Consider the following 72089-nt stretch of genomic DNA (forward strand, 5'->3'; position numbering starts at 1 on the left):
GTGAATAGAGCAATAATGATCCATTGTATAATGAAAGGAGGGGAAATCAATGTTGGAGACATTATAGCCAAGAACATCATTGACATAGCTCAAAAGGTCAAACAGGACAGCTGGCTAGGATATCCTAGTACTATTCTGCGCCTATGTGAAGAAGCTGGAGTGCCTCTGGAAGAATTTGAAGAAACTGATGTGGTCTCTGTTAGGAAACCTCTTACCCGAGAAAGGTTGGAGTTCATCACCACAACCCAATTGGAAAGGCAACCTTTAGCAAGAAGGAAGAAAAGGAAAGAAGCAAGACAAGAGGAGGAGCCTCAAGAAATGGAAGAACCCCATACTTTAAACATGAACCAACTCCAAGCCGCCTTGGAAGGAATTTCTGGGCAATATTCACAAATTCAAAGAAGCCAAGAGGAACAAGCTCAACAACAAAGGGACCTTTGGCAGTTGATGGACCAACAAAGAGGAGTTCAAGTTCAATGGATGAACCAACAAAATGAATACCAAGCACACATGATGAAACTACAACAAGAACAATATACCAAGATGCATGAAGCCATCAACAATTCAACTGTTGAATATGGAAAAGCCATGGAGAAAGTAATACAAGATCAAGCTCAACTAAGGAAAGAGTAAGCTCAGCAAAGGGAGCTTCTCCATAGGTTGGATGCTAGACATGATACATTTCACAAAGATTTCAATGAAAGCAGAATGTTCAGGGAAGCCAGGCATAAGGACAGACTTGACTATGATATATGCACCCAAGAAAAGCTCAGTTACCTCTGTTCCACACCCCCATTACTCAACCCACAAATTAAAACCTTTAATGAAGCTTGCAAGATATTTGAAGAGCAGGAACTTGCAAGGGTGAGATTTAATCAACAGAGGCTAAAGGAGACAATGATAAGCTCAGGAATTTGGCAAAGAGAAGAGGGGGATTCAACAACAACAAAACAACAAGGAGAGCTAAGAAGGAAAAAGAAAGAAGATCCAAAGGGGGATTCAACAACAAAACAACAATGAGAGTTGAGGAAGAAAAAGAAAGAAGATCCAAAGGGCAAAGGAAAGCAAGGAGAATCAAGCAAAGAAAAAGGGACATGAAGACTAAAGGTGGTGAAGTTCCTTTGTTTTTCTTTATGCTTTAATAAATAAAGAAGATGTATGTCTGAAATATGGTATACCTTCTAGGATGCATTTTCTTTTTGAAGCATTATCTTTTATAGTGCCCATTCCATGCATCACCACTCACAGAGTTGGAATGGTTGTTTGTCTTAAGTACTTTTACTTGTCAATGGAATAAAAGATGTAGTTTGAGCAAGAACAGAGAGAATCCTAGTTTAAAAAGAATCATGTTATCCCATGAGAAAAGTGCTAGCATACATGCATTTATTGTGAAAGAGTCAAGGCTCAATGAACTCAAAAGAATGCTTGCTTATACAAGACTAGTTCGGTTAAGGATCACAAAGACTTTATCAGTAATAGCACAAATAACCTTGACAATAAGGAAAACAGAAGACAAAGAATGAAAGGCTAGGCATCAATGACAAAGTTTGGATATGTGTCTGTGGTGATTGATGTTAGGAGACATACTTGGGCTAGTAAATCCGAGGGGTGCTTCATCACCCGATAACTTGAGTTAACTAACTCGGGATTATCGATTGAAAACTCACAATCAAGAGTAGCTCTATAACAGAACATTTAGCAACCCAAAGAGGTGCTGGACACCACTATCCAAACAAAAATTTCAATGTTATATGCCTGTGATTGAATGTGTTAAGGAGAGAGGCTTGAGTTAGTAAATCTTTAAGAGTGTCTCAACACTTAACAACTTGAACCAACTGGTTTGGGATTGTTGATTGAAAGCTTATGCTAAAGAGCCGCCTTAAGACAAGATTTCGAGCTTAATTGAAGAAAAAAAGGAAAGAAAAAAAAAGAAGCAAAAAAAAATGGTTCAAGGATCATGTGCTACGGTATAGAAAAAGGAAGTCTAGTGAAGTTAACCAATTTAGTATTGAAGCAAGCATTTTAATTGAAAAATTGAATAGCCATGTTCATCTACAATAAATCAAGGATCACACAAATGAGGATGACATGTTCAATGAAAAAATTCTTCTCTGGTAAAACATTCAAGTCTTACATCTTAGATTCTTGTGACAAAGTCCTTTATATTTTGCTTGAGGACAAGCAACACTTTAAGTTTGGTGTTGTGATGCAAGTGCATATTTGTTATATTAGCTAGTTAGTTTAGTTGGTTTTAGCTTAATTTCACTCAATTTCTCTAAATAAACAAGTCCTTTTATGAGTTTTGTCTTCATGCATAAGAATACCAAGGAACATGTTGATTCTAGCCAAATTCATGCAAATGATTTAAGGAATACATACATGAATGAGTATGAATGAATCCCATGAAATTTATTGCATGAATTGGTAAGACTTTGAAGCTATTTCCTTTGATGATGATAGGTGATGAAACAAGAAAGCATGGAAGCAAGAAGGAGGCAAGCTGGGCAAGGAGAAGAGAAGTACATGTTGGCGTTGCCAACTTGGTGGAAGGCTGCGTTGTTGGGGGCAACGCCAGGCAGCCTTGGAAGAGAAGTTGGCGTTGCCAACTTGGTGAAAGGCTGCGTTGTTGGAGGCAACGCCAGGCAGCCTTGGAAGAGAAGTTGGCGTTGCCAACTTGGTGAAAGGCTGCGTTGTTGGAGGCAACGCCAGGCAGCCCTGGAGAAGAGAAGTTGGCGTTGCCAACTTGAAGAAAAGGGTGCGTGTTTGGAGGAAACGCCAGGCAGCCCTGGAGAAGCAAATGTTGGCGTTGCTAACTTGAAGAAAATGGTGCGTGTTTGAAGGCAACGCCCAGGCAAGCAAAGAGCTGAGCCAAGGAGAGCTCGAGGGCGTTGCCAACGTGGGAATGAAGAGGCGTTGTTCAAGGCAACGCTAAGCTAGAAGAATTTGCCCAGCCAAGAAGCTCGAGCACGTTGCCAACGTGCTACTTCATTGGCGTGTCTCAAGGCAACGCACATGAGTGAGCTTGGCCCAAGAGGAGCTCGAGGGCGTTGCCAATGCCAAGAACCATAGGCGTTATTCAAGGCAACGCCAAGCAACAAGAATGAAGCCTTGAAGAGGAGCTCGAGGGCGTTGCCAACGCCAAGAACTATAGGCGTTATTCAAGGCAACGCCAAGCAACTTTGGCACCATAGGAAACAACCTCGAGCACGTTGCCAACGCCACTATCATTGGCGTGTTCCTTGGCAACGCCAGAAATGGTTGCTTGGCTAGGCACCAAGTCTTGGGTGCCAACCAAGTTGCCAACGCCAGGAAGCCTTGCCAACCACGTTGCCAACGCCAGGAAGCCTTGCCAATCAAGTTGCCAACGCCAGGAAGCCTTGCCAACCAAGTTGCCAACGCCAAGCTATGTAGGCGTGTTCAATGGCAACGTGGGAAGCAATGTTTAGAGCCTTGAAGAAGCATCGAGCACGTTGCCAACTCAAGAAAACATTGGCGTGTTTGGCAACAACGCCAGGAAGCTTTAGAATGGAGGTAGCACGTTGCCAACTTGGAATATAGGGGCGTTATCCACAACAACTCCAACAAGGCAGCCTGACCTTACCTTCTTCAATGGAAGATATCCTGAGCTACAGAGATCCAAATTGAATGCTTCCAGTTGCGTTGGAAAGCTAACATTCAGAGCTTTCCAACCATATATAATAGTCTATGGTGGAGCACAAAATTGAAGCCAAACCAGAGTCATCTTTAGACCCTAAAAACAAGAACATGAAGTGAAATTCAAGAAGGCTAGAGATGAGCCCTGGAGGGGGGGCACGAGCACGTTGCCAACGTGCTAGCAAGGGTGCGTTTTTGAAAACAACGCCAGCCTCATTTCCCTGCTGTGGGAGGCTAGGCACGGGCACGTTGCCAACTTGCTAGAATGGGTGCGTTTTTGGCAACAACTTGGCAGCTTGACCTTACCTTCTTTGAGGAAGTATAACATGAGCTAGGAAAGTCCAATTGAGGTGATTCCAGTGGCATTAGAAACTAGACATCAAGAGCTTTCCAATGATGTATAATAGTCCATATTGAAGCAGAAGGTTGACACTCAAATTCTGGGCTACATTTAGCATGAAAGTAGAGCCAAGAAGAGGAAAAGCAAGTTGTTAGCAACAACTTGGGCTAGCAACGCCCAAGTCTGAAGTTCACTCCCAGGAAATTGTGATGCACGTTGCCAACATGCATTAAGGCCAGCGTTATTGACAAAAACGCCAAACCATTGGGCCAGAAGCATGATGAATGAACTCTTCCTTTCCAAAGTCTAGCAACACTTCTTCCAATTGAGCCAAGAATTCAACAAAGAGGAAGCCCAAATTTCCAACCCAATTCAAGAATCTTTGAAAGAGTTTTGGGACTAGTATAAATAGAGATTGAGTTTGTACTTTGAGGGGACTTTGACACTTAGAATTTTATACTCTTAGCACTTTATTTTGAGAACTCTTTTAGCACTTCCGGGAGGATACCCGGAGAGTAAATTTTGGTTCTTCTTGGAACTTCTCTTCTTCATCTCTTGAGCTTTAAGCATTTCCTTATTCTTCTTCATCTTTCTTTGCATTTAGTTTAATCTTGGTTTATGGCAATTGTTGTTGAAATTGGAGCTATGACTCACTAAACCCCACTTTCATTAGGGGGAAGAGCTCTGCTTGTTGGAATGCATTGGTGAACTCATCTTTTCCTCCTCAATTCTAGTGGTTGATCTAAAGAGGGAACTCTTGTTCTTCAAAGATTCAACCACCATCGAGAGAGGGGTTAATCTATATGAATTATGTGGTGAATTTGAGGAAGGAGCCACATAATTCAGTTTAGAGTTCATCCTTTCATGATTTCTTTAATCAATACACCTTGGTTAGTATGTGAGATGTAACTCTCCTTGGTTGAGATTATGGGAGTTGTGTGGCTGGATTAGATTTGAGCTTCATCTCTTCTCATGAACAACTAGATCACGAGAGTGGCAATTGGTTATGTTGAGAGAAATTGAATCACCAAGAGATTGGGATTCAATTACCCACTTGCCATGGATCTATACCCTTGATTGAGAAGGATTTGACTAACATCAATTCATGAAAACTTGCATCTCTGATCCCTAATGATCCTCTCTATCATTAATTCTCATTTCTTTTGCTCTTAGTGTTTGAATACCCATTGCCCAATTCCCTTCTACACTCTTGCAATTTATTATTCTTGTCATTTACATTCTGTTTCTTTATTTCTTGCTATTTACTCTTCTACTCTTTAGAATTCAGCACTCTATTTTCCTGCAATTTACTTTTGATGTCATTTAAGTTTCTTGCACTTTAAGTTTCCGTTATTTACCTTCACTTTATTTCTCTTCTCTAGTTCTTTACATTCTTTGCCATTTAAATTCTTGCAATCAGGTTCAAAAATAAAAAATGCTCATGAAATCAAAATTATGTTCGCTTGACTAAATTTACCATTTAACTAAAGTTGCTTAATCTACCAATCTCCGTGGGATCGACCTCACTCTTAGTGAGTTTTATTACTTGATACGACCCGGTATACTTGCCGGTTATACGTGAAATCTAATTTTTACGTATCAAAACTCCACCGTTGAAAATACATAAGTAAAAGGTTCAGGCATGGCCGAGAGGCCAGCCCCCAAAACGTGATCACTAGATTCAAAATACAATCCAGGATGATAATATGATAGTAAAAAGTTCTATTTATAATAAACTAGCTCCTAGGGTTTACATGAGTAAGTAATTGATGCATAAATCCACTTCCGGGGCCCACTTGGTGTATGCTTGGGCTGAGCTTGATCAATCCACGAGCTGAGGCTCCTCTTGGAGTTGAACTCCGAGTTATGACGTGTTTTGGGCGTTCAACTCCGGATCATGACGTTTTTCTGGCGTTTAACTCCAGACAGCAGCATGTACTTGGGCATGGCATGCCACTTAGAATTCTGGGCATGGCATGCCAGTTCTAATGGCCAGAGAGGAGATTTTGATGCATCATTGAGGTGTGGCACGCCAGTTTTGGGCGTGGAACACAAGCTTCACAACATATGGGCCGTGGCACGCCAAAAGTGGGCGTGGCACGCTAGGCTACCTGACAGACTGACCTCTTCACCTTTAAATGAGCATAACTTGAGTTTCAGAGATCCAAATGAGTTGATTCTAAAGGCGTTGGAAAGCTAACATCCAGGGCTTTCCAACCATATATAATATATTATAGTGGACATTTATTTTGAGACCCAACCAACTCCATTATTTTAACGTTGCAAAGTGGGTCATACTCCAAAAGGCAAAATCAAGTGGGAGTGGCACTTGGAACCACACGCCAAATTCTTCCTGCAGCCCCCAACCTTCAACCAAGTCTACTGCAACTCTCATTCAAGCCACAATTGTCAACCAATCAAGGCCACAAGAAGCATCTAGAATAGTTTATTTTCATTTCATTGTAATTTGCTTTTAATTTCATTTAAGTTTGTAATTTAAGAGAGCCTATATAAAGGCCTTAGTTTCATAGAAATTAGAAAAATCTATTAGGCTGGACACATTTGGAGGAGTGAGTCTTCGGACCCTCCTTCCCACCATTGTCTTCTCCTTTTCCATTTTCTTACATGTAAGTATCTTAGTTATGAATTACTAACTCTTTCCATTGGGAAAGAGAGCTCTATTGTTCTTCAATGGATTGATTGTTTTTATTCCTCTTCTTCTATTAATCTCTCTTTGATTTACTAGAAAGGATTTCGTTCTTCATTCTAGCATTCAATTATTTTGGAAAAGAGATTGAATGTATTTGGGTTTTATGGGAACCTTGGGAGAGGAATCATAAAATCATGCTTGAAATCCTTTCTCACACTTTAGTAGGATATGTGTTTTAGTGTTTGGATATGGTGACATATAATCCTCCCTCTACTTGGACCTATGAGGATGTGTGGTTTAATCAGGGAACAAGCTTCATATCTTCTCATGAGCAATTAGACCAAGGAATTGGCTATTGATCAAAATTTGAGAGATTGAGTCACCAAGGAATTGGGGCTCAATCAATCATGATTGCCAAGAGGTCAATAAGTGCATGATTGAAGATGAGATGAAATCAATTAATCCGGAGAAAGTAATATCTCTTGATCCCAATGTTTATTTTATCTTTCTTTCTTTTATTTACTTTGTGGTTATTTATATTTTCTGCACTTTACATTTCCAGCACTTTACTTTCTTGTACTTTACTTTCCTTGCCATTTACTTTCTTGCACTTTATTGCTTTCTTTTACTTTCATGTCATTTACTTTTCTTGTTGCTTATCACACAAAATCGAATCGTCTAACTAGGATAATTAATCAACTATTGCTTGCTTAATCCAATTAATCTCTGTGGATACGATCCCACTCCATTGTGGGTTATTACTTGACGACAATTTGGTGCGCTTGCCAAAGAACGGATTCATTATATGTGGGTAGTGAATTCCGGTCATCAGTGGACCCGTTCTTTAATTTCATTGTTCTTATTTTTCTGTTTTTTGGTTTTTATGCTCTATGTTTTGTCTATATTTATGTCTTTATTGCATGATCATTAGTGTCTAGTGTCTATGTCTTAAAGCTATGAATGTCCCATGAATCCTTCACTTTTCTTAAATGAAAAATGTTTCTAAGTGCAAAAGAACAAGAAGTATATGTATTTCGAATTCTATCTTGAAATTAGTTTAATTATTTTGATGTGGTGGCAATACTTTTTGTTTTCTGAATGAATGATTGAACAGTGCATATTTTTTATAGTGAAGTTTATGAATGTTAAAATTGTTGGCTCTTGAAAGAGTAATCGAAAAAGAGAAATGTTATTGATAATCTAAAAAAATCATAAAATTGATTCTTGAAGCAAGAAAAAGCAGTGAAAAATACAAAGCTTGCGAAAAAAAATGGCAAAAAATAAAGAAAAAGAAAGAAAAAGAAAAAGCAAACAGAAAAAGCCAATAGCTCTTTAAACCAAAAGGCAAGAGCAAAAAGCCAGTAACCCTTTAAACTAAAAGGCAAGGGTAAAGAGGATCCAAAGCTTTGAGAATCATTGGATAGGAGGGCCCAAAGGAATAAAATCCTGGCCTAAGTGGCTAAATCAAGCTATCCCTAACCATGTGCTTGTGTCATGAAGGTCCAAGTGAAAAGCTTGGGACTGAGTGGTTAAAGTCGTGATCCAAAGCAAAAGAGTGTGCTTAAGAACTCTGGACACCTCTAACTGGGGACTCTAGCAAAGCTGAGTCACAATCTGAAAAGGTTCACCCAGTTATGTGTCTGTGGCATTTATGTATCCGGTGGTAATACTGGAAAACAAGATGCTTAAGGTCACGGCCAAGACTCATAAGTAGCTATGTTCAAGAATCAACATACTAAACTAGGAGAATCAATAACACTATCTGAATTCTGAGTTCCTATGGATGCCAATCATTCTAAACTTCAAAGGATAAAGTGAGATGCCAAAACTATTCAGAAGCAAAAAGCTACAAGTCCCGCTCATCTAATTAGAACTAAGCTTCATTAATATTTTGGGATTTATTGTATATGCTCTTCTTTTTATCTTATTTTGTTTTTAGTTGCTTGGGGACAAGCAACAATTTAAGTTCGGTGTTGTGATGAGCGGATAACTTATACGCTTTTTGGCATTGTTTTTAGGTAGTTTCTAGTATATGATAAACCACTATTTTATGGTTTATATTGCGCTAAATTGAGTGATTTTTCATCCATTATTCTCACGCTTATTCATAGAAATTGCCTGGTTTTACATTTGCCTTCCTAATCATGTACTATGATTGAAAACATGTTTCCTGGGCCTTTAAATTGCTAATATTAACCCTCTCTTATTACCATTCGATGTCATGATATGTGTCTTAAGTGATTACAGAGATTACAGGGCAGGAATGGCTTAGAGGAGGGAAAGGAAGCATGCAAAAGTGGAAGGAATAAAAGAAATTAAAGGAACTGCAAAGCTGTCAGCCCTGACCTCTTCACACTCAAACGGCCATAACCTAAGCTACAGAGGTCCAAATGAGGCGGTTCTAGTTGCGGTGGAAAGCTAACGTCTGGGGCTTCGCAATGATATATAATTTGCTATAGCTGCCTTGAAGCCAGGTGACGTGAACGCGTGGATCACGCGGACGCGTGACCTGGCCAAAACCCAATCCACGGGAACGCGTGGACAATGCTTCCGCGTGACTTTGCAGCGACCTGTACGTACCAGAAATTGCTTGGGGCAATTTTTGGGCTATTTTGACCTAGTTCTCGGCCCAAAAAACACATATTAGAGGCTATAAAGTGGGGGAATCCATCCATTCATGGAGAAGCTGATAAATCACAATTTTAGGTTTTAGATGTAGTTTTTAGAGAGAGAGGCTCTCTCCTCTCTCTTAGGTTTTAGGATTTAGAATTTCTTTTAGGATTAGGATTTCTACTTCTCAATTCCAGTTTCAATGTTCCTTTTATTTATTCTCTCAATTTGGTTTATGAACTCTTTATGTTTAGATTGATTTTCTATTTAATACAATTTGAGGTATTTCAGATATATAATTTTAATTTAGCCTATTACACTCTTAGCTTTGGTTGAGTAATTAGAGATTCTTGAGTTATCAAACTCCTTGTTGATTAAAATTGGAATTCTTTGCTGATTAATTTGTACTCCAATAACTCTAGTCTTTCCATAGTAGTTGACTAGGACTGGAGGATCAAATTAATTAGTCCGCTTGACTTTCCTTTATTTAGTAAGGGCTAACTAAAGTGGGAGCAAAGTCCGATTCTCATCACACCTGATAAGGATAACTAGGATAGGACTTCAATTTTTTATACCTTGCCAAGAGATTTTATAATTATTAATTTATTTTCCTTGCCATTTAAATAACCTGTTCCTTATTTTAAAAATCCAAAATTATACTGTTTTCTTTAACCAATAATAAATCATACCTCCCTACATTTCCTTGAGAGATGACCGAGGTTTAAATACTTCGGTTATAAATTTTATTGGGTTTTATTACTTATGACAATCAAGCTTTTCTACGAAAAGAATTCCTTGACGGTTTAGAAGCTATACTTGCAATGAGGATTTATTTTGTGAAAATTCTAGACCGCACAGGAATTCAGTTCGTCAAAATGGAGCCGTTGCCGGGGAATTGCAAACATGTGCCCTATTATTGGTTATTATAAATATTTTCTTTTTCTTATTTATTTATTTTTGTTTTTGTTTTTAATTTTTATTAGTTACTATGAGTTCTCACCTCCACCGCTTCGAGTTTGGTTCTAATATTGTTGAAAGGAATGGAAGCTATAATAGGAATATGCATCAAGGTCAAAACAATCGAAGATGGATGGAGCCACAAAGATCTGATCAACCCTTTCAGCAACAACACCTTCCAAGATACCATGGACAACGACCATTCTACAATGCATGTCAAGACAATAGTTATGGTGGACCCTCTCGTGACAACCAACACCCACCAAATTACTATGGTCAATAGTCATTCCAAGGTGCGTACCAAGATGATAGATATGGTGGACCCCTTGTAGCTACCAACAAGCCCCATCCTATGATTATGAACCACCTCCACAACATGCCTTTAAACTACTAAACTCACAAGCCCCTTTCTGTCATTCACCTCCATATGACCCTAACCCTCAACCACCATACCAACCACCTTATGAGCCATATGAACCATATATAGAACCACCCCAATTCCAACCTAATTACTCCCAAGAACCACCACCTCAATATTCACCATCTCCATATTCATCAATCCAAGAGCACTATGATCCTACTTATGATAGCCGAGCGCAAAAAGAATCAAGTGATCGTCTCAAGGAAACAGTGGAAAAACTTCATGCAACCCTTCGCCAACTGGATCAAGCGATAAATCGATTACCTTCCCGACGTTCGGACATTCAAGGAACCCCCATGGCTTCATGTGGAGAATCTACTGAAGAACGTGGCATGAAGGAGAAGTTAAAAACTCCGGTGGACAGTGAGCAGCACGATTTTATATTAGAACAATTAGAAGAAGCTACGCCTGCCATTGAAGAGGAAAAAGTGGTTGAAGACTTAGGAGATGCAGAACCTCTATAGGAAATTCAAGTCATAGAGCCTTCTTCTAAGACGTTTGAATTTGATGTTGAGAAGGGTGTACAACCTCCAAGGCATACCATGGTTGAAGACTTTGAAGGGGATGATCAAGAGATATATTTAATCATTGATGAATTCTTATCTACATTTGAATCCCCTACCATTGGACTTGACATCGAGATTAAAGAAGAAGAAGCACAACCTCGCATGCCCTTGGTGAACAATGAAGAAGAGATCGAATTGGAAGAAAGCTACCAAAAGGAAGAGGTTGATATTGAAGAAGCTTGCAAAGAGGTGGAAGTCATCAAAGAAGAGCCCAAGGGAATGGAGCTGGAAATCACCTTGCCAAGATTGTTGGAGACCTCTCCCCCAAAGCCATTACCATCCAATACAACATTCAAGTGGGTAAAATACTTATCCTTAACTTTTGCTTTCCCACTTGAATATGGGCTACTTGAAACAGATGGTCAGCTTAGAGCTCTTTGTGGCATTAAGAGTAAAAGGGAGATGGGTAGTGGTTGTCAACACCATCCTAGGTTCGTTATGGTTGGAAGCTCAAAATCTAAATGCAAGGGTTGGTGGAAAGCTCGATTGAAAAGGTCTAGGAAGCTGTCTGGATGTCTTAGTGAGAATTTCCATTGTGTGCCACCCGGTTGGAACAATGATGAACAAGGAAAAGACGGGTGCAAAAACAAGGTTTGGGACCCTGGAGTTCAGTCCAACAATCAACACTTTTGGGGCCTTGCCACTTATTTCAGATTGCTTGACGGTTGTATGCGCCTAGTTTGGGATCCGGAGGCCACTGGAATTACAAATATTTGTGGAGATTCCTGGATGAGTTCAAGCATAAGCCACCATGACAGGGAGCTCACCAAATGTCCAACTTAAGGACTTTAACTAAAAGTCCTAGGTGGGAGACAACCCACCATGATATGATCATTCTTTTCCAGTCTTAGTTTTATTTTACTTTGTTTTCTTCTTAGTTTTATTTTATCCTATTTTTATTAGTGCTCATTCATCATGTCAGCATCTGCATTCTGCATTCTGCATATTAAAAAAATGAAGAGCACGCGACACGCCAGCGTTGCTGACGCGTCCGCGTCATATGTGCATGCGACAAAAAGGAAGAATAAACAGAAAGTCACGCGGGAGCATGGCTGGAGGCGTGCTTTAAGCACAAACATGCCCACGCGTACGCGTCCCCGACGCGTCCGCGTCACTTGAAAAAAATCAGCCACCCACGAGTATGCGTGACCCTGCAAAATCGGCGTAAAAAGGTGTATGGGAGAGAGTTAGGATGGAGTGGGGCTGGAATGGTGCTAGAAGCACAACGCCCCATCGCGCGAACGCGTACCTCATGCGTCTGCGTCAATTTGGAAGTAAGGCCATCCACGCGTGCGCGTCACCCACGCGCACGCGTCACCTTAAATTTTGGCAACTAGGCTTCTGAGTCAGAGTGTTGCGCGAGCGCACGGCTGCTCTCGCGCCACAGGCGCAAATCAAGTCACGCGTCCGCGGGACTAACGCGTCCGCGTCACTTGAAGATTTTGGAAATCAGGCGAACGCGTGACCCACGCGTCCGGGTCACATACGACGCACAGTTTTACTACATCAGCACCAGATATCTTATCTTTTCCCCAATCATATTTCTCTCTTCTCCCTTTTTAATTCTCTCTTATTCCTTGCTTCTTCCTTACTCTTTCTCACTTTCTACTTCTTTATCTCTTTAACTTCTCATCCTTCTTCACTTCCATTCTAGTTTACTTAATCTATTTGCATACTTTGATTCATTGCATTTTAATTTTGTGCATATTTTTATTTTCTTTTCTAAATTTATTATTTTTCAATTGGTGTTAAGATTTTCTTATTCAACTATTGCATTTTTTCTTGAATTATTCCGGTGCTTCATGACTTGTTTTATTTTGATTAGGTATTATTATTCATAAGTCAATGCTAACTTTATAATACTAGTATTTCTTTTGCATTGTGATTCCAGGGTGGTGCACGAAATTGTGATCACTACAACTCAAATAATCCCTAGTAATGGCTCCAAAGACTTGGTGCTCAATACCATGGCATAAACACAACTTCGCACAACTAACCAGCAAGTGCACTGGGTCGTCCAAGTAATAAACCTTACGCGAGTAAGGGTCGATCCCACGGAGATTGTTGGTATGAAGCAAGCTATGGTCACCTTGTAAATCTTAGTCAGGCAGACTCAAATGGGTATAGATGATGAATAAAACATAAAGATAAAGATAGAGATACTTATGTATATCATTGGTGAGAGCTTCAGATAAGCGTATGAAGATGCTTTCCATTCCGTCTCTCTGCTTTCCTACTGTCTTCATCCAATCCTTCTTACTCCTTTCCATGGCAAGCTTATACAAGGGTTTCACCGTTGTCAGTGGCTACCTCCCATCCTCTCAGTGGAAATGTTCAACGCACCCTGTCACGGCACGGCTATCCATCTGTCGGTTCTCGATCAGGCCGGAATAGAATCTAGTGATTCTTTTGCGTCTGTCACTAACGCCCCGCCCTCAGGAGTTTGAAGCACGTCACAGTCATTCAATCATTGAATCCTACTCAGAATACCACAGACAAGGTTAGACCTTCCGGATTCTCTTGAATGCCGCCATCAGTTCTTGCCTATACCACGAAGACTCTGATCTCACGGAATGGCTGGCTCGTTTGTCAGGCAAGCACTCGGTTGTCAGGCGATCAACCATGCATCGTATATCAGGAATCCAAGAGATATTCACCCAATCTAAGGTAGAACGGAGGTGGTTGTCAGTCACACGTTCATAGGTGAGAATGATGATGAGTGTCACGGATCATCACATTCATCAAGTTGAAGAACAAGTGATATCTTGGACAAAGAACTAGCGGAATTGAATAGAAGAACAATAGTAATTGCATTAATACTCGAGGTACAGCAGAGCTCCACACCTTAATCTATGGTGTGTAGAAACTCCACCGTTGAAAATACATAAGAACAAGGTCTGGGCATGGCCGTGAGGCCAGCCTCCCAATGATCTAAGATAGCATAAGAACAAAGATAGCTACCAAGATATCTAAATACAATAGTAAAAGGTCCTACTTATAGAGAACTAGTAGCCTAAGGTTTACAAAGATGAGTAAATGACATAAAAATCCACTTCCGGGCCCACTTGGTGTGTGCTTGGGCTGAGCAATGAAGCATTTTCGTGTAGAGACTCTTCTTGGAGTTAAACGCCAGCTTTTATGCCAGTTTGGGTGTTTAACTCCCATTTAGGTGCCAGTTTCGGCGTTTAACGCTGGGAAATCTGAAGGTGACTTTGAACGCCGGTTTGGGCCATCAAATCTTGGGCAAAGTATGGACTATCATATATTGCTGGAAAGCCCAGGACGTCTACTTTCCAACGCCGTTGAGAGCGCGCCAATTGGGCTTCTGAAGCTCCAGAAAATCCACTTCGAGTGCAGGGAGGTCAGAATCCAACAGCATCTGCAGTCCTTTTCAGTCTCTGAATCAGATTTTTGCTCAGGTCCCTCAATTTCAGCCAGAAAATACCTGAAATCACAGAAAAACACACAAACTCATAGTAAAGTCCAGAAAAGTGAATTTTAACTAAAAACTAATAAAAATATACTAAGAACTCAACTAAAACTACTAAAAACATACTAAAAACAATGCCAAAAAGCGTACAAATTATCCGCTCATCACAACACCAAACTTAAATTGTTGCTTGTCCTCAAGCAACTGAAAATCAAATAAGATAAAAAGAAGAGAATATGCAATGAACTCCAAAAACATCTATGAAGATCAGTATTAATTAGATGAGCGGGGCTTTTAGCTTTTTGCCTCTGAATAGTTTTGGCATCTCACTTTATCCTTTGAAATTCAGAATGATTGGCTTCTTTAGGAACTCAGAATCCAGATAGTGTTATTGATTCTCCTAGTTAAGTATGATGATTCTTGAACACAGCTACTTCATGAGTCTTGGCCGTGGCCCAAAGCACTCTGTCTTCCAGTATTACCACCGGATACATACATGCCACAGACACATAATTGGGTGAACCTTTTCAGATTGTGACTCAGCTTTGCTAGAGTCCCCAACTAGAGGTGTCCAGGGTTCTTAAGCACACTCTTTTTGCCTTGGATCACAACTTTATTTCTTTCTTTTTCTTTCTTTTTCTCTTTCTTTTTCGTTTTTTTTTTCGCCTCTTTTTTTTTGTATTCACTGCTTTTTCTTGCTTCAAGAATCATTTTTATGATTTTTCAGATCCTCAGTAACATGTCTCTTTTTTCATCATTCTTTCAAGAGCCAACATTCATGAACCACAAATTCAAAAGACATATGCACTGTTTAAGCATACATTCAGAAGACAAAAGTGTTGCCACCACATAAAAATAATTAAACTGTTATAAAATTCAAAATTCATGCAATTCTTCTCCTTTTCAATTAAGAACATTGTTTGTTTAAGAAAGGTGATGGATTCATAGGACATTCATAACTTTAAGGCATAGACACTAAGACACTAATGATCATAAGACACAAACATGGACAAACATAAAGCATAAATTTTCGAAAAACAAGAAAATAAAGAACAAGGAGATTAAAGAATGGGTCCACCTTAGTGATGGCGGCTTGTTCTTCCTCTTGAAGGTCTTATGGAGTGCTTGAGCTCCTCAATATCTCTTCCTTGTCTTTGTTGCTCCTCTCTCATGATTCTTTGATCTTCTCTAATTTCATGGAGGAGGATGGAATGTTCTTGGTGCTCCACCCTTAGTTGTCCCATGTTGGAACTCAATTCTCCTAGGGAGGTGTTAATTTGCTCCCAATAGTTTTGTGGAGGAAAGTGCATCCCTTGAGGTATCTCAGGGATCTCATGATGAGAAGGGTCTCTTGTTTGCTCCATCCTTTTCTTAGTGATGGGCTTATCCTCATCAATGGGGATGTCTCCTTCTATGTCCACTCCAACTGAATAACAGAGGTGACAAATAAGATGAGGAAAGGCTAACCTTGCCAAGGTAGAGGACTTGTCCGCCACCTTATAGAGTTCTTGGGCTATAACCTCATGAACTTCTACTTCTTCTCCAATCATGATGCTATGAATCATGATGGCCCGGTCTAGAGTAACTTCGGACCGGTTGCTAGTGGGAATGATTGAGCGTTAGATAAACTCCAACCATCCTCTAGCCACGGGCTTGAGGTCATGCCTTCTCAATTGAACCGGCTTTCCTCTTGAATCTCTCTTCCATTGTGCGCCCTCTTCACATATGACTGTGAGGACTTGGTCCAACCTTTGATCAAAGTTGACCCTTCTAGTGTAAGGATGTTCATCTCCTTGCATCATAGGCAAGTTGAATGCCAACCTTACATTTTTCGGACTAAAATCCAAGTATTTCCCCCGAACCATAGTAAGCCAATTCTTTGGATCCGGGTTCACACTTTGATCATGGTTCTTGGTGATCCATGCATTGGCATAGAACTCTTGAACTATTAAGATTCTGACTTGTTGAATGGGGTTGGTAAGAACTTCCCAACCTCTTCTTCGGATCTCATGTCGGATCTCCGGATATTCACTCTTTTTGAGTGAAAAAGGGACCTCGGGGATCACCTTCTTCAAGGCCACAACTTCATAGAAGTGGTCTTGATGCACCCTTGAGATGAATCTCTCCATCTCCCATGACTCGGAGGTGGAAGCTTTTGCCTTCCCTTTCCTCTTTCTAGAGGTTTCTCCGGCCTTGGATGCCATAAATGGTTATGGAAAAACAAAAAGCAATGCTTTTACCACACCAAACTTAAAAGGTTTGCTCGTCCTCGAGCAAAAGAAGAAAGAAGAGAGTAGAAGAAGAAGAAATGAGGAAGAAGGGAATGGCTTTGTGTTCGGCCAAAGAGGGGGAGAAGTGGTGTTTAGGTTGTGTGAAAATGAAGGGGTGAAGAAGGGTTTATATAGGAGAGGGGGGGCTCATGGTTCGGTCATGTATTGGTGGGTTTGGGAGGGAAAGTGGTTTGAATTTGAAGGGTGAGGTAGGTGGGGTTTTATGAAGGATGGATGTGAGTGGTGAAGAGAAAGATGGGATTTGATAGGTGAAGGGTTTTTGGGGAAGAGGTGTTGAGGTGATTGGTGAATGGGTGAAGAAGAGAGAGAGTGGTGGGGTAGGTGGGGATCCTGTGGGGTCCACAGATCCTGAGGTGTCAAGGAAAAGTCATCCCTGCACCAAATGGCATACAAAATCACGTTTTGAGCCAATTCTGGCATTAAACGCCGGGCTGGTGCCCATTTCTGGCATTTAACGCCAGGTTCTTGCCCTTTTCTGGCGTTTAACGCCAGTCTGGTGCCCCTTTCTGGCGTTAAATGCCCAGAATGGTGCCAGACTGGGCGTTAAACGCCCACCTGCTAGCCTTACTGGCGTTTAAACGCCAGTAAGTTCTTCCTCCAGGGTGTGCTATTTTTCTTTCTGTTTTTCATTCTGTTTTTGCTTTTTCAATTGATTTTGTGACTTCTTATGATCATCAACCTACAAAAAAACATAAAATAACAAAAGGAAATAGATAAAATATAACATTGGGTTGCCTCCCAACAAGCGCTTCTTTAATGTCAGTAGCTTGACAGAGGGCTCTCATGGAGCCTCACAAATGATCAGACCAATGTTGGAACCTCCCAACACCAAACTTAGAGTTTGAATGTGGGGGTTCAACACCAAACTTAGAGTTTGGTTGTGGCCTCCCAACACCAAACTTAGAGTTTGACTGTGGGGGCTCTGTTTGACTCTGATTTGAGAGAAGCTCTTCATGCTTCCTCTCCATGGTGACAGAGGGATATCCTTGAGCCTTAAACACAAAGGATTCTTCATTCACTTGAATGATCAGTTCACCTCCATCAACATCAATCACAGCCTTTGCTGTGGCTAGGAAGGGTCTGCCAAGGATGATGGTTTCATCCATGCACTTCCCAGTCTCTAGGACTATGAAATCAGCAGGGATGTAATGGTTTTCAATCTTCACCAAAACATCCTCTACAAGTCTGTGAGCTTGTTTTCTTGAGTTGTCTGCTGATGAGCGGATAATTTGTACCCTTTTTGGCATTGTTTTTAGTATGTTTTTAGTAGTTTTAGTTAAGTTCTTAGTATATTTTTATTAGTTTTTAGTTAAAATTCACTTTTCTGGATTTTACTATGAGTTTGTGTGTTTTTCTGTGATTTCAGGTATTTTCTGGCTGAAATTGAGGGACCTGAGCAAAAATCTGATCCAGAGACTGAAAAGGACTGCAGATGCTGTTGGATTCTGACCTCCCTGCACTCGAAGTGGATTTTCTGGAGCTACAGAAGCCCAGTTGGCGCGCTCTCAACGGCGTTGGAAAGTAGACATCCTGGGCTTTCCAGCAATATATGATAGTCCATACTTTGCCCAAGATTTGATGGCCCAAACCGGCGTTCAAAGTCACCCTCAGAAATTCCAGCGTTAAACGCCGGAACTGGCACCTAAATGGGAGTTAAACGCCCAAACTGGCATAAAAGCTGGTGTTTAACTCCAAGAAGAGTCTCTACACGAAATTGCTTCATTGCTCAGCCCAAGCACACACCAAGTGGGCCCGGAAGTGGATTTTTATGTCATTTACTCATCTCTGTACACCCTAGGCTACTAGTTTCTTATAAATAGGACCTCTTACTATTGTATTTTCATCTTTGAATTATTTTTAGATCCTTTGATCATCTTTGGACATCTAGTTCTTAGATCATTGGGAGGCTGGCCATTCGGCCATGCCTAGACCTCGTTCTTATGTATTTTCAACGGTGGAGTTTCTACACACCATAGATTAAGGTGTGGAGCTCTGCTGTACCTCGAGTATTAATGCAATTACTATTGTTCTTCTATTCAATTCCGCTTGTTCTTTGTCCAAGATATCACTTGTTCTTTAACTTGATGAATGTGATGATCCGTGACACTCATCATCATTCTCACCTATGAACAAGGTGACTGACAACCACTTTTGTTCTACAAGCAATCAAGGCTCTAGTGAATATCTCTTGGATTCCTGATACACGATGCATGGTTGATCGCCTGACAACCGAGTGCTCGCCTGACAAACGAGCCAGCCATTCCGTGAGATCAGAGTCTTCGTGGTATAGGCAAGAACTGATGGCGGCATTCAAGAGAATCCGGAAGGTCTAACCTTGTCTGTGGTATTCTGAGTAGGATTCAATGATTGAATGACTGTGACGTGCTTCAAACTCCTAGCAGGCGGGCGTTAGTGACAGACGCAAAAGAATCACTGGATTCTATTCCGGCCTGACCGAGAACCGACAGCTGATTAGCCATATGCTGTGACAGAGCATAGGAACATTTTCACTGAGAGGATGGGAGGTAGCCACTGACAACGGTGAAACCCTACATAAGCTTGCCATGGAAAGGAGTAAGAAGGATTGGAAGAAGACAGTAGGAAAGCAGAGAGACGGAAGGGAAGGCATCTTCATACGCTTATCTGAAGTTCCTACCAATGAATTACATAAGTACCTCTATCTTTATCTTTATGCTTTATTCGTATATCACTATACCCATTTGAGTCTGCCTGACTAAGATTTACAAGGTGACCATAGCTTGCTTCATACCGACAATCTCCGTGGGATCGACCCTTACTCGCGTAAGGTTTATTACTTGGACGACCCAGTGCACTTGCTGGTTAGTTGTGCAAAGTTGTGTAGTGGTCACAATATCGCGCACCAAGTTCTTGGCGCCGTTGCCGGGGATTGTTTTGTGTATGGACAACTGACGGTTCATCTTGTTGCTTAGATTAGGTATTATTCTTCAGAGTTCTTAAGAATGAATTCTAGTGTTTCAAGGTGATGTTCTTGTCATCACCAAAGCTGATTGATCTTCATCAATTTAGCTCTTGAATGCAATGTCCTGCTGAAGCTTGGCTAGCCATGTCTAATTCCTTTAGACTAAAGCTTTAGACTAACATTGCATGATTCCTGGAATTCTCATTAAGAATTTTGATACCTTTATTTTCTTTTCCATATAATTTTCGAAAAAAAAAAGCACAAAAAATTTACAAAATCATAAAAACCAAAAATATTTTATGTTTCTTGTTTGAGTCTAGTGTCTCATCTTAAGTTTGGTGTCAATTGCATGCATTCATTCATGTGTCTTAAGGATCTTCAAGTAATTCTTGATTATTTCTTACTCTGATCTTTGAATTCTCTGGACTTGAGTGTTTTGTGTGTCTCATATGCATTCTCATTAGTGTCAGTAGTATACAAACTGCTAAGTTTGGTGTCTTGCATGCATTGTTATTTGATTTTAGTTGCATTTTGATTATAAAAAAAAATCCAAAATATTTTTAATTGTGTCTTTTCAAGTCAATAATACAGAGAATGAAGATTCAGAACATGCAGCAGAGGAATTACACAGAAAAAGCTGGGCGTTCAAAACGCCCAGTGAAGAAGACAGACTGGCGTTTAAACGCCAGCCAGGGTACCTGTTGGGCGTTTAACGCCCAAAAGGGTATAGTTTTGGGCGTTAAACGCCAGAATGTGCACCATTCTGGGTGTTTAACGCCAGGATGGCACAAGGGGGAGGATTTTGTTTTCAAAATCAAATTTTTTCAAGTTTTCAAAGTTTTTCAAAATCAAATCTTTTTCAAATCATATCTTTTCAATCAAATGTTTTCAAAATTAATCTCTTTCCTTTTTCAAAGATACTTGCTATCAATTAATGATTTGATTCAACATTTCAAGTATGTTGCCTTTTCTGTTGAGAAAGGTTTAATGTTTGAATCATATCTTTTCTTGTAGCCAAGTTTTTATTTTTCAAAATCAAATCTTTTTAAAATGTTTTTCAAATCATATCTTCTCAATCACATCTTTTTAAAACTAATCATATCTTCTTAACCACCTCTTTTTCAAAATAGTTTTCAATCAAATCTTTTTTATTTCTAATTTAAAAATCTTTTTCAAAAATCACTTGATTTCTTTTCCACTTTCATTTTCGAAAACTAATTAGTGTTTTTCAAAATATTTCACTTGATTTTCAAATATTACTTCCCTTCTTTTCACATCCTTCTATTTATGGACTAACACTATTCCTTAATGCAAAATTCGAACTCCATCTTCTTTGATAAGTTCGAATTTTCTACCTCTGTCTTCCATTTTTCTTCCTCTGACACCTCAAGGAATCTCTATACTGTGACATAGAGGATTCCATATTTTCTTGTTCTCTTCTCTTTCATATGAGCAGGAACAAAGACAAAGGCATTCTTGTTAAAGCTGACCCTGAACCTGAAAGGACCTTGAAGCGAATGCTAAGAGAAGCTAAGGCACAACTCTTTATTGAGGACCTGACCGAATTCTTCAAAGAAGAAGAAGACATGGCAGCCAAAAACAACAACAATGCCAACAATACAAGGATGGTGCTGGGTGACTTTACTGCACCTACTCCCGACTTCTATGGGAGAAGCATCTCTATCCCAGCCATTGGAGCAAACAACTTTGAGCTTAAGCCTCAATTAGTTTCTCTAATGCAACAGAATTGCAAGTTCCATGGACTTCCATTGGAAGATCCTCATCAGTTTTTAGCTGAATTCTTGCAAATCTGTGACACAGTCAAGACTAATGGGGTTGACCCTGAGGTCTATAGACTGATGCTATTCCCTTTTGCTGTAAGAGACAGAGCTAGGACATGGTTGGACTCTCAACCTAAAGAAAGCCTGGACTCTTGGGAAAAGCTAGTCAATGCCTTCTTGGCAAAGTTCTTTCCACCTCAAAAATTGAGTAAGCTTAGAGTGGAAGTCCAAACCTTCAGACAGAAGGATGGAGAATCCCTCTATGAAGCTTGGGAAAGATACAAACAATTGATCAGAAAATGTCCTTCCGACATGCTTTCTGAATGGAGCATCATAGGTATTTTCTATGATGGTCTCTCTGAACTATCCAAGATGTCTTTGAATAGCTCTGCTGGAGGATCTCTTCATTTGAAGAAGACGCCTACAGAAGCTCAAGAGCTAATAGAAATGGTTGCAAATAACCAATTCATGTACACTTCTGAAAGGAATCCTGTGAACAATGGGACCAATCAGAAGAAAGGAGTTCTTGAGATTGATACTCTGAATGCCATTTTGGCTCAGAACAAGATATTGACTCAACAATTCAATTTGATTTCTCAAAGTCTGTCTGGAATGCAAAGTGCACCAAGCAGTACTAAGGATGCTTCATCTGAAGAAGAAGCCTATGATCCTGAGAACCCTTCAATGGAAGAGGTGAATTACCTAGGAGAACCCTATGGAAACACCTATAATTCTTCATGGAGAAATCACCCAAATTTCTCATGGAAGAATCAAGAGAGACCTCAACAAGGTTTTAACAACAATAATGGTGGAAAAAACAGGTTTAGCAATGGCAAGCCTTTTCCATCATCTTCTCAGCAACAAACAGAGAATTCTAAGCAGAACCCCTCTGACTTAGCAACTATGGTCTCTGATCTAATCAAAACCACTCAAAGTTTCATGACTGAAACAAGGTCCTCCATTAGGAATTTGGAGCACAAGTGGGACAGCTGAGCAAGAAAGTTACTGAACTCCCTCCTAGTACTCTCCCAAGCAACACAGAAGAAATCCAAAAGGAGAGTGCAAGGCCATCAACATGGCCGAATTTGGAGAGGAAGGAGAGGAAGTGAACGCCACTGAGGAAGACCTCAGTGGGCGTGCACTGACCTCCATTGAGTTCCCCAATGAGGAACCATGGGAATCTGAGGCTCAAAATGAGACCATAGAGATTCCATTGGACTTACTTCTGCCTTTCATGAGCTCTGATAAGTATTATTCCTCTGAAGAGGATGAGTATGTCACTGAAGAGCAAGTTGCTAAATACCTTGGAGCAATCATGAAGCTAAATGACAAGTTATTTGGAAATGAGACTTGGGAGAATGAACCTCCTTTGCTCACCAAAGAACTGGATGACTTGTCTAAGCAGAAATTACCTCAAAAGAGACAAGATCCTGGGAAGTTTTCAATACCTTTTACCATAGGCAACATGACCTTCAAGAAGGCTCTGTGTGACTTAGGGTCAAGTGTAAACCTCATGCCTCTCTCTGTAATGGAGAAGCTAGGGATCTTTGAGGTGCAAGCTGCAAGAATCTCATTAGAGATGGCAGACAACTCAAGAAAACAAGCTCATGGACTTGTAGAGGATGTTTTGGTGAAGATTGAAAACCATTACATCCCTGCGGATTTCATAATCCTAGAGACTGGGAAGTGCATGGATGAAACCATCATCCTTGGCAGACCCTTCCTGGCCACAGCAAAGGCTGTGATTGATGTTGATAGAGGAGAGTTGATCATTCAAGTGAATGAAGAATCCTTGGTGTTTAAGGCTCAAGGATATCCCTCTGTCATCATGGAGAGGAAGCATGAAGAGCTTCTCTCAAATCAGAGACAAACAGAGCCCCCACAGTCAAACTCTAAGTTTGGTGTTGGGAGGCCACAACCAAACTCTAAGTTTGGTGTTGAACCCCCACATTCAAACTCTAAGTTTGGTGTTGGGAGGTTCCAACATTGCTCTGAGAAAATGTGAGGCTCCATGAGAGTCATCTGTCAAGCTACTGACATTAAAGAAGCGCTTGTTGGGAGGCAACCCAATGTTATATTTTATCTATTTTCTTTTGTTATTTTATGTTTTTTGTAGGTTGATGATCATGAGAAGTCACAAAATCAATTGAAAAAGCAAAAACAGAATGAAAAACAGGAAGAAAAACAGCACACCCTGGAGGAAGAACTTACTGGCGTTTAAACGCCAGTAAGGCTAGCAGGTGGGCGTTTAACGCCCAGTCTGGCACCATTCTGGGCGTTTAACGCCAGAAAGGGGCACCAGACTAGCGTTAAACGCCAGAAAAGGGCAAGAACCTGGCGTTAAATGCCAGGAATGGGCACCAGCCCGGCGTTTAACGCCAGAAATGGCTCAAAACGTGATTTTGAATGCCATTTGGTGCAGGGATGACTTTTCCTTGACACCACAGGATCTGTGGACCCCACAGGATCCCCACCAGCCCCACCACTCTCTCTCTCTCCTTCACCCATTCATCAATCACCTCAACTCCTCTTCCCCAAAAAAAAAACCCATCACCTATCAAATCCCTTCTTCCTCTTCACCACTCACATCCATCCTTCATAAAACCCCACCTACCTCACCATTCAAATTCAAACCACTTTCCCACCCAAACCCACCCTCACTTGACCGAACCATGACCCCCCCTTCTCCTATATATACCCTTCTTCACCCCTTCATTTTCACATAACCTAAACACCACTTCTCCCCCTCTTTGGCCGAACACAAAGCCATTCCCTTCTTCCTCATTTCTTCTTCTTCTACTCTCTTCTTTCTTTTTTTGCTCGAGGACGAGCAAACCTTTTAAGTTTGGTGTGGTAAAAGCGTTGCTTTTTTGTTTTTCCCTAACCATTTATGGCATCCAAGGCTGGAGAAACCTCTAGAAAGAGGAAAGGGAAGGCAAAAGCTTCTACCTCCGAGTCATGGGAGATGGAAAGATTCATCTCAAGGGTGCATCAAGACCACTTCTATGAAGTTGTGGCCTTGAAGAAGGTGATCCCTGAGGTCCCTTTTTCACTCAAAAAGGGTGAATATCCGGAGATTCGACATGAGACCCGAAGAAGAGGTTGGGAAGTTCTTACCAACCCCATTCAACAAGTCGGAATCTTGATGGTTCAAGAGTTCTATGCCAATGCATGGATCACCAAGAACCATGATCAAAATGGGAACCCGAATCCAAAGAATTATCTTACTATGGTTCGGGGGAAATACTTGGATTTTAGTCCGGAAAGTGTAAGGTTGGCATTCAATTTGCCCATGATGCAAGGAGATGAACATCCTTACACTAGAAGGGTCAACTTTGATCAAAGGTTGGACCAAGTCCTCACAGACATTTGTGAAGAGGGCACTCAATGGAAGAGAGATTCAAGAGGCAAGCCGGTTCAATTGAGAAGGCATGACCTCAAATCCGTGGCTAGAGGATGGTTGGAGTTTATCCAACGCTCAATCATTCCCACTAGCAACCGGTCCAAAGTTACTCTAGACCGGGCCATCATGATTCATAGCATCATGATTGGAGAAGAAGTGGAAGTTCATGAGGTTATAGCCCAAGAACTCTATAAGGTGGCGGACAAGTCCTCTACCTTAGCAAGGTTAGTCTTTCCTCATCTCATTTGTCATCTCTGTTATTCAGTTGGAGTTGACATAGAGGGAGACATCCCCATTGATGAGGATAAGCCCATCACTAAGAAAAGAATGGAGCACACAAGAGACCCCACTCATCATGAGATCCATGAGATGCCTCAAGGGATGCACTTTCCTCCACAAAACTATTGGGAGCAATTGAACACCTCCCTAGGAGAACTGAGTTCCAACATGGGACAACTAAGGGTGGAGCATCAAGAACACTCCATCATCCTCCATGAAATTAGAGAAGATCAAAGAATCATGAGAGAGGAGCAACAAAAGACAAGGAAGAAACATTGAGGAGCTCAAGCACTCCATAGGATCTTCAAGAGGAAGAAAGAGCCGCCATCACTAAGGTGGACCCGTTCTTTAATCTCCTTGTTCTTTAATTCCTGTTTTTCGAAAATTAGTGCTTATGTTTATCCATGTTTGTGTCTTACGATCATTAGTGTCTTAGTGTCTATGCCTTAAAGTTATGAATGTCCTATGAATCCATCACCTTTCTTAAATGAAAACTGTTTTTATTACAAAAGAACAAGAAGTACAGGATTTCGAATTCATCTTTAAAACTAGCTTAATTAGTTTGATGTGGTGACAATACTTTTTGTCTTCTGAATGTATGATTGAACAGTGCATATGTCTTTTGAATTTGTTGTTCATGAATGTTAAAATTGTTGGCTCTTGAAATAATGATGAAAAAGGAGACATGTTACTGAGGATCTGAAAAATCATAAAAATGATTCTTGAAGCAAGAAAAAGCATGAATACAAAAAAAAAGAAAAAAAAGAGGAGAAAGAGAAAAGAAAGAAAAGAAAGAAATAAAGTTGTGATCCAAGGCAAAAAGAGTGTGCTTAAGAACCCTGGACACCTCTAATTGGGGACTTTAGCAAAGCTGAGTCACAATCTGAAAAGGTTCACCCAATTATGTGTCTGTGGCATGTATGTATCCGGTGGTAATACTGGAAGACAGAGTGCTTTGGGCCACGGCCAAGACTCAATAAGTAGCTGTGTTCAAGAATCATCATACTTAACTAGGTGAATCAATAACATTATCTGGATTCTGAGTTCCTAAAGAAGCCAATCATTCTGAATTTCAAAGGATAAAGTGAGATGCCAAACTGTTCGGAGGCAAAAAGCTACTAGTCCCGCTCATCTAATTTGGAGCTAAGTTTCATTGATAATTTGGAGTCTATAGTATATTCTCTTCTTTTTATCTTATTTGATTTTCAGTTGCTTGGGGACAAGCAACAATTTAAGTTTGGTGTTGTGATGAGCGGATAATTTGTACCCTTTTTGGCATTGTTTTTAGTATGTTTTTAGTAGTTTTAGTTAAGTTCTTAGTATATTTTTATTAGTTTTTAGTTAAAATTCACTTTTCTGGATTTTACTATGAGTTTGTGTATTTTTCTGTGATTTCAGGTATTTTCTGGCTGAAATTGAGGGACCTGAGCAAAAATCTGATCCAGAGACTGAAAAGGACTGCAGATGCTGTTGGATTCTGACCTCCCTGCACTCGAAGTAGATTTTCTGGAGCTACAGAAGCCCAATTAGCGCGCTCTTAACGGCGTTGGAAAGTAGATATTCTGGGCTTTCCAGCAATATATGATAGTCCATACTTTGCCCAAGATTTGAAGGCCCAAACCGGCGTTCAAAGTCACCCTCAGAAATTCCAGCGTTAAACGCCGGAACTGGCACCTAAATGGGAGTTAAACGCCCAAACTGGCATAAAAGCTGGCGTTTAACTCCAAGAAGAGTCTCTACACGAAATTGCTTCATTGCTCAGCCCAAGCACACACCAAGTGGGCCCGGAAGTGGATTTTTATGTCATTTACTCATCTCTGTACACCCTAGCTACTAGTTTTCTTATAAATAGGACCTCTTACTATTGTATTTTCATCTTTGGATTATTTTTAGATCCTTTGATCATCTTTGGACATCTAGTTCTTAGATCATTGGGAGGCTGGCCATTCGGCCATGCCTAGACCTCGTTCTTATGTATTTTCAACGGTGGAGTTTCTACACACATAGATTAAGGTGTGGAGCTCTGCTGTACCTCGAGTATTAATGCAATTACTATTGTTCTTCTATTCAATTCCGCTTGTTCTTTGTCCAAAATATCACTTGTTCTTCAACTTGATGAATGTGATGATCCGTGACACTCCTCATCATTCTCACCTATGAACAAGGTGACTGACAACCACTTTTGTTCTACAAGCAATCAAGGCTCTAGTGAATATCCTTGGATTCCTGATACACGATGCATGGTTGATCGCCTGACAACCGAGTGCTCGCCGACAAACGAGCCAGTCATTTCGTGAGATCAGAGTCTTCGTGTATAGGCAAGAACTGATGGCGGCATTCAAGAGAATCCGGAAGGTCTAACCTTGTCTGTGGTATTCTGAGTAGGATTCAATGATTGAATGACTGTGACGTGCTTCAACTCCTAGCAGGCGGGCATTAGTGACAGACGCAAAGAATCACTGGATTCTATTCCGGCCTGACCGAGAACCGACAGCTGATTAGCCATATGCTGTGACAGCATAGGAACATTTTCACTGAGAGGATGGGAGGTACCACTGACAACGGTGAACCCTACATAAGCTTGCATGGAAAGGAGTAAGAAGGATTGGAAGAAGACAGTAGGAAAGCAGAGAGACGAAGGGAAGGCATCTTCATACGCTTATCTGAAGTTCCTACCAATGAATTACATAAGTACCTCTATCTTTATCTTTATGCTTTATTCGTATATCACTATACCCATTTGAGTCTGCCTGACTAAGATTTACAAGGTGACCATAGCTTGCTTCATACCGACAATCTCCGTGGGATCGACCCTTACTCGCGTAAGGTTTATTACTTGGACGACCCAGTGCACTTGCTGGTTAGTTGTGCAAAGTTGTGTAGTGGTCACAATTTCGCGCACAATCTGCCATCTCTAATGAGATTCTTGCAGCTTGCACCTCAAAGATCCCTAGCTTCTCCATTACAGAGAGAGGCATGAGGTTTACACTTGACCCTAAGTCACACAGAGCCTTGTTGAAGGTCATGGTACCTATGGTACAAGGTATTGAAAACTTCCCATGATCTTGTCTCTTTTGAGGTAATTTCTGCCTAGACAAGTCATCCAGTTCTTTGGTGAGCAAAGGGGGTTCATCCTCCCAAGTCTCATTTCCAAATAACTTGTCATTTAGCTTCATGATTGCTCCAAGGTATTTGGCAACTTGCTCTTCAGTGACATACTCATCCTCTTCAGAGGAAGAATACTCATCAGAGCTCATGAATGGCAGAAGTAAGTCCAATGGAATCTCTATGGTCTCATTTTGAGCCTCAGATTCCCATGGTTCCTCATTGGGGAACTCAGTGGAGGTTAGTGCACGCCCATTGAGGTCTTCCTCAGTGGTGTTCACTTTCCTCCCTTCCTCTCCAAATTCGGCCATTGATGCCTTGCACTCTCCTTTTGGATTTTCTTCTGTGTTGCTTGGAAGAGTACTTGGAGGGAGTTTAGTAACTTTCTTGCTCAGCTGTCCCACTTGTGCCTCCAAATTCCTAATGGAGTACCTTGTTTCAGTTATGAAACTTTGAGTGGTCTTGATTAGATCAGAGACCATGGTTGCTAAGTCAGAGGGGTTCTGCTTAGAATTCTCTGTCTGTTGCTGAGAAGATGATGGAAAAGGCTTGCTATTGCTAAACCTGTTTCTTCCACCATTATGTTGTTGAAACCTTGTTGTTGAGGTCTCTCTTGATTCTTCCATGAGAAATTTGGATGATTTCTCCATGAAGAATTATAGGTGTTTCCATAGGGTTCTTCTAGGTAATTCACCTCTTCCATTGAAGGGTTCTCAGGATCATAAGCTTCTTCTTCAGATGAAGCATCCTTAGTACTGCCAGGTGCATTTTGCATTCCAGACAGACTTTGAGAGATCAAATTGACTTGTTGAGTCAATATTTTATTCTGAGCCAATATGGCATTCAGAGTATCAATCTCAAGAACTCCTTTCTTCTGATTTGTCCCATTGTTCACAGGATTCCTTTCAGAAGTGTACATGAATTGGTTATTTGCAACCATTTCAATTAGCTCTTGAGCCTCTGTAGGCGTCTTCTTCAGATGAAGAGATCCTCCAGCAGAGCTATCCAAAGACATCTTGGATAGTTCAGAGAGACCATCATAGAAATACCTATGATGCTCATTCAGAAGCATATCAGAGGGACACTTTCTGATCAATTGTTTGTATCTTTCCCAAGCTTCATAGAGGGATTCTCCATCCTTCTGTCTGAAGGTTTGGACTTCCACTCTAAGCTTACTCAATTTTTGAGGTGGAAAGAACTTGGCCAAGAAGGCATTGACTAGCTTTTCCCATGAGTCCAGGCTTTCTTTAGGTTGTGAGTCCAACCATGTCCTAGCTCTGTCTCTTACAGCAAAAGGGAATAGCATAAGTCTGTAGACCTCAGGGTCAACCCCATTGATGACATGTCATCATATACCCATTTTCTATGCTTTTTCATACAAGAAATTGATGATTTGTGCTTAAATATTGAATGCTTTTTGTACTTAAATGATATATTTTCTTGATATTTTAATTTTATAAATCTTGTAGAAAAAAAAGAAAAGAAGCAAAGAAGCACAAAAAGGAGAAAAAAAGAGCTTTGGGGTACACTTTGAAGTTGGGGTACACTTTGGAGCCTTAGGCCACCGCTTTTAAAAGCGTGGCCCATGACCAAATCAAGGAAAGAAGCAGCCAGCACGCATTCTGCCCTGCCCTTGGCAAGGGCAGAATCGTGATGCACATTGAGGATTGGAAGCAAAATTTTCGCTATGTTAAAATCTGGGCGCTCACAGCATGACCATGCCTCCTTCAAAGGGCTATAACTTGAGCTACAGACGTTGATGTGCTTCCAGTTGCGTTGGAAAGCTGACATTCAGAGCTTTCCACGATATATAGCAATCCATATTTGGCGTACAATTGAGGCAGGAACGAAAGGCATCTTTAAGGGACAAAACAAGCGAAAATAAACCAAAATGCTTCCACCAAGGCTCGAAGAGGAGACACAAGGAACCCAAGGAAGTCTGCCCTCAAGGAGAGCAATGCCCCTTGGAGGGCAATGTCGTGTTTTCTTCATGAAAATTCAAGGAAAAATTGCAACAACTTCCTCCACCAAGTTTCGAACACAAGACCTCTAGGAAGCCAAGAAGCACCAACGCGCACCAATTTTCTCCCATGGCAGCACCAAGCGCGCACCAACTCACGTCCCTGGTGCACCAAACCTTTCCTGCCCTGCCCTTGGCGTGGGCAGGGCAGCATCATATGCACCAAGGAAAATTCTGCCGCGCCAAGCTCGCACCAAGCTTCATTTTTCCTGCCCTGCCCTCCACAAGGGCAGGGCAGCCTCCTGGGAGCAACATATGGGCCAAAATTCAATTTAATTCAATTCTTCACCAAATTAATCAAGGCCATCCAAGACCTATTCTCCCTCAAATACAAAGCAAGCAAAGCCCATCAACATGACTCAAAGGCACAAGAACGCTAGAATTGGATTTTCATTTTGTTTTAATTTCATTTTCATTTTTCATTTTGTAAAGCCTATATAAAGGCATCAATTCCATCTTTGAGGGGAGCTCTTCCTTATTTTTTCTTCTGTCTTAAATTTGGGATTGAGAGTGAAGGAATTCTGTTTCATTCTTTATCTAAGATTGCTCTTTGTTATTTTTCTGCATAATTCAGTGAATTGAGTTTTGGATCAAGTTTTCTCTACGGCTTTCATCTTCCTTTCTTCTTCATTTGTCTTCTACTTGATCAAGGAAGGGTTTGAGATCTAGACTTGTTTTCTAGTCTCATTGATTCCCTGAGATCAAATTTATTTTGAAATTAAGTTGAGTTCTTGGCTGCTCTTCTATTTTTTACTGTTCCATTGGCTTTCAATTTACTTTCAAGCAATTAATTCTTCTGCACTTGTTCTTCATTTTAGATTTCTGTTCATGATCCCAATCTCCTTTCCTGCATTCTGCACTTTCACATCTTTGTTCACATTGAGCTTGATTTAACTTTCTGCACATTTACATTTTCTGCAATTTAAATTTCTAGTTGCTTATCTACTGCTCTCTTTAATGTCCAGCACCCAACCCCTTTCATTTAATGCAATTTACATTCTTGTCATTTAAGATTCTTGCAATTTAATTTCTTGTTCTTTAAGTTACTTACCAATTTACTTTCTGCATCTTTAAGATTTCGGCCATTTACTTTCTGTTGGCTACATTCATCCAAATTCACTTCAATGTTAGCTTGACTAAACTAATCACCCACTAAAATTGCTTGATCCATCAATCCCTGTGGGATCGACCTCACTCTGTGAGTTATTACTACTTGATGCGACCCGGTACACTTGCCGGTTAGATCTATGTGTTTGGAAATTCGTTTTCCACAAAAACACCATCAAGTTTTGGCGCCATTGCCGGGGATTGATTAGATCAACAATGATTAAGTGGTGAGAAGTCTAGATCAAGCATTTTCTTTTTTTGGTTCTCTATTTTAAAGTTGAAACCAAGGTGTTTGTGTTTTTTGCCTCACTAAGCAAACTCATACCTGATATGAGTAATTCAATTTTCATTGGTGTTGTGTTCTACAAAATTCAAATGGAGTTCACCTCACTTTTAATCAAACAAACTTCATGGGATATTGCCCACCATCACAATATGATTCAGGTCATTATTCTAATGATGGTTGGGATATCACCAAGAGAATACACTTTCTGAGCACTCCAACTCATGGAGAATTGCTTCAGAGACACAAGATGAGCAAGAATCATATGGGACACTTCCAGAGACACAATATGATCCAAATTTGATGAGTCTAACAACTACTCATATTGTGACTGGAAAGTCAAAATCAAAGAAATCTTAGCAATCCATACTGTGATGAGTTCAATAATTCTCAAATTGTGATTCAGAGGATCTCCTTCAAAGTCCAGAGGATTTTTGAAAGACAAGAACAATCCTGGAATGACAAGAAGCTCTCTTCAAAAAATTAAATGGAGATTTAGAGAAACATAGGGAACGCTCAGAACCACTAAGTAAAGAATGAAGACACGGTGGATGTGAAGGAGAAAGTGGAAGAGCAAGACGAGGATGCTATTGTTTCAAGTGAAACTCCAATGAAGGAAGAGGTGGTGGAAACATTTGAACCTAAAATGCACTTGAGATGACAAGAGAACCTGAACACTCACAAAACTCCCCTGACAAAAGATGCTCAACACTGATCGAAAAATATGAAGAGGAGATGAAGAAAGCTTGGGAAAATCAACAAACCTCCTCCATGAAAGAGCTATTAAAGCAAATGTTGAGTGTAAAAGAGGAAGTGGAAGAACAAGCTAGTGAGGAGGATACTCAAGAGAAGTCACACTCAAGTGAAGCAGAGAAGTACATAGAAGAAAAGCTCATGGAACCACCAATGCAAAAGCCCTGGATGAATACAAAACTCCAATAATCACACAACAACCAAGTCTTGAATTCAAAGAAGTGAAGGCAACTAACAAGAACGCCATTCTGTCCCTAATCCAGCAAGCAAGACCAATCAAGTCATTTGCAAAAGGAAGCTTGCTGAGGAAAGGCCAAGACAAGGGACACTAGCTGAATCTTTCCCTCCTTTGAGGTCATTCCTCTTAACAAACTGGAAGAAGAGGAAGAAAGTGAAGAACAACATGTCAAGCTAATGACACTAAAGAGCACTTGTTGGGAGGTAACCCAACCGTAGGTATAATTTCTCTTCTCTGCTTTGTTTCTTTCTTTACTTTGTTTAAATTCAATAAATTGGCATATGGTTACATTCTAAGTTTGGTGTTGCTATGCAACACATTTTCAATCTTTTGGATGATTGCATCAAATCAAAAAATGAAAGTGACACACCAAGATTTTAAGTTTGGTGTGCCACCTATTTTTCTATGCAAATCATTCAACAACACCACTTGTCTGCATAACCATAATGTCTTTGCAGTGTTTTAATTTTCTTTTGGTTTGATATTTGTTATTCTGTTTACTTTATTAATTCTTTGTTTTTAATGCTTTCATTTTAGTTTGCTTATTTACTGTGTTTGTTATACATTGGTGTGCCACCTATTTTTCTATGCAAATCATTCAACAACACCACTTGTCTGCATAACCATAATGTCTTTGCAGTGTTTTAATTTTCTTTTGGTTTGATATTTTGTTATTCTGTTTACTTTAGTTAATTCTTTGTTTTTAATGCTTTCATTTTAGTTTGCTTATTTACTGTGTTTGTTAATACATTACCAAAAGAGCTTTATTCATGACAGATTATTGGCTTGGTGATTGTCTTTAACACAACAGTTTCATTTAGTTTCGTTTTAAATAAAATTGACATATGATTGCATTCTAAGTTTGGTGTTGCTATGCAACAAAATTTGGTTCCAATATCTATTAGATACTTGCATCAATTCCAAGTGAAAGTGTCACACTAAGTTTGGTGTGCCACTTATTCTTTATGCAAAGTATTGTGCACACCTTCTTATGCTTGCAATCAAACGTCTGTCTCTTGTGCCTTGATTGTTATTTTTCATTTTTGCTTGCTCAAAACACATGTACTGCTAACATTTCATTGTGTAAGACATTCATGATCCATCTTAGCCCCATAGCCATTGTTCTAATTGTTGCTTGAGGATGAGCAAGCATTCTGAGTTGGTATGGGAAGGAGAAGAATGGGAGGAAAATGACAACAATAGAGAAGATGGACTACAAGGTTGTAAAGTTCCTTTTCCTCTCATTTATTTCCAACACTTTAAATTGCATGATTGTCTTTATATTTTCTGTACATGTGTGGTATGACTAAGCATAGCTTGAATTTGATTTGAAATATGTTGTTGTGACATTATGACTACCAACTTGAGTTTTGTGAATTCAAAAGCAAAAAAGCATCATGATCATAAACAACCAAGGAATTAAAGAAGAATTTAGCATGTGCATACAAGTATTGGAAAGCTAGTATGATTGATTGTTGCTCAATTGCATTGGATTTTATTTAATTGAAGTTTTTCATCTAGTACATTTTGTGAAATCTTTTGAAATCATGAAAACCTTGAAGAAGCAAATACAATTAAGCAAGAAAAGAAAAGGGAAAGAATGAGAAAGCTGAAGGCTCTGAGTACCAATGGCAATTTATTTGCTAAGTGCTTGTGGTGTTTATGTATCAAGCCAAATGCTTGAAAACAAAACACTTAGAAGTCAAGGCTAGGCTCAAGTGCAAAAGCACTCCCTCAAAGCTCAAGGCTCTGAGCATCAATGATTAGAGAGTCAAGAAAAGAAAAGAAAAAAATGAGCTTAATGAAGTCCTCTAATTAAATGCTTGTGGTGCTTATGTATCAAGTGGTAATACTTGAAAACAAAGCATTTAGAAGTCGTAGCTTTGTTATTAACTCATGGGGCAAAGCACCCAAAAGGAGAAAAAAAAATCAAAAGCTTGTTTCAAGGATGAATTATAAGAAAAAGATTTCATAAAATAAGCTAGATAGAAGCATCAATCATTTACATCTCTTTTATAATTGTAGCATGCATAGAAAACTAGCTTGCCATGAACATTGAGTTGCTATTCTTCTTACCTTGGATTGTCAATCTTTATTGCATGATTCTTTTCTTGCTTGGGGACAAGCAAGATTTAAGTTTGGTGTTGTGATGACATGTCATATACCCATTTTCTATGCTTTTCATACAAGAAATTGATGATTTGTGCTTAAATATTGAATGCTTTTTGTACTTAAATGATATATTTTCTTGATATTTTAATTTTATAAATCTTGTAGAAAAAAAGAAGAAAAAGAAGCAAAGAAGCACAAAAAAAGGAGAAAAAAAGAGCTTTGGGGTACACTTTGAAGTTGGGGTACACTTTCGAGCCTTAGGCCACGCTTTTAAAAGCGTGGCCCATGACCAAATCAAGGAAAGAAGCAGCCAGCACGCATTCTGCCCTGCCCTTGGCAAGGGCAGAATCGTGATGCACATTGAGGATTGGAAGCAAAATTTTCGCTAAGTTAAAATCTGGGCGCTCACAGCATGACCATGCCTCCTTCAAAGGGCTATAACTTGAGCTACAGACGTCCGATTGATGTGCTTCCAGTTGCGTTGGAAAGCTGACATTCAGAGCTTTCCAACGATATATAGCAATCCATATTTGGCGTACAATTGAGGCAGGAACGAAAGGAATCTTTAAGGGTTAAAAACAAGCAAAAATAAACCAAAATGCTTCCACCAAGGCTCGAAGAGGGAGACACAAGGAACCCAAGGAAGTCTGCCCTCAAGGAGAGCAGAATGCCCTCTTGGAGGGCAATGTCGTGTTTTCTTCATGAAAATTCAAGGAAAAATTGCAACAACTTCCTCCACCAAGTTTCGAACACAAGACCTCTAGGAAGCCAAGAAGCACCAACGCGCACCAATTTTCTCCCATGGCAGCACCAAGCGCGCACCAACTCACGTCCCTGGTGCACCAAACCTTTCCTGCCCTGCCCTTGGCGTGGGCAGGGCAGCATCATACGCACCAAGGAAAATTCTGCCGCGCCAAGCTCGCACCAAGCTTCATTTTTCTGCCCTGCCCTCCACAAGGGCAGGGCAGCCTCCTGGGAGCAACATATGGGCCAAAATTCAATTTAATTCAATTCTTCACCAAATTAAATCAAGGCCATCCAAGACCTATTCTCCCTCAAATACAAAGCAAGCAAAGCCCACTCAACATGACTCAAAGGCACAAGAACAAGCTAGAATTAGGATTTTCATTTTGTTTTAATTTTATTTTCATTTTTCATTTTGTAAAGCCTATATAAAGGCATCAATTCCATCTTTGTAGGGGGAGCTCTTTCCTTTATTTTTCTTCTGTCTTAAATTTGGGATTGAGAGTGAAGGAATTCTGTTTCATTTTGATCTAAGATTGCTCTTTGTTATTTTTCTGCATAATTCAGTGAATTGAGTTTTGGATCCAAGTTTTTCTCTACGGCTTTCATCTTCCTTTCTTCTTCAATTTGTCTTCTACTTTGATCAAGGAAGGGTTTGAGATCTAGACTTGTTTCTAGTCTCATTGATTCCCTGAGATCAAATTTATTTTGAAATTAAGTTGAGTTCTTGGCTGCTCTTCTATTTTTTACTGTTCCATTGGCTTTCAATTTACTTTCAAGCAATTTAATTCTTCTGCACTTGTTCTTCATTTTAGATTTCTGTTCATGATCCCAATCTCCTTTCCTGCATTCTGCACTTTCACATCTTTGTTCACATTGAGCTTGATTTAACTTTCTGCACATTTACATTTTCTGCAATTTAAATTTCTAGTTGCTTAATCTACTGCTCTTTTTAATGTCCAGCACCCAACCCCTTTACATTTAATGCAATTTACATTTCTTGTCATTTAAGATTCTTGCAATTTACATTTCTTGTTCTTTAAGTTACTTGCCAATTTACTTTCTGCATCTTTAAGATTTCGGCCATTTACTTTCCGTTGGCTACATTTCATCCAAATTCACTTCAATGTTAGCTTGACTAAACTAATCACCCACTAAAATTGCTTGATCCATCAATCCCTGTGGGATCGACCTCACTCTTGTGAGTTATTACTACTTGATGCGACCCGGTACACTTGCCGGTTAGATCTATGTGTTTGGAAAATTCGTTTTCCACAAAAACACCATCACCCATTAGTCTTGACAGTGTCACAGATTTGCAAGAATTCAGCTAAGAACTGATGAGGATCTTCCAATGGAAGTCCATGGAACTTGCAATTCTGTTGCATTAGAGAAACTAATTGAGGCTTAAGCTCAAAGTTGTTTGCTCCAATGGCAGGGATAGAGATGCTTCTCCCATAGAAGTCGGGAGTAGGTGCAGTAAAGTCACCCAGCACCTTCCTTGCATTGTTGTTGTTTTCGGCTGCCATGGGTTCTTCTTCCTTGAAGATTTCTGTCAGGTCCTCTACAGAGAGTTGTGCCTTAGCTTCTCTTAGCTTTCGCTTCAAGGTCCTTTCAGGTTCAGGGTCAGCTTCAACAAGAATGCCTTTGTCCTTGTTCCTGCTCATATGAAAGAGAAGAGAACAAGAAAATGTGGAATCCTCTATGTCACAGTATAGAGATTCCTTGAGGTGTCAGAGGAACAAAAAAATAGAAGAAAGAGGTAGAAGAATTCGAACTTAATCAGATAGAGTTCGAATTGTGCATTGAGAAGGAGTGGTACTCCATAAATAGAAGGATGTGAGAAGAGGGGAAGAGAATTTTCGAAAATTAATTAAAAAGATTTTAAAAACATTTTGAAAATTGATTGATAATTTTCGAAAACTAAAAGTGGAAAAGGAATCAAGTGATTTTTGAAAAAGATTTTGAAATCAGAAATCAAAAAGATATGACTGAAAACTGTTTTGAAAAAGATATGAAAAAAAAAGATATGATTAGAAAGTTATAGTTTTGAAAAGATATGATTTGAAAACAATTTAAAAAAAAGATTTGATTTTTAAAAATTGATGACTTGCCTAACAAGAAAAGATATGATTCAAACATTTAAACCTTTCTCAACAGAAAAGGCAACAAACTTGAAATGTTCAATCAAATCATTAATTGTTAGCAAGTATCTTTGAAAAGGAATGAAATTGATTTTAAAAACATTTGATTGAAAAGATTTGATTTGAAAAAGATTTGATTTTGAAAAACTTTGAAAACACGAAAAAAAATTGATTTGAAAACAAAATCTTCCCTCTTGTGCCATCCTGGCGTTAAACGCCCAGAATGGTGCACATTCTGGCGTTTAACGCCCAATGCACTACCTTTTTGGGCGTTAAACGCCCAACCAGGCACCCTGGCTGGCGTTTAAACGCCAGTCTGTCCTTCTTCACTGGGCGTTTTGAACGCCCAGCTTTTTCTGTGTAATTCCTCTGCTGCATGTTCTGAATCTTCAATTCTCTGTATTATTGACTTGAAAAGACACAAATTAAAAAATTTTTTGGATTTTTTTTTTAAAAAGAATAATCAAAATGCGACTAAATAACAATGCATGCAAGACACCAAACTTAGCAGTTTGCATACTACTGACGCTAATGAGAATGCATATGAGACACATAAACACTCAAATCAAGAGAATTCAAAGATCAGAGTAAGAAATAATCAAGAATTACTTGAAGATCCTTAAGACACATGAATGAATGCATGCATGCAATTGACACCAAACTTAGAATGAGACACTAGACTCAAACAAGAAACATAAAATATTTTTGGTTTTTTATGATTTTGAAAATTTTTTGTGTTTTTTCGAAAAGTTATATGAAAATGGAAAATAAAGGTTTCAGAATTCTCAGTTTGGATTCCAGGAATCATTGCAATGTTAGTCTAAGACTCCGGTCCAGGAATTAGACATGGCTTCACAGCCAGCCAAGCTTTCAAAGAAAGCTTCAGTCCAAAACACTAGACATGGCCAATGGCCAGCCAAGCCTTAGCAGATCATTGTTCCAATAGCAAGATTGATAGAGATCAACAAGCTCTTGTGATGATTAGTTGAAACCTCGGTCCAATAAGATTAGACATGGCTTCACAGCCAGCCAGATTTCAACAGATCATCATGAAACACTAGAACTCATTCTTAAGAACTCTGAAGAAAAATACCTAATCTAAGCAACAAGATGAACCGTCAGTTGTCCACACACAAAACAATCCCCGGCAACGGCGCCAAAAACTTGGTGCACGAAATTGTGATCACTACAACTCAAATAATCCGTAGTAATGGCTCCAAAGACTTGGTGCTTAATACCATGGCATAAACACAACTTCGCACAACTAACCAGCAAGTGCACTGGGTCGTCCAAGTAATAAACCTTACGCGAGTAAGGGTCGATCCCACGGAGATTGTTGGTATGAAGCAAGCTATGGTCACCTTGTAAATCTTAGTCAGGCAGACTCAAATGGGTATAGATGATGAATAAAACATAAAGATAAAGATAGAGATACTTATGTATATCATTGGTGAGAGCTTCAGATAAGCGTATGAAGATGCTTTCCCTTTCGTCTCTCTGCTTTCCTACTGTCTTCATCCAATCCTTCTTACTCCTTTCCATGGCAAGCTTATGCAAGGGTTTCACCGTTGTCAGTGGCTACCTCCCATCCTCTCAGCGGAAATGTTCAACGCACCCTGTCACGGCACGGCTATCCATCTGTCGGTTCTCGATCAGGCCAAAATAGAATCCAGTGATTCTTTTGCGTCTGTCACTAACGCCCCGCCCTCAGGAGTTTGAAGCACATCACAGTCATTCAATCATTGAATCCTACTCAGAATACCACAGACAAGGTTAGACCTTCCGGATTCTCTTGAATGCCGCCATCAGTTCTTGCCTATACCACAAAGACTCTGATCTCACGGAATGGCTGGCTCGTTTGTCAGGCGAGCACTTGGTTGTCAGGCGATCAACCATGCATCGTGTATCAGGAATCCAAGAGATATTCACCCAATCTAAGGTAGAACGGAGGTGGTTGTCAGTCACACGTTCATAGGTGAGAATGATGATGAGTGTCACGGATCATCACATTCATCAAGTTGAAGAACAAGTGATATCTTGGACAAAGAACTAGCGGAATTGAATAGAAGAACAATAGTAATTGCATTAATACTCGAGGTACAGCAGAGCTCCACACCTTAATCTATGGTGTGTAGAAACTCCACCGTTGAAAATACATAAGAACAAGGTCTGGGCATGGCCGTGAGGCCAGCCTCCCAATGATCTAAGATAGCATAAGAACAAAGATAGCTACCAAGATATCTAAATACAATAGTAAAAGGTCCTACTTATAGAGAACTAGTAGCCTAAGGTTTACAGAGATGAGTAAATGACATAAAAATCCACTTCCGGGCCCACCTAGTGTGTGCTTGGGCTGAGCAATGAAGCATTTTCGTGTAGAGACTCTTCTTGGAGTCAAACGCCAGCTTTTATGCCAGTTTGGGCGTTTAACTCCCATTTAGGTGCCAGTTCCGGTGTTTAACGCTGGGAAATCTGAAGGTGACTTTGAACGCCGGTTTGGGCCATCAAATCTTGGGCAAAGTATGGACTATCATATATTGCTGGAAAGCCCATTTCTACTTTCCAAGAGGAGCGCGCCAATTGAGCTTCTGTAGCTCCAAAAATCCACTTCGAGTGCAGGGAGGTCAGAATCCAACAGCATCTGCAGTCCTTTTCATCTCTGAATCAGATTTTTGCTCAGGTCCCTCAATTTCAGCCAGAAAATACCTGAAATCACAGAAAACACACAAACTCATAGTAAAGTCCGAAAAGTGAATTTTAACTAAAAACTAATAAACTAAGATACTAAGAACAACTAAAACTACTAAAAACATACTAAAAACAATGCCAAAAAGCGTACAAATTATCCGCTCATCACATTAACCTAGTTAACGTGAACACTAACGTGGAATGGTAAAAAGCTTGCAACGTTAATGAGAAAAGTGATCACCAATAACGCCTGCGAAGCCATCTATAGCTCACGTTACTTGCCACGTTAACTAAGTTAACGTAGAAGAAAAGAGAACTCCACGTAAGAGAAACATGACACCAATAACGTTTTTCTCCAACGTTAGTGGTAAAAGTGAACACCACTAACGTTGAGAAACTTGGCAATGATCCACGTTAAGAGTCACATTAACTTAGCTAACGTGAACCTAACGTGGAAGAGAAGAACAAAAGCCACGTTTAGTGACACTCACTTTTGTCACTAACGTTGGACCAACTAGCATTGCCTATGTTAACTTTCACGTTAAGACTATTAACGTGAAAAGTTAACGTGGAGTTGAGATCAAAGAGCCAATGTTAGGACACTCACTTTTGTCACTAAGTTGGAAGATGGCATCACTACTACGTTAAGCCACATTAACTTAGTTAATGTGAGTTCTAACGTAGAGAGTTTGGGCATTTGGAGCGTTAGTGACAAAGGTGAGTGTCACTAACGCTCTCGAAGGTGAGACACACCTACATTAAGTCACGTTAGCTACACTAATGTGAACTCTAACGTAGGAACAAAAGGCACCAAGCAACGTTAATGGGAAAAGTGATTCCCAATAACGTTCGCGAAGGGGTATAAGCCAATGTTATTGGAAAAAGTGAGTCCCAGCAACATTGGCCAAAAATTGAAAAGGCAACGCTAGTGGTCACGTTAAGACCACTAACGTTGGAGTTAACATGGGTACATAAGGGTGGAACGTTAGTGGAAAAAGTGAATGCCACTAATGTTCCCGAACCCACAATGGCACTCAACGTTAATCTCACTAAATACCCAAGCCTAATTCATATTTCTCTGCAAGCTGGGTGTTCATACCCTGACCGAGGTCTTCCAACCCGGCAAATCCATAAGAGGTCCGACCTTGTCCTAAAGCTCACACCTAAAGGTTGGACCTCGGACAATAAGCAAGGAAGGCCCATCAAAAGGAACGAAGCCCAAAACCTAAAGGCCGAAAAGGCCTAGGAAAGGCGGTTCCACAAAGATAGAGATAAAACTCCCAAAGATAAGATAAGATAAGAATATCTTATCCAGGGGAGATCACCGCCAACTACTATAAATACACTGGAGCACCCAGGTATGGCATTCATTCCAAATCCACATATATCTGCTTGGACCCATGCTAACTTAAGCATCAGAGTGTCATTGCAGGTAGAACCCCCAACCATTCTGCATATCAAAGCTCGGGTCACTGAACCCCCCCACCTCGGGCCTTTCCAGACGACCGAGCTACACGTTTCAGGCAAACCCTCGGAACATTGGCGCCGTTGCCGGGGAACCTGGAAGTCATCTCTCTACCATGGCGGACGACCATCTCAACAATGACCACGCTGCATCTGAACAAGAGGACGAAATTGACACCGGAGAACGACCGGACAGCCCTCTATCACCACGCACTCCAGGAGGAAACAAACAGAATCGCCCAAAAACATCACTCCCAAACAAAGATCCACAAATTTCCGAAAAAGAGAAGAGCTCGGAAATTCTAGAAGCAGTCCGAGCACAACAAAACCGACTAAAACAACTCGAAGAGGACATAAAAAAGCAGAAAGAAACCGAACAAGATCTGAAAAGGGAAGCTCGAAAGCGCAGAGAATTAGAAGAAAAACTGCGGAAAATAGAGGCCAACCTGAAAGACCGGACAGAACGCGGCACCACCATCGAGGGCAACCACGATCCCTTCACGCAAGAGATCATGAAGGAGAAGGTACCGCGAAACTTCAAACCACCCGATATGGACCTCTACGACGGCACCACCGATCCAAGTCATCACCTCAGCAACTTCAGAAGCAGAATGTACCTAGTCGACGCCTCCGACGCGATTCGGTGCAAAGCCTTCCCCACCACTCTCACCAAGTCAGCCATGAAGTGGTTCGACAACCTGCCACCAAGATCAATCACCAGCTTCGAAGACTTAACGAAAAAATTCCTAACAAGATTCTATATTCAAAAGGACAAGACAAAACATGCCCCTAGTCTACTCGGGATCAAACAAGGCAACCAAGAAACTCTCCGAGAATACATGGAGCGATTCAACAAAGCCTGCCTGGACATACAACACTTGCCCACTGAAGCAGCCATCATGGGACTAGCAAACGGCCTAAAAGAGGGACCGTTTAGCCAATCCCTATCCAAACGATACCCGACCTCCCTATACGAGGTGCAGGAGCGGGCAGAAAAATATATCAACATGGAGGAAACCTCCCAGCTAAGAGACTCTTCTAGGAAGGAATCAACCTACCCACTCCGAGATCGGGATCGGGAACAGAAGAAAAAAGAAGAACCCAACTCGGACAAGCCATGGAAGTACCACAACTACACCCCCCTCCGAGTCTCGCTGGTAGACGTCTACAGAGAAGTATGCCACACCGAAAAGATCCCACCGCCCCGACCGCTAAAACACAAGAAAGCGGGGAGAGATCGGTCCGAATATTGTGAATATCACAAGCTCTACGGTCATTCTACTAACGACTGCTACGACCTAAAAAATGTTATAGAAAGGCTAGCCAGAGAAGGAAAACTCGACAGATACATAGCAGAGAAAGGAGAAGAGACCAGGAAGAGAAGGCGGGGAGACAACGAAGATCGGGCCGAACAAACCCCACGAACCCCTGAAAGACATGTTCACATGATAAATGGAGGTTTTGCAGGCGGAGGAATATCCAAATCCTCACGAAAAAGACACCTCAAAGAAGTCTATCACGTCCGAGAAGACAGTCCCCTGCCCGACTTACCTACTATTTCATTCACCCGAGAAGATGCTCAAGGGATAACTCCCGGACACGACGATCCAATGGTAATCACCATTATCCTAGCAAACGCCAACTTGCATCGAACCCTGATTGACCAGGGAAGCTCAGCAGACATCCTGTTCAAAACGGCCTTCGACAAACTCGGACTTGAAGAAAAGGAATTAAAGGCCTACCCCACCGACCTATTTGGACTAGGGGATACTCCGATCCATCCCTTAGGATACATCTCGCTACACACTACCTTTGGAAGAGGCGAGCAATCTAAAACATTAAGCGTAGACTACATTATAGTCGACGTCACTTCAGCATATAATGCCCTCATAGGACGACCAACCATAAACAGACTGGCAGCTATAGTCTCGACCCCACACCTCTGTATGAAGTTCCCTACCACAAAGGGAATCGCTACTCTAAAAGGCGACCAAAAACTAGCACGACGATGCTACAACGAAAGTTTGAGCCTAAAAAGGAAAGAGGTCAACACAATAGAACTCGGACGAGTTCAATCCCGAGAAGACCTCCGGCCACAGCCAGAAGGAGAAACCGAAAAAGTCCAGATTGGAAACACACCTGAAAAAACAACAAGCATAGGAGCAAACCTCGAAACGAGCCTAAAAGAGGAACTCATAACCCTCTTAAGAGAGAATTCCGACCTCTTCGCCTGGAGAGCCTCCGACATGCCGGGCATAAGTCCCGACCTGATGTGCCATAAGCTATCGGTTTACCCGGGATCCCGGCCTATCCAACAAAGACGCCGGAAGCTCGGACCCGAGCGCATGCAAGCAATAGAAGAACAAATACAGGCACTGCTAGATGCAGGATTCATTAGGGAAGTAAAATACCCCCTATGGCTCGCAAACGTGGTCCTGGTAAAAAAGCCAAACGGAAAATGGAGGATGTGCGTCGATTACACAGATCTCAACAAAGCTTGCCCCAAAGACCCATATCCACTACCAAACATTGACGCCTTGGTAGACGCAGCCTCAGGCTATAGATATCTCTCCTTCATGGACGCATACTCGGGATACAATCAAATCCCGATGTACGGACCCGACCAAGAAAAGACCTCGTTCATAACCCCAAGGGCAAACTACTGCTACGTAGTGATGCCCTTCGGGCTGAAGAACGCAGGGGCAACCTACCAGAGGCTAATGAACAAAGTGTTCTCAGAGCACATCGGACTACAGCTGGAGGTGTACGTCAACGACATGCTGGTAAAAACACAAGAAGACAGAAACTTGCTGACCGACCTCACCAGTATCTTCGGCACCCTCAGAAAACACAACATGAGACTTAACCCGACAAAGTGCACCTTCGCCGCAGAAGCCGGAAAGTTCTTAGGCTTCATGCTGACTCAAAGGGGCATCGAAGCAAACCCGGACAAATGCCAAGCGATACTCAATATGAAGAGCTCGACGTGTATCAAAGAAGTACAACAACTGAATGGAAGGCTAGCCGCCCTATCAAGATTCTTGGCAGGATCAGCAATAAAGTCACTACCTCTCTACTCACTCCTAAAGAAAGGGAAACCCTTCTCATGGACCCCGGAGTGCGAAAAGCCTTTCAAGAATTCAGGAATTCCTCGGCAGCCACCAATCCTAACCCGACCTTTAAAAGGAGAAGAACTCGTACTATACCTCTCGGTTGGAAATCGAGCAGTCGCTTCAGCGTTAATACGAGAAAATGACCAGGGACAACACCCCATATACTTTGTAAGCAAGGCACTACAAGGGGCCGAATTAAACTATCAGAAGATAGAAAAATTCGCCTACGCCCTAGTGTTCACAGCTCGGAGGCTCCGTCCCTACTTTCAAGCTCACACCATCAAAGTCCGGACGAACCAACCCATGAGACACATCCTCCAAAAAACAGACCTGGCAGGACGAATACTGCAATGGGCGGTGGAACTGTCCGAGTTCGACCTCCGCTATGAAACCCGGACTGCCATAAAATCTCAGTATCTAGCTGACTTCATCGCAGAATACACTGAGACCCCTGGAACCCCACTCTCATGGAACCTGTATGTCGACGGGTCCTCAAACAAAACTGGAAGCGGAGCCGGGGTTATACTCGAAAGCGACCAAGGAACACGGATAGAACTATCCCTAAAATTCGAGTTCCAGGCTTCGAACAACCAAGCCGAATACGAGGCCCTACTAGCAGGTCTAAAGCTAGCCGAAGAGGTCGGAGCCCAGAAAATCACGATCTTCAGCGACTCCCAGGTCGTCACATCACAAGTAAATGGAAGCTACCAGGCCAAAGACCCAACTATGAAAAAATACCTGTACCAAACACAGGCACAATTACGCCACTTTTCAGAGATACAGATCCAGCACATACCTCGGGAACAAAACGCCCGGGCAGACGCCCTCTCAAAGCTTGCTAGCACCAAGCCCGGAGGCAACAACAGAAGTCTCCTCCAGGAAACCTTACAATCTCCCTCCGTGCTAAAGAGGAAGAAACGCTAAATATATCCAACCAACAGCAAGGATGGATGACCCCCATACTCAGCTACCTGAAGTCGGGAACTCTCCCCGCCGAAAGAAAGGAAGCTAAAAGACTCATGAAAGACGCCCAGAATTATACACTAATTCACGACGTATTATACAGAAGAGGATTCTCAAACCCCCTCCTTAGGTGCGTCCCGACCTCAGAAACAAAGAGCGTCCTCGAAGAAGTCCACGGAGGCATGTGTGGGAACCACCTCGGAGCTCGGGCATTATCCAAGAAAATAGTCCGAGCCGGGTTCTACTGGCCGACCTTGCAAAGAGACGCAACGGATTTTGTGAAAATATGCCCCCTGCCAAAAACACGCCAATTTTCACAAGGCACCACCCGAAGACCTTATCAGCGTCACCGCACCATGGCCCTTCGCAAAATGGGGACTTGACCTACTCGGCCCGTTCCCCCAAGGACCGGGGCAAGTCAAATACCTCATAGTAGGGGTCGACTACTTCACAAAGTGGATCGAAGCTGAACCCTTAGCCACCATCACGGCTCAGAAAAGCCGCAAATTCCTATACAAAAACATCGTCACAAGGTTCGGAGTCCCCTACTCCATCACAACAGACAATGGAACACAGTTCACGGACACAAGTTTTCAGAACTTGGTGCCGAACTAAAATCAAACAGCAATTCACCTCAGTCGAGCACCCACAAGCCAATGGACAAGCGGAGGCTGCAAATAAAGTCATCTTGGCCGGGTTAAAACGAAGACTCCAAGAGGCCAAAGGGGCATGGGCCGAGGAGATCCCCCAGGTACTATGGGCATATCGGACAACTCCACACTCTACAACGGGAGAATCGCCATTCCGACTAGCTTATGGGACGGAGGCAATGATTCCTATCGAAATAGATGAAGGGTCACCTAGAACCATCTTCTACAACGAAAAAAGTAACCCGCAGGCACAAAGGGAAGAACTCGACCTCCTCCCCGAGGTCCGAGAAAGAGCTCGGATCCGAGAAGAAGCCTTAAAACGGCGAACGGCCCTCAGATACAATCAGAAAGTAATAAAACGAAGCTTCTCCATTCACGACCTGATTCTAATCCGAAATGACATCGGAACACAAAAGTCGGGAGAAGGAAAGCTAGCTGCAAATTGGAAAGGGCCCTACAAGGTAACAGAAGTCTTAGGAACAGGCTATTACAAAGTATCTGACCTAGAAGGCAATGAGTTGCCCAGGGCCTGGCACGCTTGTAATCTAAGACGATACTACAGCTAAAAGAGAACCCGAGGTGTACTCTTTTTCCCTACAAGGGTTTTTTAATGAGACACTCGGTCAAGTAAGGCACCCGACCTAGTCAAGGGTAAACACTCTGTAAATATTCTTTCTTTTTTAATACTAATCAAATTTTTCTATTTTCTTTTCTTCTTCCTCGCGATAAAACAAATCCTGAAAAGTACCCCGCCAAGGCGCATTAATTTATGCTCGGCAAAACGCAAAAAATCATTGCCAAGAGACCACACAAGGTCGGCAAAGATAAAGCGACGAGGTTCAAATTAATGTGAGAAGTTATAAAGCAACTCTGAAAAAGGCTCAAAAAGCCAAATAAAAAGAGATTACAAAAATAACTTAAAAGGCCGACCAACGACAAGGTCGGACCCAACAAAGGGAAGTACTCGACCACCCAACCCGAGGTCCGAGAAAAAGCCCGGATCCGAGAAAGAAGCCTTAAAGCGGCGAAAACAAAGATTTCGAAAACGCTTACTAAAAAGTTGCTATACAAAAACAACTAAAAAGTACAAGCGAAAAAACGAAATCAAAAGGAAAACACAAAGTTTCAAAGAAAAAGCGCTAGCTAAAAGGTTGTTATCCAAAAACAACTAAAAAGCATAAAGCGGAGCTAAAAGTCAAAACGCGAACAAACACCGCATAATAAGCTAAAAAAGTTACTACAAGTAGCTAATAGCAAAAAGGTGTTCAAAGCATCTAAAAAAGAGCCCACAGGCCGGGCAAAAAACCAAAGATAAAAGGATTACAGGGAACCAAGATCCTTCCCGGACTCCACATCGGCAGAAGGCTGCGGAGGAAACATAGAAATCGGGACAGCATTGACGGCACCATTATCTCGGTTTAAAACCTCCACATCAGATCCCTCCCCGGCCAAAGGTAAAGTCGGGTCCGCAACCGGAACTTTAGGGTCGGACACCGGAACCTCATCCTCATTGGGAGCAGGAACAATCTTTCCCTCCACAACAACATTATCCGTACTGAATAAACTCAGATCCAGATCAGGGGCAAGAACCCGGACCTGAGCTTTCAAATTCTCAAACATAGCATCCATACCCTTAGCCACGTGTCCTTCTAACTCGTAAAAATCATCCTGAGCGGATTGCAACCTCTCCTTTGTCTCCACAAGCTCGGCATATGTCCGAGTATAGCTCTCCTTCGCCGCCTTCGCCATCTCCTCAGATGCTTTTGCGGCCGCCACAGCCGCGGTAGCTTTAGCTTTCTCCTTCTCCAAAGAAGCCTCCAGCTCAGCAATCCTAGCTGCCTTCAGCTCACTAATCCTCTCGAACTCAGACTGAGCCTTCTCAAGTCGGGAACTGGTCGCGCCAAAGGGGGATTTCTTGAACTCTCGGGCAATAGCGGCGTGAAGACTAGCCATCCGGACACAGCTCCGCGCCATATACTGAAAATGGTGCTCCAAAGACACATCATCAGTAGAAATAAAGGTCTGAGGGAGAATATGCTGTTCAACCCAACCAAGAGCATCAAAATCCTTATCATTAAAACCGGCAAGCTCTTGAGAGGTCTTCTGCTTCTTGGGAGGAGGACCCGAGAACGAAGGAGGAGAAGAGGTAGCAGGTCCAGATGTCAGAGGATCTTGATTTATAGGTCGGAACTGGGGAGTCGGAATAGTCTTCGACCGAGTAGTGACACCCACAGTAGTCTTCTTCGGAGAAGATCGGGCAGAAGCCTCCCCAGTCTCGATATTTCGAGCAGCTACAGACTTCTTCGTCCGACGAAGGTACTTCATGGAATCCGCCTGAGAAGACATCTCTGCAGAAATAAAAGAAAAGGATTACCACAACAGAAATTCCACCAAAACAAGCAAAGCCAAAATACCAAAAAAAAAGATGAATCTCGGAGAGGTCGGGAACTACCTAACTCGGAACGGAGAAGGCTTGGATCTCCTAACATTTTCTTCGTGTCCAAGTGAGGTGCCCGACCCCATAAACTGCTTACCACACCCACAAAAGCCTGCTCCACCTCATCTAAACTCTCAAGGGTATACTTAGTAGACACTACATTCTCCTGCCAACAAAGAGAAAAAGAAGGCTCCCCACTCTCATCTAGAAAGAAAGGTCGGACGTCTCCAGTAGCCCGGACCTTGAAATAAAAGTTCTTAAAATCATGAAAAGACTCATCATATAGGGTACAAAACATCCTTCCCTGGTTAGCCCTAAAAGAGACCCAAATACCTTTCCTCCACCCGACCCCGGCTTCGTCAACACAAACAAATAGGAAAAAAGAGAAATAGAGGGAGCAACACCCAAAAACTGACACAAAAGTTGAAACAGCTTTAAAAACGCCCAAGAATTTGGATGGAGCTGCGTAGGAGCAAGATTACAAGACCATAACACCTCGGACTCCAGATCGGTAAAAGGAAGTCGGACACTCAGCTTAGAGAAAAAACAATCATAAGCATAAAAGAAGAGCTTCTCGGAACTATCTAGGGGCGGGAAGCACACTCTCTCCTCGGAATCTGGGGCTACTAGTTCATAATCCCTCTCAGACTCTCTGTTTTCACATATGCTACAATGCCTACGGAACCTAACTAAATACTCAGAATCTACCACAGAAGGGACTCTTAGAGGAAGAGGGTCTACCCAATCAAGACCACATGGAATTTTAGTCGACATCGCTTGAAGAACCTTTCGAGACATAAAATTCTTACCTACAAAGAAGAATACAACAGCAAGCAAAAATCACATAAAGAAGACAGCAAAAACCCATTCAGCAAAGCAAGGAGCAAAAACACCAGAGAACAAAAAAGAGCCCCCCCATATAAAAACAACAGCAATGGCGGCGCCTCTTTTTGGGGCAACTCAGGCATAAAGAAAAAGAAACAAACAAGAGCCACACAGAGAACAGAAGCATATGATCACAAGAAAAGAGAAACATGGGAACAAACCTGGAAGAAGAAACGAAGACGAAGAGCTCCGAAGCAAAGAGAACGAAACGACGAGGAAAGACACGCAGAAAAGATTCGAGAAAGCAGAACAAAGAGAAAGAAGAAGCAGTGCTCGCAAAAGCATAAGAAAGACAAAACGCAGAAAAGAGGAAAGGGAGCAAATAAATAAAGCCTTCACAGAGCCCGAACGGAAATCGAGGAAAAACGGTAAAAAGCAATAAATGCAGAAACGGCCATTTTTTGAATTTTGAAAAAACTACTATGCCCGAGCACGACCTCCTAAAAGGACGAACTCGGGCAGGGGCACTGTTCATACCCTGACCGAGGTCTTCCAACCCGGCAAATCCATAAGAGGTCCGACCTTGTCCTAAAGCTCACACCTAAAGGTCGGACCTCGGACAATAAGCAAGGAAGGCCCATCAAAAGGAACGAAGCCCAAAACCTAAAGGCCGAAAAGGCCTAGGAAAGGCGGTTCCACAAAGATAGAGATAAAACTCCCAAAGATAAGATAAGATAAGAATATCTTATCCAGGGGAGATCACCGCCAACTACTATAAATACACTGGAGCACCCAGGTATGGCATTCATTCCAAATCCACATATATCTGCTTGGACCCATGCTAACTTAAGCATCGGAGTGTCATTGCAGGTACAACCCCCAACCGTTCTGCATATCAAAGCTCGGGTCACTGAACCCCCCACCTCGGGCCTTTCCAGACGACCGAGCTACACGTTTCAGGCAAACCCTCGGAACACTGGGCCCACTAAAGATGAGAACTGCTTCAACTCAAGATCCAGAGCCCACATCCAAGACTTGAGAAATCACTAGAAGATCAAGAAGAGTAGTATATATAAGAGTAGTTTTGAACTATAGAGGAAGCTTGGCACTTTTGGGAACTACTCTCTATAGATTTACTTTTCTGCACTTTTAGCATGCATTCTTCTTTTCTGCCATTTTTCATTTCTAGAGCTATGAACAACTGAACCCCTTTCATTGGGTTAGGGAGCTCTGTTGTAATTTGATGGATCAATTATAGTTTTCATTCTTCTTCTTCTTTCTTTTCTCTTGATCTTACTAGAAAGCTTTCGATCTTAATTCAATTGGTTAGTTGTCTTGGAAAAGAAACTCACCATAACTGGATCTCCTTTGAGCCTTGGAAAAAGGATGAAGAGATCATGCTAGAAATGCTTTCTCATGTTGGACCAAATTGGGGTTTGGGTGGATATCGTGACATGTAATCCTCCCAATACTTTGATTTGGAAATACATGTGGTATAATCAGTGACCACACTTCATCTCTTCCCATGAGCAATTAAATCAAGGAATTGGACAATTGTTCAAGCTTAGAGAGATTGGATTGCCAAGGAATTGGGATCCAATCACTTAAGACTGCCAAGGAGATCAATGAATGCATTGATCGAGGAAGAGATGAGAATGAACTTGATCCGGAGAATGCAACATCTCCTGAACCCAATGATTACCCCATTTTCTGATCTTACCCATTCTCTTTACTTTCTGCCATTTATTTTCATGTTCATTACCCCAAATCCCCATTTAAGATTCTGCACTTTAATTTCTATTATTTACTTTCCAGTCATTTAAATTTCTTCAAGTTCTCAATCTAATTTCTATTTAACTCAACTAGCATATTCTCCTAACTAAAGTTGCTTGACCAATCAATCCTTGTGGGATTCGACCTCACTCTATTGTGAGTTTTACTTGACGACAATTCGGTATACTTGCCGAAGGGAAATTTGTTGAGAGGCAAGTTTCCCGTACATCAAGTTTATGGCGCCGTTGCCGGGGATTAATTGTGATGAACAAACTACTGGTTGGTTGATTACCTAGATTAGACATTTTCCTTTGTTTTGGTTTATTCATGTAATTGCTTTGTTCTTTATTTTCTATGCTCTGTAACTGTTTGTGTTAATGCCTCACCAGGAAGCCCCTACTGCTGACAGCTCTGGCTCTTGGTGATTTTGTTATTAATACAACAGTTTCTTTTACTTAGCTTCTTTTCAAATAAAATTGGCATATGATCACATTATAAGTTTGGTGTTGCCCTGCAACAATCTGTTTTCAATCTTTCTGGATACTTGCATCAATTCCAGGAGAAAGTGTCACACTAAGTTTAGTGAAGGAGAAGTTAGAATAGCTGGAGATACCCTCATAGAGATGGACAAGCCCATCACAAAGAGAAAGATAGAGCATGTGAGAGAGCCTGCACATGAACCACAGCAAGAACATTTGCAGCCGTCTCCACTAGAAATCCCTGAGATATCTCAAGGGATGTATTTTCCTCCCTGGGACTATTAGGATCAACCGAATACCTCAATAGGGGAGTTGAGTTCAAGCGTGGATCAGCTGAGAGTGGAACACAAGGAGCACACCACTACCCTCCATGAGATAAGAGAAGATCAAAGAAGGTTGATGGAGGAACAGCTGAGACAGGGGCAAGACATAGAGGAGCTCAAACGCTCCATTGGATTCTCTCGGGGAAGCAGCAGCTGCCATTACTAAGGTTATTGAGTCCCATTATCTCTCTATCTGTTTTATCTCTATTTTTATTGTACTCTAATTTATTGTCTATTTCATCTTCTAAGTTCATGATCACGTTTAATCTTTTGTTCTTTTCTAGTTTTGTTTTCTTGTTTTGTTTTGATTATAAGATATCCAATGTATCCCTCGCCATGCTTAAAAGAAAAATTCAAATTGAAAAGGAATAATGAGATACATAAGTTTGGAGTTATATCATAAGTTATTCCAATTATCTTGATGTGGTGACCTTGCATTTATCTTCTGAATGTATGAATTAACAGTGTATGATTGATATTGGAGTTCGGTATGTTGGCTCTTGAAGAATAACAAATTTAGAGAAGTATTATTGATTCTCTGGAAAATAAAAAAATATTGATTCTTGAAGTAAGAAAAAGCAGCTAAAAGAAAAATAAAAAGCTCAAAAGAAAAACAAAGAGCAAAAATCCAAGGCTTTGAGCATAATGGTTAGGAGGGTCAAAAGTAGCCTAAAAAGCTCAATTGAGTTGCTATCCCTAACTAAATGATTGTGGTATGAAGGTGTCAAGTAAAAAGCTTGAGACTGAGTAGTTAAAGTCGTGATCCAACACAAAAGAGTATGCTTAAGAACTCTGGGCACCACTGTCTGGGAATTTAAGCAAAGCTAAATTCGAATCCAAAGTGTTCCACCAGTTAAGTGCCTGTGGTGTTTATGTATCCGGTGGTAATACAGGAAAACAAAATGCTTAGAGTCACGACTAGGCTCAAAGGTGCAAAGCACCAAAAAGAAGTTGTGTTCAAGAATCAAGAAGAGCTAAAAGAAGAGAATCAATAATATCATTCAGATTCTAAGTTCCAAGGTATGTTAATAGTTTTGAGCTTCAAAGGAAAGTGAGATGCCAAAACTGTTCAGAAGTAAAGAGCTAATAGCCCCATTCAATTATTTGGAACTAAGCTTCATGGAAAAATCTAAGACTTATTGTATTTTTCTCTTCTCTTTAGTCCTACTTTGTTTTTGGTTGCTTGAGGACAAGCAACAGTTTAAATTTGGTATTCTAATGAGCGAATATTTTATACCCTTTTTAGTATCATTTTCTTAGTGTTTTTAGTTATATTTTATTAAGTTCTATTATGTTTTAGTAGGTTTTAGTGCAAAATTCACATTTTGGATGCTACTTTGAACTGTTGTGTTTTTTTTTTATGATTTTAGGTGATTTTTGGGTGAAATTGGCAAGTTTTGGCAAAGTCTGATTCAGAGGCGAAGAAAGGATAGCAGATGTTGTCAGATCCTGACCTCCATGCATTCAAACAAGCATTTATGGAGTTACAAAGGTCTAATTGACGCACTCTGTACGGAGTTGAAAAGCTAACTTTTAGAGCTTTCCAGCAATATATAATGGTCTATACCTTTCTTTGGAAATGTCTACCCAAAATGGGCGTTGAACACTAAACTTACTCCTTTCTGGCGTTCAACGCCCCAAAAGGACCAAGCCAGCGTTGAACGCCCAAAACTGGCATTCAATGCCACCAATGGAGCAAGGAAGCAGTGCGGTCACTCCCTACTAGGCGTTCAACTCCCACTCATCCAAGTTAGACGCCAGCTCAGCCCAAACACTCACTAAGTGGGCCCAAAAGTGGATTTTCGCACCTTTTGCCTAGTTTATCTCATTTTTGTAATTTTTAATTATTAGATTAGTATATATAGGAGAAGATCACCCATTGTTTATGATCTTCAGCCTCTCATAGCTTATCACACTTTATTTTCTGTAAAATATGAGCGGCTAAACCTCAAAAGTTAAGGATAGGAGCTCTACTCATTCCTATGGATTAATATAATTACCTTTCTACCTTAATATATGTTTGATTTCATTCAATGATGTATTGTCATTCTTCATCTTTATGAATCTGGGGTGGAACCAGAGTATGACCCTTTTATTTTACATGAGTTCCTTACGAATCCTGATCTGGATAGTATTGAGCTACAGCTTGAGAGTACATCACTATTAAAGTATATTATGGAGGTTTATAATAATTCCCTCTAAAAAATGTCCACAAACAAGCAAGAATTTTGTAGTGATATGTGACGTGAAATCTCGTTAGTCATGGGTAATTGAGGTCCCTGTGGTGTTAAGGTTGGAATATTGAGCTTCATTCTCCGATACGGAAGATCCGACCTTGTTTGTGACGTTTTGAGTAAGATTATCAGAGATTGAATTGCGTGAGCTTCACACTCGTCCAGATTGACTGACCTGTTCGGGCATTTGGTTTGGATTAGAGGTGATTAATGACCACTACCCTTAGCTTAATCACTTACAGTCTTGCTATTGAATGAATCACTCATTGTTAATGTAGTGAGTAAGAAGTATTAATCTGGAAGAACAAGCATCTCCGAGGCCTTAACTGATTTCCTATAATTGTTTCTACGTCTTTTTGTTATTATTTTATTTATGCGCCTATAACAAACAACAACTATCTTTCTATTCGCTTGACTAAGATCTACAGGATAACCACAGCTTGCTCAGTCCAACAATCCTCGTGGGATCAACCTTCACTCACCTGAGGTATTACTTGGACAACCCGGTGCACTTGCCGGTTCAGTTGTGCGAGTTTCATTTTCGCGCACCACTCCTCCAGCGAACACTCCCGAGATCATGTGAACATGTTGCTCTAGAGTTTGCGGGGGTGGACCTTTCTGCGCGACCTTTCTATGAGATATCTATCCAGCCGACCTTCTCTAGCCAACTTTTCTATAACATTTTTTAGGTCATAACAATCATTTGTTGAGTGTCCATAAAGCTTATGGTATTAATACTAATTACGACTTCCACCCTTTTTATTTTTTATTGGACGCAAGGGAGGAAACTTCTCGGTGTGGCAAATTTCCCTGTATACATCTACACGGGAAACCCTCAACGGGGTGTAGTTGTGATACCTTTTGGGTTTCTCGGGTCCAACTTCTTCTTTCCTCTTAGGCTCCCTCTCATTTTCCTTTGACTGGTGAGGGTTCCCAAGTCACCAGTTTGGTTCTCGTAATCTGGCATTTTCTTTCATGTTGATGTACTTTTCATCTTGCTCCTGTACATCGTTCAAGAAAGTTGGATGTCTTTTTGATATAGAGTGAGAGAAAGGTCCTTCTCGGAAACCATTGACGAGTCCCATTATTACCGCCTCAGTGGGCAAGTCTTGAATCTCCAAGCATACTTTGTTAAATCTTTCCATGTGTTTCCTTAGGGGTTCTTCGACCTCCTGTTTCACACCGAGTAGACTGGGTGCGTGCTTGACCTTATCTTTCTGGATGAAAAATCTGGTAAGGAATTTGTGCAAGATATCATCGAAATTGGATACCGACCTCGGGAGTAAGCTGTCGAACCACTTCATGGCGGCTTTGGTCAATGTTGTCGGAAAGGCTTTGCAGGAAGTAGCATCTGAGGCGTTTGCTAAGTACATTCGGCTCTTAAAGTTGCTCAAATGATGTTTCAGGTCGGTTGTTCCATCATATAGGTTCATGTCAGGGCTTTTAAATTTTCTGGGGACTTTAGCCCGCATGATATCTTCCGTAAATGGGTCCTCTCTCCCTAGAGGATTGTCTTCCCGAGTTGTACGAGAATCGTTGTTTCGGAGATCGGATTCTAGCTTTGAGAGCTTGTCCTCCAACTCTCTTCACCTTTTCATCTCTTTCCTGAAGCTTCTCTCTGCTTCACATTACCGCTCTAACTTTTGTTCCATCTGCTCTAGTCGGTATTGATGTCCTTGTAGCCATCCCACGAGGTCGTTTCCTTGAGTTTGTCTTTTCCCTTCAGGGAGGCGAACTTCAGATGGGATTCTCCTTTGGATGTTGGAGGGACCCTCCCTATGCGGCTCCTCCATCGTTGGCTGGGGTGTTACTAAGGCTTGGTCATTGTTGACCACGTCTTGATGCTTTTGATCTGACTCAAAAGTAGTATGTCCGTCTTCACGTAGGCCGTCCTCCATTGAGCGTCGATCTCCAGGTCCCCGGCAACGGCGATAATGTTTCGGGGATTTACCTGAAACTGGATGATTGGGCTCGAATAGAAGGCGCGAACGATGAAGGATAGTGGTCTCCGACTTGTTCACTTCTCTGAGAGCCGCCGCTCGAGTTGTACGTATGTGTTTGAATAGGTGGCGGTGGTACCTGCAAGACACTCCAATGCTTAAGTTAGCAAGGGATTGAGCAGGTTTTAAGTATTGGAACTTAAGTTTACCTGAGTGTGTCAATATATTTATTGAGAATGAACCAATAACCACCGTTGAAGTAGCTCCACCTTTGATGGTGGATAACCGCCCCTTTATCTTAGGGTTGTTGAGATCTCTCTTCTAGAAGTGAGTGAGAGATTTGGGGAGGCGGTTACTCGTTCGGATAAGTGTTGATTGCTTGCTTACGTCGAACCCGACCTCTTGGAGGAGGTCAGACAAGCGGTTGAAGCCAATCTTCTAGATTACTCCTTTTAACTTGATTGGGCCTGGCCTGTGTTTTGGGCCAGGGTATGAACAATGGTTATTTGCAATAAATTTTTTAAAATTTAATATAAAATTACCAAAATTTAAAAATGAAAAAAATCTCTAAATTTGATCTCTAAACTATTTTTTTGGAATATATATTTAATATTTATTTTTTGTTACATATTAAAATTTTTTAGAAGTTTATTGTCCTCAGCATATTTTCAATTCTTTTGTCAGTAATTTGAACTTTTGGATACCATTTTGGCATGCAATTTACTCTTTGAAACGCTAATAAAAATAATCTTTATTTTTTATAACAAAAAGATGTATTCAAAATATTAGAAAACACGACAAAAAAATATTTTTATAAGTAGTAAGTGATTTTTATATTTGGCTAATCATGAATTTGATCCAAAATTTTATACGAATATTTGGATAAATATTTAGAAAGTACATATAAAAAATAAAATAAAAAATTAATTTCTAGAATTTTTTTAAAGTATTTTTAGTCATTGATAAAAAATAGCAAAAAAATTTTACTTAGCGTCATCAATTTTTGAAGATAAATTTTTTTCATTTTTCTAATCATATTTGCAAAAACTGTATCAAAATCATATTTTTAAAGCACTTTTTAAAAAATATATATTTAACATTAGATATTTTTTTCGTGTATCAACATATGAGGATATTTTTGTCATTATCAAAAGTGAGAATTATTTTTATCAGCGTTTCGAAAAGATCAAGTGCAATTTTAGTAATTTTTCTTAAAAAAATAATCTTTGAATTATTTTATGTTTATAAATTCTTTACGTTTTCACCTTTTAGTGATTATTTTAAAATGTGTATATAAAAATATTGAGTTTCGTGTTTGATAGGATGGAAACACTAATTTTATTTGTGGGTATTGTTCTAGTCAAGATTAGCCAGCCGACATCATGATAAAGATAGGATATCATCTTACTAATAAACGGGTATATCATTAATGCCAATAAAGTTGGATCAAACAAAACTGTCAAATTATGGCATTGAAAACAGATATAAAAAATAGTCAATGCATAGAAAGTCACTACCCTAGAAAAAGAGAATAAAGGAAAATAGAGCTCAGTAGGTAAACTCTAGCTCAAACTCTAATCTCAGAAAATACTATTAAGTATCGGAGTGTTTTGCATATAGCTGTAAGACTCAGAAATTTTAAGTAGTCAATTATATAATTGAAATTGGGTTAAGAGGGTTTGGCACCGCCCAGTCTGGGTTAAAAATTTAAATTTAATAATTTGAGAATTTACAGATAAAATTTGAGTTCAAAAAATTAATTGGAGCACAAAAATATAATTATCTATGAAAAATACATACCGGCATCGTAATCAGCTGTACACGCTTCGGTTGTTCGGTACTATGTATAAGAGAAGTAAAAATGTGAAAATGACCAGAAAAATATTTAGAATACAAACCAGAACATATACCTTTAAAATTTTGGCCCCAGTAGGCAAAAGAACAAAAAAGCCCCGCATTTAAGGTGTCAAGAAACGTGACTCCATCCCAAATTCCACACACTTTGGCAAAAATGAAAAAGAGAGCTCGAGAGTGAAAAGAGAAAAAAGAGAAAACTCTAAAATACTATTCACCTTCATTTTCAAATCTACTTTTCTCACAAACTAGAGCTTTAATCGACGATCCATTTGTGGCCATGTGTACCTCTCACCTCCCTCTATGTTTCTATGTAATTTTTGCAATGAGTAATTATGAGAACTCTACTCTATTTTATTTTTTTCCAATGTTTTCACATTTTTGGGTAGTGAAGTAATGAGTTTGCGATTTTGATACTTTAGGAGAAGCTCAAGCTCAAATTCTAGCGGGGTTTTAACCCATGTTCATGTAGAATAAGGTAAGGAAACTATTTCTCCTATTTTCCCTAATTTATGTGAAATCCTATCATGAACATTGTATGAATTGAATGAAATTAGATCGAATAGCATTGATTGAGACTTGGATTGGCCAGAGAAAAAGATTCAAGAGGTTGGGACTGTCGTCAACTACGATACGGATTTTAGTTTTGGATAATCATTTTATAATGTTATGTGAAACCCTAAAGTAGTTGACATGAGGTTATTGTTGAGTTGTTTGATGATGATTAGTTTAATAGAAAATGCCTTATTTGGATTATTGATTTTGAACGATATTGGCGGGATGGCCTTGAATTATGTAACGAGCCCATATGATGAATGAAATATTGATGTGTGCATTATCTAATTTATTGAGATTGGGATTTTGGATGAATTTAGCCTAAACTGGATATAAAATAAAATTTTAAAATGGCAAATTTTGTGATTTTAGGTGAAGAAAAGTTATGTAATGATTGAGATGAATATTGGGTGTTTGATGAGTTGTTGGGTGTTAGAAAGGATGAAAATGAAGTGGAATGGATGAATATAGTTTAGGCTTGAACATGGATGAGGTTTGATGGGTATTAGTTGCAAAAGAAAAAGGGTTTGAGAAATGTTATTTTGGATGTTGCAAAAAATTTTGTATTTTTGGTAAATTTTACTCAAATTTGAAAGGCCATAACTTGGCATTCATAACTTGAAAATTAATAAAACATGTTTTGAAATAAAATTGGGGATGTCTATTTTATTTTCTTCGAAGAACAGAAGCAAAACAATTTTTGTACTAAAAGTTATGGATTTTGAAGTTCGAACGTCGATGTTGAAATTCTGCAGGATATCAAAATTCATGCTGGTGTGTGTGCGCACAGGGTGCTGTGCGCGCACTAATCAGAGGCAAAGTCCTGGTCTATGCGTGTATACCTGTTCATACCCTGGGTCGAGATGTCCGACCCGGGGAGATCGACGACAAGCCAATCGACCTCTTTAGGTCTGGACTACCCGACCTCTTCTCCTAGAGCTCGGCCAAATCACCAGGAGAGCCCAAAAAGGTCCAAACAGAGGAACACGACCCAAATCTAAAGGCATCCCAAGCCTATAGAGATAAGGGCGGTTCCCCTGAAGATAAGATGACTTCACTCAAAGATAAGATAAGATAACTATCTTATCTCCAGGAAAGGTCTCTCCACACCATTATAAATACACTGGAGCACCCAAGTATAACTCATACTCTGATTCTACTAAAAACCTGCTTAATACCCTTGCTAACTTAAGCATCGGATTACAGGTACCACCACCCTCCAGTGATGAAGGATCAGCACCACCACCAAGTCCAACAAGTCGGACTCAACAGCGCCGACCAATACAGAAGATCTCGTCCGAGATCGACCTACAGTTTCAGGTAACCCTCGAAACATTGGCGCCATTGCCGGGAAACCTGGAAGTCATCCCATCATCATGGCGGACAACCTTTACAACGACCACAACTCTGATCTAGAGGACAGAATGCCGTACAAGAACACGGACGCCACATCAAAAGATACTCGTCAACCAAACAAAGATAAGAGTACACCAAATGCAGAAATCTTAGACGCACTTCAGGCTCAACAAGAACGTCTCAAACAACTCGAAAAAGAGGTCAATTATCAACGAGAGGCCGAGAAGAACCTCAGAAGGGAAACTAGGCGATGTAAAGAGTTGGAAGACAAACTATTACAGCTTAAAGCAGATCTAAAAAAGACTACTCGATCCAATCACGAGGATAATCCCCACAAGGATCAAGACCCATTCACCAAAGAGATTATGAAGGCCAAAGTCCCAAAGGACTTCAAAGCTCCCGACATGACCCTGTACGATGGCACATTAGATCCAAGCCATCATCTCAGTAATTTCAGAAGTAGAACGTATCTCACCGATGCCTCAGATGTAATTCGGTGCAAAGCCTTCCCAACTACCTTAACCAAGACGACAATTAAGTGGTTCGACAGCCTGCCCCAAAGGTCCATCTCAAGCTTTGACGTCTTAGCGGGAAAGTTCCTTGCTAGATTCTCCATCTAGAAGGACAAAACCAAGCACACCCCAAGTTTGTTAGGGATCCAACAAGGAGATCGGGAAAGTCCTCGCAACTACATGGAAAGATTCAACAAAGCATGTCTGGACATACAAAGTCTGCCTACTGAAGCAGCTATTATGGGCCTCATCAATGGCCTACGAGAGGGACCTTTCAGTCAATCCATATCAAAGAAGCACCCTACATCTTTAAATGAAGTGCAAGAACGAGCAGAAAAATACATCAACATGGAGGAAAACTCTCGACTAGGAGAGACCTCAAAATCCAGAACCTTTTACTCCTCCCGAGATAAGGATAAAGATTCCAAGAAAAAAGAAGATCAACATGGAGAGAAGATTAAGAAATACCACAACTGTACCCCTCTCTAGGTGTCTCTCGTGGAAGTCTACCGAGAAGTATGCCACACAAAAAAGATCCCACCACCTCGTCCACTTAAAAGCAAAAAGGGAGGAGAAAATTGAACGGAATATTGTGAATACCATCGAATCTATGGACATCCCACCAACGAGTGCTTCGACTTGAAGAATGTCATAGAAAAATTGGTAAGAGAAGGAAGACTAGACTGGTACTTAGCCAGCAAGACAGATGAGCCCAAAAAGAGAAGAAGAGATGAAGAGGTCGGACGAACAGAATGACCACCTCGTACTCCGGAGAGACATGTTCACATGATACATGGAGGATTTGCGGGAGGGGAAATCTCCAATTCATCTTGAAAAAGACACCTCAAAGAGGTATATCACGCAGAGGGAGGAGAAGGAGCACCCGACCTCCCTACCATTACTTTCATTAAAGAGGACGCAGCTGGCGTCATCTCGGGACACGATGATCCCATGGTCATCACTATCATATTGGCCAACGCAAACCTCCACCGCACGTTGGTAGAGCAAGGAAGTTCGACTGACATCTTGTTTAAAATCGCATTTGACAAACTCGGCCTGGAAGAAAAAGAGCTCAGAGCATATCCGAATAGCTTATTCGGATTAGGAGACACTCCGATCCAACCACTTGGACACATCTCACTACACACAACCTTTGGAAAGGGAGACAGGTCAAGAACACTCAACATAGACTACATTGTGGTCGACATGAGCTCAGCCTACAATGCCTTGATAGGTCGGACAACGCTAAATCGGGGTAGTAGTCTCAACTCCATATCTATGCATGAAGTTCTCAACTACAGAAGGGATTGCTACGTGATGAGCGGATATTTTATACGCTTTTTGGGGGTAATTTCATGTAGATTTTAGTATGTTTTAATTGGTTTTTAGTTAAATATTATTAGTTTTTAGGCAAAAATCATATTTATGGACTTTACTATGAGTTTGAGTATTTTTTTGTGATTTCAGGTATTTTCTGGCTGAAATTGAGGGAGCTGAGCAAAAATCTGACTTAGGCTGAAAAAGGACTGCTGATGCTGTTGGATCCTGACCTTCCTGCACTCGAAATGGATTTTCTGGAGCTACAGGAGTCCAATTGGCGCGCTCTAAATGGCGTTGGAAAGTAGACATCCAGGGCTTTCCAGCAATATATAATAGTCTATACTTTGCGCGAGGATAGACGACGTAACTTGGCGTTGAACGCCAAGTACATGCGGCTGTCTGGAGTTAAACCCCAGAAACACGTCATGATCCGGAGTTGAACGCCCAAAACACGTCATAACTTGGAGTTCAACTCCAAGAAAAGCCTCAGCACACAGCACACACCAAGTGGGCCCCAGAAGTGGATTTCTGCACCAATTATCTTAGTTTACTCATATTCTGTAAACCTAGGTTACTAGTTTACTATTTAAACAACTTTTAGAGAATTATTTTGTATCTTATGACATTTTTAGATCTGAACTTTATACACTTTGACGGCATGAGTCTCTAAACTCCATTGTTGGGGGTGAGGAGCTCTACAGCGTCTCGATGAATTAATACAATTACTTTTGTTTTCCATTCAAACACGCTTGTTCTTATCTAAGATGCTCATTCGCGCTTAATTATGGAGAAGGTGATGATCCGTGACACTCATCACCTTCCTCAATCCATGAACGTGTGCCTGACAACCGCCTCCGTTCTACATCAGATTGAATGAGTATCTCTTAGATTCCTTAATCAGAATCTTCGTGGTATAAGCCGGATTGATGGCGGCATTCATGAGAATCCGGAAAGTCTAAGCCTTGTCTGTGGTATTCCGAGTAGGATTCTGGGATTGAATGACTGTGACGAGCTTCAAACTCCTGAAGGCTGGGCGTTAGTGACAGACGCAAAAGAATCAATGGATTCTATTCCAACCTGATTGAGAACCGACAGATGATTAGCCGTGCTGTGACAGAGCATTTGGACCATTTTCACTGAGAGGATGGGAAGTAGCCATTGACAACGGTGACACCCTACATAGAGCTTGCCATGGAAGGAACCTTGCGTGTGGGAAAAGGATTTCAAGGAAAAGTTGAAATTCAGAGGACAAAGCATCTCCAAAACTCCAACACATTCTCCATTATTAAAGTAACAACTATTTATTTTATGCCCTTTTTACTTTATACGAGGCTAAAGAACTCTATTGGTATCCTGACTAAGATTAATAAAATAAATATAGCTTGCTTCAAACCAATAATCTCCGTGGGATTGACCCTTACTCACGTAAGGTATTACTTGGACGACCCAGTGCACTTGCAGGTTAGTTGTGCGAAGCTGTGTTAAATAGTCCATTAATATTGGCCACACAATTTCGTGCACCAAGTTTTTGGCGCCGTTGCCGGGGATTATTTGAGTTTGAACAACTAAAGGTTTATTTTATTTCTTAGATTAGGAATAATTTATTTTTATTGTTATAGAGTCATCAAATCCTGGTAGGATAGTTTCTTGTCAAAAATATTATTTTTCTTTATTAATTGTTAATTTTTCGTGAGTCTAGTGTCTTGTTCTAAGTTTGGTGTCAATTGCAGTTTTTATCTTTTTTTTTTCTTTAAATTTTCGAACTTGTGTTCTTTGTTCTTCATTGATCTCCAAGTTGTTCTTGTTTATTTTTCTGGTGCTTTTTCAAAACACTAGCTTTCAAAAATTTTATACTTTTATCTATAAATATAATACATTTTTAAAATCAACTCTGAAGTTGCTGCCCAATTGGTTGGAGCTTTAGTAGTTGTTCTTGATAATTGGGTATCCTCTTTGGAATCTTTTTCAAAAATAACTTTTCTTTGATTGAATTTTGTGCCAAACTCTAAGTTTGGTGTTTCCTTGTTAATTTTTCTTTAATTTTCAAAAATTTGTCTTGGTTTTCTAAAAATTTTAAGTTTGGTGTTCCTTCTTTTGTTCTTGGTGTTCTTGTGAATCTTCAAGGTGTTCTTGAGTCTTTCTTGCGTTTTGATCTTAAAATTTTTAAGTTTGGTGTTCCTTGGTGTTTTCCCTCCAAAATTTTCGAAAATAAGGAACATTGGATCTAAAAATTTTAAATCTTGTGTCTTTTGCATATTTTTCTCTTTCATCACAAAATTCAAAATTCAAAAAAAAATATATACTTTCTAACTAATTTTGAACTACATTTTTCGAAAATTTTATATAAAAATTCAATTTTCAATTTCAAAATATTTCCAATTTCTTTTATTTATTTCGTTTTTATTTTATTTTATAAAAATTAATTTTTATAAAATAAATAATATCAACATACATATCATCTCTTTTATTCCATCATGGAATTAAGTGGGAATGAACAGTCCCGGAGGACTCTGGGGTCATATGCTAACCCCACTACTGCTTCATATGGGAGTAGTATCTGTATACCCTCCATTGGAGTTAGTAGCTTTGAGTTGAATCCTCAGCTCATTATCATGGTGCAGCAAAACTGCCAGTATTCTGGTCTTCCACATGAAGAATCTACAGAGTTTCTGGCACAATTTTTACAAATTACTGACACAGTACATGATAAAGAAGTAGATCTGGATGTCTACAGATTATTACTGTTTCCATTTGCTGTAAAAGATCAAGCTAAGAGGTGGTTAAATAACCAGCCTAAGAACAGCATAAAAACATGGAAACAGCTGTCAGAAAAATTCCTGAATCACTATTTCCCTCCAAAACGGATGACACAGCTAAGGCTAAGCATCCAAGGCTTCAAACAAGGAGATAATGAATCCCTTTATGATGCCTGGGAAAGATATAGAGAGATGCTAAGAAAATGCCCCTCTGAAATGTTTTCAGAATGGGTGCAATTAGACATCTTCTACTATGGGCTTACAGAAAAGGCTCAGATTTCTCTAGACCACTCAGCTGTTGGATCTATACATATGAGAAAAATAATTGAAGAAGCTCAAGAGCTTATTGATACAGTTGCCAGAAATCAGCATCTGTACCTAAGCAGTGAATCTTCCATGAAAGAAGAAGCTAAAACAGTAACTGCTGAACTCAGTCCGGTGGATCAGGCTAATGAATTCAATCAGCAATTAGACCTTCTAACTCAGCAGCTAGCCAAATTCAAGGAATTATTACATGAAACAAGAAGGGCTAACAGGAATATGGAAGTACAGTTAAAGCAGACAGAAAAATAACTATCAAAACAAATAACAGAAGAATGCCAAGCAGTTTAACTAAGAAGTGGGAAAACATTAAATACCTCACTTCAAAGCAGCAGGAAGCCAAGAAATGAACAAATGGCTACTCAAAATCCCTCTGAGGACAATCAGAGCCCAGAGAGGAATAATGCTGGCGCTGAACGCCCAGCCCATGCTCATTCCTGGCGTTCAACGCCAGAAACAAGCATGAATCCGGCGTTGAACGTCCAAAGGGAGCATAGTTCTGGCGTTCAGACGCCAGTAACAAATGGGGAGATAGCGTCTAACGCCACTCCAGCTTCCACCCCGGGCATTCAAATGCCAGTGGGGGATCAATCACATACAAGCGCTGATGACAATCCTTCTAAAAAGGCTTCCCAACCCACTTCTGTAGGTAATAAACATGCAGCAACTAAGGTTGAGGAATACAAAGCCAAAATGCCTTATCCTCAAAAACTCCGCCAAGCGGAACAGGATAAGCAATTTGCCCGCTTTGCAGACTATCTCAGGACTCTTGAAATAAAGATTCCGTTTGCAGAAGCACTTGAGCAAATACCCTCTTATGCTAAGTTCATGAAAGAGATCTTAAGTCATAAGAAGGATTGGAGGGAAACTGAAAAAGTTTACCTCACTGAAGAATGCAATGCAGTTATTCTGAAAAGCTTACCTGAGAAGCTTAAAGATCCTGGGAGCTTTATGATACCATGCACATTAGAGGGTACTTGTACCAAGCAAGCTTTATGTGATCTTGGGGCAAGTATCAACCTAATACCTGCATCTACTATCAGAAAGCTTGGTTTAACTGAAGAAATCAAACCAACCAGGATATGTCTTCAACTTGCTGATGGCTCCATTAAATACCCATCAGGCGTGATTGAAGACATGATTGTCAAGGTTGGGCCATTCGTCTTTCCTACTGACTTTGTGGTGCTGGAAATGGAGGAGCACAAGAGTGCAACTCTCATTCTAGGAAGACCTTTCCTAGCAACTGGCCGAACCCTCATTGATGTCCAAAAAGGGGAAGTAACCTTGAGAGTCAATGAGGAGGAGTTCAAGTTGAATGTTGTCAAAGCCATGCAACATCCAGACACCCCAAATGACTGCATGAGTGTTGATATTATTGACTCTCTGATAAGAGAGGTCAATATGGCTGAGAGTCTCGAATCAGAGCTAGAAGACATATTTAAAGATGTTCAGCCTGACCTGGAGGAATCAGAGAGAATAGTAGAACCTCTGAAAATCCCTCAGGAAGAGGAGAAACCTCCTAAACCCGAGCTCAAACCATTACCACCATCCCTGAAATATGCATTTCTGGGAGAAGGTGATACCTTTCCTGTAATTATAAGCTCTACCTTAGAGCCACAGGAAGAGGAAGCACTAATTCAAGTGCTAAGGACACACAAGACAGCTCTTGGGTGGTCCATCAGTGATCTTAAGGGCATTAGCCCAGCCAGATGCATGCACAAGATCCTATTGGAGGGTGACGCCAAGCCTGTGGTCCAACCACAAAGGCGGCTGAACCCAGCCATGAAGGAAGTGGTGCAAAAGGAGGTCACTAAATTACTAGAGGCTGGGATTATTTATCCTATTTCTGACAGCCCCTGGGTAAGCCCTGTCCAAGTCGTCCCTAAAAAGGGAGGCATGACAGTGGTTCACAATGAAAAAAATGAACTAGTTCCTACAAGAACAGTTACAGGGTGGCGTATGTGTATTGATTATCGAAGGCTCAATACAGCCACCAGAAAGGATCATTTTCCTTTACCATTCATAGACCAAATGCTAGAAAGACTAGCAGGTCATGAATACTACTGCTTCCTGGATGGATATTCAGGTTATAATCAAATTGCAGTAGATCCCCAGGATCAGGAGAAAACGGCATTCACCTGCCCATCTGGAGTATTTGCATACAGAATGATGCCATTTGGCCTGTGCAATGCACCTGTAACCTTTTAGTGGTGCATGCTCTTAATTTTCTCTGATATGGTGGAAAAATTCCTGGAAGTCTTCATGGATGACTTTTCAGTATTTGGAGAGTCATTCAGCTCCTGCCTTAACCATTTAGCACTTGTTCTAAAGAGATGCCAAGAGACTAACCTGGTTTTAAACTGGGAGAAGTGTCACTTTATGGTGACTGAAGGAATTGTCCTTGGGCACAAAATCTCGAACAAGGGGATAGAGGTGGATCAAGCTAAGGTAGAGGTAATTGAAAAATTACCACCACCTGCCAATGTTAAGGCAATCAGAAGCTTTCTGGGGCATGCAAGATTCTATAGGAGGTTTATAAAGGATTTTTCAAAAATTGCCAAACCTCTGAGCAACCTGCTAGCTGCTGACACGCCATTTATCTTTGATAAAGAGTGTCTGCAGGCATTTGAGACTCTGAAAGCTAAATTGGTTACAGCACCAATCATCTCTGCACCAGACTGGACATTACCATTTGAATTGATGTGTGATGCCAGTGACCATGCCATTGGTGCAGTGTTGGGACAAAGGCATGACAAGCTTCTGCACGTCATTTACTATGCCAGCCGTGTTTTAAATGACACACAGAAGAATTACACAACCACAGAAAAAGAGCTACTTGCAGTAGTTTACGCCATTGACAAATTCAGATCCTATTTAGTAGGATCAAAAGTGATTGTGTATACTGATCATGCTGCTCTTAAATATCTACTCACAAAGCAGGATTCAAAGCCCAGACTTATAAGATGGGTGTTGCTTCTGCAAGAGTTTGATATAGAAATAAGAGATAGAAAAGGGACAGAGAATCAAGTAGCAGATCACCTGTCCCGAATAGAACCAGTAGAAGGGGCGTCCCTCCCTCTCACTGAGATCTCTGAAACCTTTTCGGATGAGCAACTCTTTGCCATCCAGGAAGTGCCGTGGTTTGCAGACATTGCAAACTACAAGGCAGTGAGATTCATACCCAAAGAGTACAGTAGACAGCAATCAAAGAAGCTGATCACAGATGCAAAGTATTATCTTTGGGATGAGCCGTATCTCTTTAAGAGATGTGCAGACGGAGTAATCCGTAGATGTGTGCCTAAAGAAGAAGCGCAGAAGATCCTTTGGCATTGCCATGGATCACAGTATGGAGGACATTTTGGAAGCGAGCGAACAGCCACAAGAGTCCTCCAAAGTGGCTTCTACTGGCCTACTCTCTATAAAGATTCCCGAGTGTTTGTGCTTAATTGTGACAGTTGCCAAAGATCTGGCAATCTACCTCACAGTTATGCCATGCCTCAACAAGGGATCTTGGAGATTGAGTTGTTTGATGTATGGGGCATTGACTTCATGGGACCTTTCCCACCATAATACTCAAACACTTATATTCTGGTGGCAGTGGATTATGTATCCAAATGGGTGGAGGCTATTGCAACACCCACTAATGACACTAAAACAGTGTTAAAATTCCTCCAGAAACACATCTTCAGCAGATTTGGTACCCCTAGAGTATTAATCAGTGATGGGGGCACTCATTTCTGCAATAAACAGCTTTACTCTGCCTTGGTTCGTTATGGAGTTAGCCACAGGGTAGCTACTCCATATCACCACAGATTAATGGGTAAGCTGAAGTCTCAAATAGAGAACTCAAAAGAATCCTGGAACGGACTATAATTAACCGTAGAAGGGATTGGGCAAGGAGCTTGGATGATGCTCTGTGGGCATACAGAACAGCATTCAAGACCCCTATAGGGACCTCTCCATACCAACTTGTGTATGGAAAGGCATGTCACTTGCCGGTGGAACTGGAACACAAGGCCTATTGGGCAACCAGATTCCTGAACCTTGATGCCAAGTTAGCTGGAGAAAAACATTTACTACAGCTAAATGAGCTAGGGGAATTTAGACTCAATGCTTTCGAGAATGCAAAAATTTACAAGGAGAAAGCAAAAAGATGGCATGATAAGAAATTGTCATCCAGAGTCTTTGAGCCGGGGCAGAAAGTTCTGCTATTTAATTCTAGGCTCAAATTATTCCCCGGGAAATTAAAATCCCGGTGGAGAGGTCCATATGTAATTACAAGTGTATCACCATATGGATACGTAGAGCTTCAGGATAATGACTCTAACAAAAAGTTCATTGTTAATGGACAGAGAATTAAACATTATCTTGAAAGTAACTTCGAGCAAGAATGCTCGAAACTGAGACTTAGTTAGAACTCAGTGGTAGTCTAGCTAAAGACAATAAAGAAGCGCTTGCTGGGAGGCAACCCAGCCATTTACAAAGTTTATTTACTAATTAAATAAATTTCCTTTTTTTACAGGTATGTGTCCAAGTATCTTCAAAGGGTAAAAATAGCAATTGATTGAATTCACAGAGTTACAGGGAAATTTGGAAGCTCACTGCCGCGAAAAAGCCAGTAAGAAACATTTTGGGCGTTGAACGCCCAAAAGAAGCACCCACTGGGCGTTCAACACCAGTAAGGGTAGCCATTTGGGCGTTAAACGCCAGAAAGGAGCATCTTCTGGGCGTTGAACGCCAGAACGAAGCACCTATTGGGCGTTTAACGCCAGATTGTCAGCATCCTGGGCGTTCAGAAAAACACCCAGTGACAAAGGACTTCCTGGCGTTCAACGCCAGAAAGAAGCATCAGCTGGGCGTTGAACGCCCAGGAGAAGCAGCATTTGGGCGTTAAACGCCCAAAACATGCATCGTTTGGGCGTTTAACGCCAGGATGGTGGGGAGGAGGTAAAATTCATTTTTTTACAATTTTTCTAAACTTTTATGTTTCAATCCATGATTTCTTGCATAAACATGTTTCAAAATGTCATCCTTCAAAATCAAATTAGTTTTCTAAGAACCCTAATTTCTAAAATCCCTTTTTTTTTCAAAAATATCAAATATATCTTAATCCATAAAGACAAATTGTTTTCCAATCCAATCCAACTCTTTTAAGTTTGTTTTCAAAACTCAATTATCTTTTTAAAATATTTTTCAAAATTAAAAATTCAGATTTATCTTTTTAAATATTATTCATATCTTTCTCTTTTTAAACTATATCTTTTTCTTATCATATCTATCTTTTATAAATCATATCTTCTATCTTATCTTTTTCTTATTTTCAAAATTTCCCACCCCTCCCTATATATTGAATTCGGCGCCCCTCTCATCATCACCATGCCACACTTGCTCTCCTCCTATCCCGCTCCTTTCTTCTCTTTTGCTTGAGGACAAGCAAAGCTCTAAGTTTGGTGTGGTTATCCGTGATCACAAAAACATACTCATTAAGATCATGGCTCCTAAAGAAAAATAACCCACCCCAAGAGGCAAGAAAGAGAATACTCCAAAGCCACTTTGGAATCAAGGGAAGTTCTTAACTAAAGAACATTCAGACCATTACTACAAAATAATGAGTCACAGATCAGTGATCCCGGAAGTCAAATTTGATCTGAAAGAAGATGAATATCCGGAGATCCAAGAGCAAATTCGAAACAGGAACTGGGAAATTCTAGCCAATCCTGAAACGAAAGTGGGAAGGAACATGGTTCAGGAGTTCTATGCTAATCTATGGCAGACAGACAGGCAAAGAATAATTGGAGCTGCTCTCAACAGAGGAAAGATTGTTCATACCCATCCTGACAAGATCAGGGAGATATTTAAGCTTCCTCAACTGAAAGATGACCCAGACTCCTTTAATAGGAGAATGATGAGGGTAAATAAAGGTCTAGACAAGATTCTAGAGGATATATGCATCCCTGAAGTCAGGTGGACCACCAGCACGACTGGCACCCCAATTCAACTCAAAAGAGAAGATCTAAAACCAGTAACCAGAGGCTGGCTGGATTTCATTGGGCGTTCTATATTGCCCACCAGCAACCGTTCTGAAGTTACCATTAAAAGAGCAGTAATGATTCACTGCATCATGTTGGGAAAAGAAGTAGAGGTCCTTCAACTGATCTCATGTGAATTATACAAAATAGCAAACAGGAATTCCAAGGACGCCAGATTGGCCTATCCAAGCTTAATTTCTATGCTCTGCAAAGATGCCGGAGTGAAGATGGGAATAACAGAGTATATCTCAGTTGAGAGGCCAATCACTAGAATATCAATGGACAGACAACAGCTGCAGGATGATCCAATCAAGAAGAGAGCACAGGAAGTCCTCCCAGAACTTCCTCAATTCGAATATTGGGAACATCTTGAGGCTTCTATTTCCAAATTGCAAGAAGCTATGGACCAAATAAAGGAAGAACAGAACAATCAAAGTAGCATGCTTTGCAAACTGCTTAAGGAACAGGAAGAGCAAGGGCGTGATCTAAGGGAGCTGAAGCGCCAAAAATTAATCCTTGAAAAGCACCCCACATATTAGAGGAACATCTACTTCTCAAAACAACAGGTTGTTAGGTTCCAATTTTTAACTTTATCTCTGTGATAGTGTCTTTATAGAAATTTACCTTAGGAGATATATATAGTAGTAGTAGTAGTAGCAGTAGTAGTA

General features: G+C 40.7%; 2 non-coding genes across 2 annotated transcripts; one reads left to right on the forward strand and one right to left on the reverse strand.

Annotated features, from left to right (window-relative positions):
- Positions 1-21851: 21851 nt before the first annotated feature.
- Positions 21852-21959, reverse strand: LOC130970948 (small nucleolar RNA R71). Its single transcript, XR_009082191.1, has one exon. It is a non-coding gene; the product is annotated as a small nucleolar RNA R71 (small nucleolar RNA).
- A 7535-nt stretch (positions 21960-29494) lies between these two features.
- LOC130971009 (small nucleolar RNA R71) lies at positions 29495-29602 on the forward strand. Its single transcript, XR_009082248.1, has one exon. It is a non-coding gene; the product is annotated as a small nucleolar RNA R71 (small nucleolar RNA).
- The last annotated feature ends 42487 nt before the right edge of the window (positions 29603-72089 follow it).

Source organism: Arachis stenosperma, chromosome 3, assembly GCF_014773155.1.
Source record: "Arachis stenosperma cultivar V10309 chromosome 3, arast.V10309.gnm1.PFL2, whole genome shotgun sequence".
Taxonomy (NCBI): domain Eukaryota; kingdom Viridiplantae; phylum Streptophyta; class Magnoliopsida; order Fabales; family Fabaceae; genus Arachis; species Arachis stenosperma.